Consider the following 72,089-nt stretch of genomic DNA (forward strand, 5'->3'; position numbering starts at 1 on the left):
CAAATATGATCAGAACACCCAGTAGCTGTACACAGGTGGTCAGACCAGTGTTAAGTACGCAGATGGTCAGGATATAAGCAGGATTCTACAGAAGCTCCAGGCTAATGCTCTTACTTCTTCATATAGCTTTGATTAGGGTTGACCCAAGCTATCACAGATCTGAAGTTGCTACGATAAAGAGATCCGTTTCCGTACAGTATTCAAATTTATGGGTGTTGACAAGGGGAAATTCATTATCTCTGAAGTCTCGCAAGACTTCACTGAATAATTTTGGCCATCAAATTTTAAACTTGAAAACCATTTTAAAACTTAATTCAAAAGTTGGCACAGGCTGGTACCTTAGTAATAAAGCTGACTTTGGATTTAAGTTTTAAAATGTTTTTCATGTTTAAAAGTCTAAAGTTGTGAGTCTTCGGTGATAACAAATTTCAGTTATGTGCACCATACGCTGCAGCCTGAAGTGTTAAACTTTTAACTTTTAGACGAATAAAGGAACCATCTATCAATGCTGGTGAATTCTGCCTGTTCTAACATTCTCTATATCCTCACATATGTGCTGGCAAGGCTGTGCACCACCAAAATTGTTAAAGAAACAGGTAGTTAGGGACTGGGTAATTATTACACGTGTGACGTCTGGCAGTGCTGCCTTTCTCTCTTCCCTTCATACCTCGCAGCGCTACGGTTATATGTGGTAAAATCTTTATTAAAGTATTTTGGTCGAAAAAGAAAATTTATTCAGCAGTCAGCACTGCAGTTATATGCGGTAAAATCTTTATTGACATATTTCGGTCGAAAAACAAAAATTTATTCAGCGTTCAGCACTGTAGTAATATGTGGTAAAACCTTTTGTGATGTATTTTGGTTGAAAAACTAATTTATTAGGCATTCAGTGCTGCAGTCATATGTGGTAAAATATTTTTTATTGACGTATTTAGGTAAAATAATAAAATTTATTCAGCGTTCAGCGGTGCAGTTATATGTGGTAAAACATTTTGGGATGTATTTCTGTCGAAAAACTAATTTTATTCAGCGTTCAGCGCTGTAGTTATATGCAGTAAAATCTTTAACCTCTTCTGGACACATGACGTACCGGTACGGCATGATGTCCCGGTACTTAAGGACACATGACGTAGATGTACGTAATGTGTATTTCCGATCACCCAGTGGGCGGTGATCAGAACTGGGTGTCTGCTCAAATAATTGAGCAGGCACCCAGGGTCAATGCGCAGGGGAGTCCTGCGGTTTGCGGCTTTTACAGGTTGCGCCGGGCGGCGGTGCCATCGAGTCCCCGTGGGGCTGTAGGGGGGACCCGATGGCATGGAAGGCAGCACAATTCCTTCCTGAGGCATCGGCGCTGCCTTTCTGTGATGAGCCTGTGAGATCCAGCCCCCTGGATCTCACAGGCCGGAAGCTGTATGAGTAATACTCATTGTATTACTCATACAGCAAATGCATTCCAATACAGAAGTATTGGAAATCATTGTAAGGGTATTAGACCCCCAAAAGTTGAAGTCCCAAAGTGGGACAAAAATTAAAGTGAAAAAAAAAAGTTGGAAAAATAAAGTTTCCCCCCCCCCCCAAAATTAAAAGTTTCAAGTAAAAATAAACAAAAACCTAACTTTTCCCAAATAAAGTTAAAAAAATTAGTAAAAAAATAGGGAAATAACAACAACTGGCTCTATAAACATATCACATGACCTAACCCCTTAGATCAGGCATGTCCAAACTGCGGCCCTCCAGCTGTTGCAAAACTACAACTCCCAGCATGCCTGAATAGCTTACAGCTATTATGGCATGCTGGGAGTTGTAGTTTTGAAAACAGCCTGAGGGCCGCAGTTTGGACATGCCTGCCTTAGATGAACACGGTAAAAAATAAAAAATGTGCTAAATAAACCATTTTTTGTCACCTTACATCACAAAAAGTACAACAGCAAGCGATCAAAAATGTGTATGCCCACCAAAATAGTACCAATCTAACCGTTACCTCGTCCCGCAAAAAATTCGCCCCTACCTGAGACAATCGCCTAAAAAATAAAAATAAACTCTGGCTCAGAATATGAAGACACTAAAACATCCTAAAAAAAAAAAAAGCTGTTATTGTGTAAAACTTACATAAATAAAAAAAAAATACATATTAGGTATCGCCGCGTCGTATCAACCAGTTCTATAAAAATATCACATGACCTAACCCCTGAGCTGAACACTGTAAAAAATAAAAACTGTGCTAAATAAACAATTTTTTTGTGACCTTACATCATAAAAAGCTTAATAGCAAGCGATCAAAAACTCATATGCACCCCAAAATAGTGCCAATCAAACCGTCATCTCATCCCGCAAAATATGAGTCCCTACCTAAGATAATCGCTCAAAAACTGAAAAAAACTATGGCTCTCAGACTATGGAAATATGGAGACACTAAAACATGATTTTTTTATTTTATTATTATATTATTGTGTAAAACTTACATGAATAAAAAAGTACACATATTCCGCGTCCGTAATAACTTGCCGCGTCCGTAATGTCACTTTACATCACAAAAAGTATAATAGCAAGCGATCAAAAAGTTATATCCACCCCAAAATAGTCCCAATGAAACTGGCATCTCATCCCGCAAAATCATACCTTACCCAAGATAATCGCCCAAAAACTGAAAAAAAAACTATGGCTCTCAGACTATGGAAACACTAAAACATGATTTTTTTTGTTTAAAAATGAAATCATTGTGTAAAACTTACATAAATTTTAAAAAATATACATATTAGGCATTGCCGTGTGTGTGACAACCTGGTCTATAAAAATAACACATGATCTAAGCTGTCAGATGAATGTTGTATATAACAAAAAGTAAAAACTGTGCCAAATCAGCTATTTATTATAACCTTGCCTCACAAAAAGTGCACTATAGAGCAACCAAAAATCATATGTACCCTAAAATAGTACCAACAAAACTGCCACCCTATCCCATAGTTTCTAAAAAGGGGTCAATTTTTTGGAGTTTCTACTCTAGGGGTGCGTCAGGGGGCTTCAAATGGGACATGGTGTCAAAAAACCAGTCCAGCAAAATCAACCTTCCAAAAACCGTATGGCATTCCTTTCTGTCTGCGCCCTTCCTTGTGCCCGTACAGCGGTTTACGACCACATATGGGGTGTTTCTGTAAACTACAAAATCAGAGCCATAAATATTGAGTTTTGTTTGTCTGTTAACCCTTGCTTTGTAACTGGAAAAAAATTATTAAAATGGAAAATCTGCCAAAAAAAGTGACATTTTAAAATTGTATCTCTATTTTCCATAAATTCTTGTGGAACACCTAAAGGGTTCAAAAAGTTAGTAAAATCAGTTTTGAATAACTTGAGGGGTGTAGTTTCTATAATGGGGTCATTTTGGGGTGGTTTTTATTATGTAAGCCTCACAAAGTGACTTCAGAACTAAACTGGTCCTTGAAAAGAGTTTTAAAGTTATCACCACATAAAGTGACACTGGTCAGATTTGCAAAAAATGGCCTGGTCCTTAAGGAGTTAATGGCGTATTTCGGTTGAAAAACACAATTTATTGTAGTTTGGTAAAAAAAAAAAAAATATATTCAGTGGTCAGCTCTGTGGTTATAAGTGATAAAATATTTATTGAAGTATTTCGGTCGAAAAACAAAATGTATGCAGCGGTGAGCGCCGCGATTATATGCAGTAAAATATTTATTGACGTATTTCATATGAAAAACACATTTTATTCAGCATTCAGCGCTGTAGTTATATGTTCTAAAATATTTATGAAGTATTTAGGTCGAAAAACCAAATTAATTCAGTGGTCAGCTCTGCAGTTATATGCAGTAAAATCTTTAGTGACATATCTTGTGTGGCAATGTGAACATTGAGGTGTTGTTTGCCCCAGGAGCGTGTTACCAAGGAGACATGCAAATATTCCATTCACGTGCCATCTTTTAGATCCACTCCTGTTTTTGGGATTAGCAATACTGATGGATTATTGAGCAAATGCTGACCAAGTGAAGGTGTATGCTTCACAGACAGGACACTTTTTTTGTGGATTAGGGTTCTAATGGATCAGAGGAAGGTCAAAATAATCAGTGATTATTATTATTATTATTTATTATTAAAGCACCATTCATTCCATAGTGCGGTACATATGATAAGGAGTGCACATACATAGTACAGACAATTGCACTAATCATAAACAAGATGAGTTACAAACTGGTACAGAAGGAGAGAGGGCCCTGCCCGTGAGGGCTTACAATCTACATGATATGGGAGAAGGACACAGTAGGTGCGGGTTAAGTTGGTCATGGCGGTATAGAGGCAGCAGGGTCACTGGTTGTAGGCTTGTCTGAAGAGGTGGGTTTTCAGGTTTCTTTTGAAGGATTCCACTGTAGGTGAGAGTCTGATATGTTGGGGTAGCGAGTTCCAGAGTATGGGGGATGCACGGGAGAAATCTTGGAGTCGATTGTGGGAAGAGGCAATAAGAGGAGAGGAGAGAAGGAGGTCTTGTGAGGATTGGAGAGTGCGTGTGGGGATGTATCGGGAAAGTAACTCAGATGTAGGGAGGGGACAGGTTGTGGACGGCCTTGTATGTATTTGTTAGTACTTTGAAGTGAATTTATTGGGCAATGGGGAGCCAGTGAAGGGATTGGCAGAGGGGAGAGGCAGAGGAGTGTCAGGGTGAGAGGTGGATTAGTCGGGCAGCAGAGTTGAGGATAGATTGGAGGGGTGCAAGAGTGCTAGATGGAAGGCCACAGAGGAGAATGTTGCAGTAGTCTAGGCAGGAGATAATGAGGGCATGCACAAGCATTTTTGCAGATTCAAAGTTAAGGAAAGCACGGATGTGGGAGATGTTTTTGAGTTGGAGGCGGCAGGCGGTGGAAAGGGCTTGGATGTGCGGTTGGAAGGAAAGGGCAGAATACAAGGTCACTCCAAGGCAGCGAGCCTTGTTGACTGGGGAGAGTGTGCAGCCATTGATCATGATAGATAGGTCTGTTGGGGGGGTTGAACAAGATGGGGGAAAGATTATGAATTCTGTCTTATCCATGTTAAGTTTTAGAAAGCGAGAGGTGAAGAAGGATGATATAGAAGATAGACATTGTGGGATTCTTGCTAGTAAGGTGGTGATGTCTGGACCAGAGAGGTAGATTTGTGTGTTGTCAGCGTAGGAGTGATACTGAAAGCCATGGGACTTTATGAGCTGTCCCAGGCCAAAAGTGTAGATAGAGAAGAGCAGGGGTCCTAGGACAGAGCCTTGCGGGACACCAACAGAGAGGGAATGAGACGAGGAGGTGGTGCGGGAGTGGGAGACGCTAAACATCCGGTCTGTGAGGTATGATGTAATCCAGGAGAGGGCCAGGTCAGTGATGCCAAGAGATGAGAGAGTTTGCAACAGAAGGGAGTGGTCAAGAGTGTCGAAGGCAGAGGACAGGTCAAGGAGAAGGAGGACAGACTATTGTTTCTTGGTTTTGGCTGTCAGTAGGTCATTGGTGACTTTGGTAAGGGCAGTCTCGGTCGAGTGGTGGGGTCGGGAGCCAGATTGTAGGCGGTCAAAGAGGGAGCAGGAGGAGAGGTGGGAGGACAGTTCTGAATGGACATGTTGTTCAAGTAGCTTTGAGGCATACGGAAGAAGTGATATGGGGCAATAACTAGACAAGGAAGATGGGTCAAGTGAAGGCTTTTTGAGGATGGGTGTAATGGTAGCATGTTTAAAAGCAGAAGAAGAACACACCAGAGTTTAGTGATAGGTTGAAGAGATGAGTTAGGTCTGGGATAAACACTGTGGTGAGGTTAGGGATGAGGTGGGATGGGATTGGGTCAAGTCAGATGAGATTTGGAGAGTAGAGTGGAGAGTTTTTCTTCTGTAATGGTGGAGAAGCAGGTTTTGGGAGAAGAGGACCAAGCAGTTGTGTAGAGGGACGGAATCAAGGAGGTAGAAAAGACGCGGCACTCACCAGAGGACTTGCGTTTTCTATGGCTTTATTGCAGGTAAGGTAGCATACTGCACAGGCTGGGGAGCGGGATGGCCACGATGTGCTGTAGCGGTGACGGCCGTTTCGCGCAGGAGTCACGCTTCTTCAGACCGGCTATGATGTGCAGGCGCACGGACGTGCCTTTAAAGGGAAAATGTCAGTCATCACCATGGTGATCCCAGACGCTCCCCGCATGCGCAGCTGCGAAAGAAATAGAGAGAGACACACAGGTGAATAGTAACAATCACAGTGGAGTACAAAGCATTGCAATTACAGCAAGAGTAGCATTGTGCGCCTCCCATTTTAGCGACAGTTTCCAGAAGCCTGGCATGGAGATACATAGGAACATACATAAATAAAACATGAAGAGCGCCTGATTATGGGGACAAGAAAACTGGGGGAAGCAGCAAAACATGCCGGACGGGTTCCATTCGGAAACTTGTCACGTACGGGATAATGGGGTCATAAAAAGACCGCCATGTCATTTTTGTCGTTAAGGCCATGGAGTCCCATAGCGCCCGTCCTGATGATCCATCTGGCCTCTCACTGCAGCAAGAGACGGTGGCGATCACCACCCCAGGGATGGGTCCCACGACCTCAATGCCAGCAAAAGAGAGGCCAGAGGGATCACCGTTATGGGTAGAACGAAAATGCTCAATCAAACGGAGCGAGCCTCGCCCAGTACGAATGGAGTTAAGGTGCTCACACACCCTTTCAAACAACGGCCTGAATGTCTTGCCGATGTAGAACCTACTGCAGGTGCATAAAACAATGTAAACTACGTAAGAGGTGCGACACGTAATAAACTGTCTGACTGTGTGTGTCATACCCCTTAGCGATAGACTTTTAGCTTGCGAGTTGTGAGAACAGAAGGAACAGGTTCCACATTTATAGTTGCCTAAGGGAATTGCAACCAGTTAGGCCGTTTAGGAAGTCTGAGAGCACTATGAACTAACCTGTTCTTCAAGGTATGACATTTCCTGAAGGTGATGAGAGGTTTATTAGAAACCACCGCACCCAAAGACCTTTCACCTTTTAGGAGGTCCCAGTTATTGTAAACGGCTCATTTGACTATGTCAGCAGCTGGACTGAACTTAAAAATGAAGACAAACCTGTCTTTCTTGTCGTCATGGATCATGTCACTGAGGAGACTGGATGAAGGACGAAGGGCCGCTCGATAGAGTGCATCAACCACGATCCTCCTTGGGTAACCCCCCTCCAGCAATCTCTCCTTAAGCTGGTGGGCCTGCCTAAAATAATCTGCGTTGATACTGTTAATCCTGCGTAACCGCACAAATTGCCCAAAAGGGACCACGTCTTTCACGGCAGGAGGATGAAAGCTGGTCTGGTGGAGCAACGAATTAGTGGCGGTGGGCTTACGAAAACCGGTTGTAATGACCGGTGTCACGCACAGGGAGGAAAACAGGGAAAGCCCTGCCTAAGGGAGAGGGAAAGGTGGTGACCCCTAACTCACCTTGCGGCTGGCACCTGACTGCCCTGACGTCCCTAGACGGGTTCCTCACCCGTGCGGCGATCACGTGACTAAACCCTGGCTTTCCCTGAAATGAGCCCTAGATAGTGAACGGGCCGGTGGGATCGCTAGTCCTCACCACTGCACTAAGAGGGAAACACCAGGGAGAGGACAGACAAACACAGACAAACACAAACACCCAGGTGGACGACAACAACTGTCCACAAAGGTCCAACAGGGATCCGGAGGGTAGCGTTCTGAATCAACAGTCAGAGAACGCAGCAACACAGCTCCAGTGGGTCAGGATAGATGTCCAGGCAGGAAGCTCTATCACTGGCAACCAGAGAAGTGTGAGAGAGGAATATAAGGAGGTTTGGGAGTGCTGGACAAGGAACAGCTGAAGAGAAGGAGCTACGGATCCCTGAGTGAGCCAAAAGGGTTTGCAAAGCAAACCCAGAAAGCTACCATAAGGAAAACAGCCCTATCTTAAATAGAGCGTGCAGCCAACCGCTGCGACTTCCTGACCCCGGGTATAACGGAGTCAGGCGTGGTTCTCGATACCCTCGTGACAGTACCCCCCTCTCTATGAGGGGCCTCTGGACACTCAGGACCAGGTCTCTCAGGATGAGAGGCATGAAAAACCCGAACTAACCTGTCGGCGTTTACCTCAGACGCAGGAACCCACATTCTTTCCTCGGGACCGTAACCTCTCCAATGCACCAGATATTGAAGAGAGCGGCGGACCCGACGAGAATTAACAATTTTGGATATCTGAAATTCTAGATTACCATCCACGACAACAGGAGGGGGTGGCAGCGGTGATGGTTCTAGAGGTGGAACATATTTTTTGAGTAACGACTTATGAAAAACATTATGAATTTTAAAAGTCTGAGGTAACTCCAGGCGAAAAGCCACGGGGTTGATGATGGCTACAATTTTGTAAGGGCCAATAAACCTAGGACCCAGTTTCCAAGAGGGAACCTTCAATTTAATATTCCTAGTAGACAACCACACATAGTCATTCACTCCTAGGTCCGGACCTGGCGACCGTCTCTTATCAGCCATGCATTTGTATTTACCTCCCATATTTTTCAAGTTAGCTTGCACCTTCTGCCATACCGATGAAAGAGATGACGAAAAATGTTCCTCTTCGGGAACCCCAGAAGACCCCCCCCTCTTTGAAAGTACAGAATTGGGGATGAAAACCATATGCACCAAGAAATGGTGACTTGCCAGTGGATTCCTGACGACGATTATTTATGGCAAACTCAGCTAACGGTAAATATGATGACCACAACTCTTGGTTTTCAGACACAAAACATCTTAGATATGTCTCCAGGTTTTGGTTGGTTCGCTCAGTCTGTCCATTCGACTGAGGATGGAAAGCTGAGGAAAAGGACAAGTGTACCCCCAAACGGGAACAAAAAGCTTTCCAAAATTTAGAAATAAACTGGGTACCCCGATCCGAAACAACATCGGAGGGGACCCCGTGAAGCTTCACGATTTCACTGACGAATACCTGAGCAAGAGTCTTAGCATTAGGTAGTGCGGGTAACGCAATGAAGTGTACCATTTTGCTAAACCTGTCCACTACTACCAAAATCACTGTTTTACCCGCAGAAAGGTAAGTCAGTGATAAAATCCATTGACAGATGTGTCCACGGTCTATTGGGAATGACGAGTGGTAATAGAGACCCTGCAGGACGTGTATGTGAAAATTTTGCGCGCGCACAGGTAGAACAAGAAGACACAAAATCCAATACATCCTGACGCAACCTTGGCCACCAAAAACGACGAGACAATAGCTCCAAGGTTGCTTTACTACCCGGGTGCCCAGCAAGTGCCGAATTATGATGTTCCTTTAATAATTCGAAACGTAGGTTCAACGGTACAAACAATTTCTCTAAACGGGCAAGAGACCGGGGCGTCCCCCTGGGCCTCTAACACCTTCCCCTTCAAAACAGAGTGTACCGCAGAGACAACCACTCCTCTTTGTAGAATGGGCACCGGATCACTCACATTACCCCCTCCAGGGAAACAACGAGATAGTGCATCAGCCTTGGTGTTCTTTGCCCCAGGACGATAGGTAATAACAAAGTTAAACCTGGTAAAAAATAGCGACCACCTAGCCTGTCTAGGGTTGAGACGCTTAGCTGATTCGAGGTACAGGAGATTTTTGTGGTCCGTAATCACAGTGACGGGGTGGACTGCCCCCTCTAAGAAGTGGCGCCACTCCTCAAATGCAAGTTTAATAGCTAATAGTTCCCTATTGCCAATATCGTAGTTATTTTCTGCTGCAGATAGTTTTTTCGAAAAGAAAGCACAAGGACGCCATTTGCCAGGAGACGGACCCTGAGAAAGCACCGCCCCCACTCCCACCTCTGGCGCATCGACTTCAACAATAAAAGGCTGAGAGACATCAGGTTGGACTAGTACAGGTGCTGAGGTAAACCTCTCTTTTAGAGAGGAAAAAGCAACTTTAGCAGCGTCAGACCATTTAGAAAAATCAGTCCCCTTCCTAGTCATGTCAGTAAGCGGTTTTACAATAAGTGAATAATTTTTAATGAATTTCCTATAGAAATTCGCGAAGCCCAAGAACCGTTGTAGTGCTTTGAAGTTCTCAGGAAGATCCCAATCTAAAATTGCCTGGACCTTCCTAGGATCCATACGGAAACCTGAAGCAGATAAAAAATAACCCAGGAATTGTATTTCCTGAACGGCGAAGACACATTTTTCAATCTTAGCATATAATTCATTCGTCCGTAGGACCTGCAGTACTTGTCTGACATGCTCCTCATGTGTTCTCAGATCAGACGAATAAATTAAAATATCATCTAGGTATATTACCACAAACCTGCCGATTAGATGACTAAAAATGTAATTAACGAAATGTTGAAAGACGGCAGGAGCATTGGTCAGACCGAAAGGCATAACTAGATTTTCATAATGCCCCTCAGGGGTGTTAAACGCTGTTTCCACTCATCCCCCTCCTTAATACAAATCAGATTGTAGGCCCCCCTAAGATCAAGTTTGGAGAACCATCTAGCACCCGCAATCTGATTAAACAGGTCAGGAATGAGAGGAAGAGGGTATGGGTCTCGGATGGTTATCCGATTTAATTTGCGAAAATCTAAGCAAGGGCGCAGGCCCCCATCTTTCTTTTTAACGAAGAAAAACCCTGCAGCCACGGGTGAAGAAGAGGGCCTGATGTGTCCCTTAGCCAAGCTCTCGGAGATATAATCTTTCATGGCTTGTCTCTCTGGACCCGAAAGATTATATAACCTGGTCTTGGGTAATTTTGCGTCGGGAATAAGGTTAACCGGGCAATCATAAGGACGATGAGGTAGTAACTTCTGACAACCCTTTTCAGAAAAAACATCCTCAAAATCCGAAATAAATGTAGGTAGGGTAGTTATGGAGGCGACTAAGCAATTGCTATTTAAGCAATTTTCTCTGCACTGCTCACTCCACTCCAATATCTCCCTGGCCTGCCAATCCACTACTGGATTGTGCACTACCAACCAGGGAAGACCCAGCACCACCAGAGTGGGAAGCCCCTCCAGAACATAACCTGAAAGCATCTCGTTATGGTGGTCCCCTACCCGAAGGTGTATATTATGAACACTGTGGGTGAGGTTTCTCTGAGACAGGGGAGCAGAATCAATAGCGAATATGGGAATGGGTCTCTGTAACGTACAGAGAGACAAACCCAAAGTGCGGGCAAAATGGGCATCTATCAAATTTACCCCTGCTCCACTGTCTAAAAAGAAAGAAATAGTCTCCGTCTTATCACCAAAAACAATAACCGCTGGCAACACAAATTGCGATGTACGTATGGAGGAGACGTATACCCCCCGGCTGACATCCTCCACACAGCCTGGGGTTAGTAGTTTTTCCGACAGTCTTTTGTTTCTGAGGAAAGAAGGACAGACATTAATGAAATGACCCCTCTCCCCACAAAAAAAACAAACCCCACGCCTACGGCGAGCCTCAGGAGGACGGACCTGACAAGTAGTTCCTCCTAGCTGCATAGGCTCGTCTAAGTCCGTACAGACTAACTGCTGCTTGAGAGGAGTTACCAATTTCTCCGGTCTTTCAACCTGTCCCTAAGGCGTCTCTCTATACGGATAGAAAGGGACATAACCGCATCAAGGGAAAAGGGGGTCTCATATAATGCAAGCGCATCCTTAACCCTTTCGGATAACCCAGAGCAGAACTGACTCCTGAGAGCCGGGTCATTCCATTGGGTATCCGTAGCCCACCTACGGAATTCAGAGCAATACTCCTCTACCGGCCGTTCTCCTTGTAAGAGTCTCCGTAATCTTGATTCAGCCAGTGCTACTCGGTCAGGGTCGTCATATATGAGACCCAAGGCCCCGAAAAACTCATCCACTGACCGAAGAGCCTGGGAATCAGTAGGTAAAGAGAACGCCCAGGACTGCGGGTCCCCCTGCAGCAGGGAAATAACAACCCCCACCCGCTGATCTTCATTACCAGAGGAGTGAGGGCACAGTTTAAAATATAACTTACAGGCCTCACGGAAAATCAAAAACTTGTCCCTTCCCCCAGAAAATCTGTCAGGGAGAGGGACCTTGGGTTCCGCAACAACCTGGTTACCAGTAGCAACCGCTGGGCTTGCGGTCAGTTGTAATTGCTGCTGTTGCTGGAGGACCGATGCCTTCAATCCTACCACCTCCAAAGACAGGCCATGAAATTGTTTGGACAGAGCAGCAATTTGATCCATACTGGATTCTAAGTAGGTAAAAAAAAAAATATAAATATATATATATATATATATATATATATATTTTTTTTTTTTTTTACCTACACAAAATAAGGGCCAGAGATAATGTAATGACCGGTGTCACGCACAGGGAGGAAAACAGGGAAAGCCCTGCCTAAGGGAGAGGGAAAGGTGGTGACCCCTAACTCACCTTGCGGCTGGCACCTGACTGCCCTGACGTCCCTCGACGGGTTCCTCACCCGTGCGGCGATCACGTGCCTAAACCCTGGCTTTCCCTGAAATGAGCCCTAGATAGTGAACGGGCCGGTGGGATCGCTAGTCCTCACCACTGCACTAAGAGGGAAACACCAGGGAGAGGACAGACGAACACAGACAAACACAAACACCCAGGTGGACGACAACAACTGTCCACAAAGGTCCAACAGGGATCCGGAGGGTAGCGTTCTGAATCAACAGTCAGAGAACGCAGAAACACAGCTCCAGTGGGTCAGGATAGATGTCCAGGCAGGAAGCTCTATCTCTGGCAAGCAGAGAAGTGTGAGAGAGGAATATAAGGAGGTTTGGGAGTGCTGGACAAGGAACAGCTGAGGAGAAGGAGCTACGGATCCCTGAGTGAGCCAAAAGGGTTTGCAAAGCAAACCCAGAAAGCTACCATAAGGAAAACAGCCCTATCTTAAATAGAGCGTGCAGCCAACCGCTGCGACTTCCTGACCCCGGGTATAACGGAGTCAGGCGTGGTTCTCGATACCCTCGTGACACCGGTAGTGTGCAGCGTCCCATCAACGACGGAGACACGTACGTCAAGAAAATCAAGACAATTGCCTCTGAAGTTGAGGGTGAACTTCATATTCATCTTATTGACTTTGTTGAGGTGCTGCACGAACTGCCTACACTGCCCTTCGCTGCCCGACAAGACCAGGAACACGTCATCCACATAACGTAAAATGTGATGGATGTGCATAAGAAAGGGGTTATCCAAGGAGAAATGTAGGTCTCCTCAAATACCGCCAGATACAGGTTGGCGAAGGTACACGACACGGGCGTGCCCATCGCCGTACCTAGTATCTGGCGGTACCACTGACCATTAAATTGGAAGACATTATTGGTAAGTATCAAATTCAGAGACTCTTGAACAAACTGTGAGAAGACTACACGGATGCTATAGCTTTTAGGCCAGCATCATGGGGAATACGGGTATAGAGACTCTCCATGTCCAGGGACACAAGGTGGAATTCCTCCCGCCATTGAATATTATTGATGGCGCGGAGGAAGTTCCCGGTGTCCTTTAGGTACGTGGGAGTGCCTAGTAGCAAAGGCCGAAGTAGCCAATCCGTATTCCTGGAGATAGGTTCAGTCGCTGACCCAAGCCCAGCGACGATAGGTCGTCCCGGGGGATGGGATAGCGACTTGTGTACTTTGGGAACAAAGTACCAGGTCGGATGCTTTGGAAACTTGGGGACCAGTTTATCTACAATAGTTTTCGGCAGAAAATGCAGATCAACATATTTAGTAAGGAGTGAATGAAAACTGTGTAAGATAGAAGAAACAGGGTTCTCACTGAGTTTCTGGTATACGCTTGTATCGTCTAGCTGTCTAGAAGCTTCCTCCAAGTAGTATGCCTTCGACATCAGGACCACGTTGTGTAGAGGGTCTGTGGGGACTGTGTAGTAAAGCTTTCTCTGATGTTGACTATCTTTTGTTTGAAATATTTGGCAAAGTCCTCAGCTGAGAAGAGAGGAGAGGGTGAGGGCGCTGGGGGACAGAGAAGGAAGTTAAAAGGGCCCTTGTTTAGGGCTGTGTGACAGGGAAGATATGAGAGATGAGAAGTAGGCCTGTTTTGCATCAGCGAGTGAGGATTTGAATATGAGAAGGGATTGCTTGTATGCGGTGAAATGATCTTTAGAATGGGATTTCTTCCATCGCCGCTCAGCAGCCCTGGAAGCTTGTCTGAGTTTTTGGGTCAGGTTGGTGTACCAGGGTTGTCTGTTGATTTTCCGGGTTTTGTTGTGTGTGAGGGGGGCAACAGTGTCCACAGCTGTACTTATTGTGGTGTTATATAGGGTGGTAGCAGCTTCTGGGTCTTGGAGGCAACAGATGGTAGAGAGTTGGAGAAGAGAGTCAGAAAGCAAGCGAAAGTCGAGATGTTTGAGGTTCCTGCGGGGGTGTGCTAGTGTGTGGGCCGGGGGAGCTGCTGAAGAGACCAGTGAAGAGAAGGTGAGTAGGTTGTGGTCAGATAGGGGGAGAGGCGAATTAGAAAGGTTAGATAGGGAGCAGAGGCGGGTAAAGATCAGATCCAGAGTGTGACCATCTCTGTGGGTGGGAGCTGAAGACCACTGTCATAGGCCGAAGGAGGAAGAGAGTGACAGGAGTTTAAAGGGCGGCCGAGTGGCATGTGTCAATAAGGATGTTGAAGTCACCCATAATGATAGTGGGGATGTCGGCAGAAAGAAAGTGTAGTAGCTAGGTGTTAAAGTGGTCAAGAAAGATGGTGGCTGGGCCTGGAGAGCGGTAAATGATGGCTACTTGAAGGTTGGAGGGAGAGTAGATGCGAACAGAGGTGAGCGTGATGGAGGGTGGCAGTGGAGTTGGGCTGTAGGAGCAGGTGTCTGATAGGAGAAGACCAAATCCTCTATCATGTTTGCAGGCGGGGCGGGGGGTGTGAGTGAATTTAAATCCACTATAAGAAAGTGCAGCAGGGGAGGAGGTGTCTGAGGGTGTCAGCCATGTTTCTGTGAGACCCAGAAAGGAAAGGTTTTGATAGATGAACAGTTCATGAATATACGACAGTTTGTTACAGACAGAGCGTGCATTCCATAACGCTCCTGCAAGAGGAACCAAAGGAACAGGGGTCAGGGGAATGGTAATTAGGTTTAAGGGGTTGCAGAAATTTGCAGAAGGAGATTTGTAGTGGGACATGGAGGTGATAGTGGGGATTTGCTGAGGGGGTTCTGGATTTGGAGAGATATCACCAGCAGTAAGGAAAAGCAGAGAAAGTGTTAATAGATGAGAATAAGAGGGCAGGAGGTATCTGTGTGTGTTTGGGAAGGAAGTGTTTTATGTTGGCAAACAGGTTTGTGCAAGCTGTCAGATGAGAAGTTAAGATGGAGGAAGAGATGAATAGTTCCTTGCTAGGTGAATGGATGTGGGGGTATTTCAGGAGGTTGTGGAAAAGTAAGAGGAATGGAGGAGTAAGAGGAAAAATTTAAACATTGTTAGCATTGACTATGACTGTAATTACCTGTGGTCCCCTTCTGGTATAATTCAGTCTGTGTACTTAAGAGTTGCACTTGAGAGATCAGTGATGTCAACACAAACATACTGCTCACACCCAGTCCACTCTGTTGGGGGGCTCTACTTGGATAAGCGTTTAATAGAACAGGATCTGTTTACATCTATGTGGAATCAGCTGGCGACGGTGTTAAAGGATTGTGCTTCTTCTTGACGCTAACATCGACCTGTAAGGCTAAGTTCAAACGTGAGTTTTTTTTGTCGGTTTTGGCCCTGTGACGGACCAAATAAGTGAAGTTTGCAGTGATTCTAAGAGTGACGCCTGTCATCTGCATGTTATACTGATTCACAGTATTATTTCACTACCATAGCACACTCCCTATGTGTGTTACTGCAATGAACAGTGTTCTACACCCCTATAAAGTCTCTCTGCAGCCCTGAAATAAATATTTTTTTTACGCGATTCACTGTAAATAAATTTGGATCAAAGCAAATCTTTTCGGAAAATCCAGCAAACCGGCCAAATCAAATTTTTGAGAAATTTGCTCATTTCTACTGAGATCCATAGTTTATTTTTTATTTTTTTTGGGCTGATTGTCTTAGGTAGGATCTCATTTTTTGCGGGATGAGATGACAGTTTGATTGGTATGATTTTGGGTCTCTTGGTATTTGTGATTGTAAGGTGACAAAAAATTGCTTTTTTCCCCCTTTTTTTAGTTCATGTGATATTTTTATATATAAATTTGTTACAGACGCAGAAATACCTAAAATGTATACTTTTTCATATTTATTTAAGTTATACATAATAAAAGCATAAAAAAAAATCATGTTTCAGTGTATTCATATTCTCAGAGCCATTTTTTATTATTTTTTGGGCGATTGTAGTATGTAGTGCTTCATTTTTGTGGGATAAGATGACGGTTTCATTGGTATTATTTTGGGGTGCGTATGACTTTTTGATCTCTTGGTATTACACTTTTTGTGATGTAAGGTGACAAAAAATTTCTTTTTTACACCGCTTTTATTTATTTTTATTTACAGTGTTCACCTGTGGGGTTAGTTCATGTGATATTTTTATACAGCAGGTTCTTACGGATGCGTCATTACCTAATATATATACTTTTTTATTTATTTAAGTTTTACACAATAACAGCATTTTTGAAAGAAATAAAATGTTTTAGTGTTTCCATATTCTGAGAGCCATATTATTTTTATTTTTTTTGCTGGACTGTTTTATTTAGGGGATATTTTTTTTTAGGATGAGGTAACTGTTTGACTGCTACTATTTTGGGGAGCATGCGCCTTTTTGATCGCTTGGTGTTGCACTTTTTGTCATGTAAGGTGACAAAAAAATAATTGTTTTAGCACAGTTTTTATTTAATTTTTTTTCTACGGCGTTCAGGTGAGGGGTTGGATAATGTGATATTTTTGTAGAGCCAGTCATTAAGGATGCAGCAAAACCCAATATGTCTGGTTTAATTTTTTTTTTTTTTACATTTTATATTTTATTTTGGGTATTTATTTTTGTAGTTGAAACTTTCATTTTTTTTATTATGAAAAAACACTTTGACCTTAGCATACAAGGGGTTAACACTCCAGCATCGTTTGCAGCTGTCAGTGACTGGCGGGTACGTGCCGCTGATTGGGCCGACGTAGCTCCTGCACCCGCCCAATCAGCCCGCCTTACATGTACGGCGCTGGTCCTTAAGTCACGTCCACCAGTGCCGTACATGTACAGCAGGGATCCTTAAGGGGTTAAGGAAAAAAGGAAAAATTGTAGCAGCACAACAAAAAAATGTGTATATTAAGTTCCTTACTGTGGTGGTGCCCGCTGTGTCCGAAGCCAGTCTTGAACTTCCCCAACTTCAGATGCAATCATAAAAGAAACTGCAGCACTCTCCAGCCTTGTTCTTTCAAAATGTATTCACCAATACAAAGCAACATTTCTATCTGTGCAATCTTTCTCAAGCAATTCACAAAGTGAACTAAAACCAAATACATATACCCTACTAAATAGGTCACATGACCCAATCAATTATGTTAATGAACATTTACAAAAAATGCATACCGCCCCTTTCAGTGCTCACCCCATTTTGGGGATAATATACCATCTAGTGTTTATCATCTCACATTATACACATTATACACATTAAGACCTACTCACTGCGATACCTAATGCGGACCTGGGGAGGACATCTCTCTGGTAGACCTGTCTCTATCAGGCATTTCGTACCACTCCCCTTATGTCATACAAAAGGCCGCGCAATGTAGGCGACATGTTAGTGCGTGCAGACACCAAACAACCTAGCCTGTCCAAAATCCAGAGAAAGGGTTGCTTTCCCTGCTTGGGGTGTTGTAATTGTAATGGCATTCTAAAGGGAAGCTCCTTTACACATCCCAGGACAGGGAAAATCTATTAGATCAGGAACTATTACACATGCAGATCAGAGTATGTGATTTATGTGCTTCAATGCCCCTGTGGGCTCTTTTAAGTGGGTGAGACGACCCAGGAATTTAGAAAGAGATTGAATCAGCATCGGTATCACATACGCAAACTCCTTTCGGGTGTAAAAGAGGCTGATATTTCCAAGACTGATTTACCAGCTCCAGAGCATTTCCTAAAATTTAAACATAACATCTCACAACTATGCTTCCGAGTTATAGATGGAGTTCCACCCCAAAGAAGAGGTGGTGACAGAGAAAAATTATTAAAAAGGATGGAGTTGAGATGGATCTACGAGTTACAAACACTCAAACCCAAGGGCCTCAACAGGGAGTTTAAGATTGGTCCACTGTACGAAGTCTAGTCTTCACCTCAATTGTTAATTCAATACTGTACTCTATTTAAGTATTGTTTTTTTAATTAAGTTTGTACCCAACCTGACAGGCTGAGATTATATATATATATATATATATATATATATATATCATATTTTTCTCTCACACTTTCTGTTTCTTCTTTTTTCTACAGAAAACTGTGTATACCGATGAGACCTGGGGATATGGACTGAGCAAAGATCGAACATAAGCAATAGAATGGTAGCCACCTCGATAAATCAATGGTTTGGGCCTGTTTTGTTCATTCGTCCCACAGGGGGAACAAATTTTTGGTCCGTTTATGTAATATTGGACTGTCTTATATGGTCTCCATTGCTCGTCCTATAACAGGGTATTGGAGTGGCATAGTTGTCACTGAGCATCCATATGGTCTATATATACAGAGTAAAGGGGGTTGTTTTGAATGAAATGACCTGGGAATGTTGGGTTTAAGGAGGTACACCCGGGGACGGGTTTGCTTACCACCCAACAGGACAGGATTGAAGCGATTGGAAATAGAAGGGATTCCCTCTTGATTGGAGGTTAAGCCTTTCTAGAGTTGAATGGGGTGGTCCAGGGATGTGCTTGTCGACCCCATCATTTTATGGAAGGAGGCATGTCACCACTGTGACCACCATTGTTGCTTGGTAGGGGAGGGTACTAATCCATTCTGGAGCAGAGGCGGTATCTACAGGGGCGGACTGAGAACCTTCAAGGCCCCCGGGCAAAATAAATCAAGGCCCCCCTTACAGGCCCCACCCAGCTCATTGTAGTGGTCTGGGTACAGTGTCCCTTTTGCAAATCGAGCTTCAATATTATAGAGAAACTGCATTGTTTACGTTCCAGCAATAAGTCAGCCTCTAGTGGCTGGCAGCCACCTGAGGGCTTCCTGGATTAAAACAGACCTTTGGTCTGGTATTTGACGCTGGACGTCCTCACACCCTGCATGATGACCTCCAGGGTCAAAATTTCCCCCATGGGAAAGCATTGATTCAATGCTTTCGTATGGGGTGATCTAATCTCAGCGTCCATTAGTGAGCCTCTGTTAGAAGCAGTGTGGGCATAACTACTGTGAAGGGGGCACATATCTGGGCATAACTACTGTGCAGGGGCACATATCAGGGCATAACTACTGTGAAGGGGGCACATATCTGGGCAAAACTACTGTGAAGGGGGCACAAATCTGGGCATAACTACTGTGAAAGGGGGGGGGGCCTTCACAGTAGTTATTAATCCCTTTCAGCAGTCCCCCCTTCAGTGAATGGGGGACTGCTAAAAGGGGTTAATAACTACTGTGAAGGGCCTAGCCGTCTGGGCAACCCCACAGATCATCCCTCCACCCACCTTGTACTTGTTCCACTGATCCGCTACTTGCGGGCTACATGGGCATGAGTTCAGTCACTTCGGTGCACAATCCCATCCTGTGCCGCGTGATCCCGCGAGACCCGTGACCTACAGCGGCAGGTCTTACGGGATCACGCGCTGCAGGACGGGATTGCCCACCGAAGTGACTGAACTCATTCCCGCGCAGCCCACAAGTAGCGGAACAATTACAAGAGGGGTGGGGGAATAGCCAAATTAAAAAATATTTTGACCCAAAAGGTGTTATGGGGTCTCTGTGGATGGCACTGTTATGGGGGGGATCTGTGGGTGACACATATATAGCACCTTATGCTATATATGTGTCATCCACAGATCCCCCCATAACAGTGTCCCTGTGAGTGAATGATCCCCAATACAGTGTCTGGGGGCCAGCATCTGGTGTTGTAATGGCATCGGGGCCTGGTGCAGTCACTGTATTCTATTACACCGGGCCCCGCTCACTGTAATACTAATATTCATATGGGAACAACTTGAAATTGTCTGCGATCCTCTCCCTCTGAGCTCTCTGTACTCACAAACTCAGTAGCAGGCCGGGCGGCAGCGCAGCTCACTGACGTCACGCGCCTGCTTCTCCCACTTTATGAATGAAGTAGGAGGAGCAGGCGTGTGACTGTTCACATATGAATATGAAGTTGTTCACATATGAATATTAGTATTACAGTGAGCGGGGCCCGGTGTTATGTTATTCTGCGGCGGGCCCCCATACCGGCCGGGCCCTCGACCGGTCAGTCCACCCCTGGGTATCTACCCCCGTGGTCTAGGTTGGAGAGTGCCCCCCCCCGATAAATATGAGTTTGTGAGCCCTATACGATTTCACCATGAGGCTAAACTCAGTGTAATTGGACTAGGTACTCTAATCCTAAATTGTGGACGAGTAGTGGACACCTTGTCTGCTTATTAAATATTATCGATCACTGAATTCCAATTGACTCCTAGCGTTTAAAATCACGGGCAGATTTGCTCCTGGGTATAATGTACGCAAATTAGGCTTATAATTGTGTGGTGGAGACACCGTATAATGAAATAGAAGGTTCAGCCTGCATTATGTATGAGCTGTTAAGTATAATAATCGGAAGATTTTTGTTTATATGATTACCATGACGCCAGCGCTAAGGACGTCACACGGTGAAGTGGGACCCGACATCAGATCCTGTTACGACATACGTTGGGCGTGCATGCGCACTCTGCGTTAGTGGTGGCACGGATGAGGGGTGTCTGGTTCCCATGACACCGGGGGAGTACACTATACGGGCGCATGTGACTGACGTCATAGAAGTGGCGCTTAGGCGCACTGGGCATAGAGGAACGCAGAGGAAACATGGTAATGGTATACACACGTTGATAGAGACAGGTCTACCTAAGAGATGTCCTCCCCAGGTCCGCATTAGGTATCGCAGTGAGTAGGTCTTAATGTGTATAATGTGTATAATGTGATATGGTAAACACTAGATGTGACCTATTTAGTAGAGTATATGTATTTGGTTTTAGTTCACTTTGTGAATTGCTTGAGAAAGATCGCACAGATCGAAACGTTGCATTGTATAGGTGAATAAATTTTGAAAGAACAAGGCTGGAGAGTGCTGCAGTTTCTTTTATGATTGCATTTTAAGGGGTTAAGGGTCATTGACTTTGTATTAGCATTATTAATTTCTATAATGCTGTGACTATATTTCTAAATGCCATCACATCTTGAAACAGAATTTTTGAAGCATAGTAAAAATTTGCATACTGTATAAAATATTTCTTGTAAAAATTGTGTAAAGTCATAGAAATGCATGAAAAGAAAATGTCTATGTTTGCTGTTAAGCCATATTAGAGTTTGGAAATGCTAGCCAGGCTATGGTGTTTACAAGCAGCTCACAAAACAGTGCAATCCATTGTGAAGTCCCACGACTTTATATATGTATGTATATAGTACATTTGTTTCAAATCAAACTAGATGCATTTATGAGAACAACTTAACATTACCTAACATTATTCTGCATGTTTTACTTGCCACTAGTGAAAGTGTAATTGGCCAAATGTACAAATGACTAGGTGCCAGACATTGTGGAGTTTGATGCAAAGGAGAGTGTGTCACTATGAAATTCCTATAAAAATAAAACAAGTTCTAGTTTAATCTAAAACAAAAAGCTATAGTTTGTTAGCTATATTCACTTTAAAGTTTTATGCAGTACAGAACATATTTAAAACCAGCCAAATTTTTTATTACAATCTATTACGTGCTTGTGTCGTACCATTTGCCTGATTAAAAGTTACAATTGAATACACTTTAACCTTGTACCATTTTCAAAGCCAACTTTTGTGGGCTTACTATACTGAAAAGTGTAGTACATTAGATAAATGCAATAAGTAGTACTTAATGGACTCTGACCCCTGGGGCATTTTTCAATAAAATCTACAGCTAACTAGCTAATTATTGTCTATTATACAAGCACGCCAGTCTGCTTAGCTAAATAATGTACTGCTGCCAGAACAATATCTCATTTAGTCGGCTACTTTCATTGTGATTGGACAAACTATTCATACAATGCTAAAATAATTCAGAAAATGGTTCTTAATACAGGAAATTAAAACCGCCTTGGTGTAATTAGGTTGATTATCAAATAGAAATTTGAAATAGGCAAACAATAAGAAAACCTAGAAAATATTACACCTTACTATGAAATAGCACAGGCTTCCTTAGTGTTGAATTTTGTCAGGTTTATAGCAAAGCTATACTGTAGAATTAATATTAACAGAAGCCATGTCATTCCATTCCCATTATGCTGCATATATTACTCTTCTTGCAGTGAAAAGTGACAAATTCTTACATAATAAGAAATGAAGGCTTATAACCATAATATGACAGAGCCTTGTGAAATGGGGAGTTCAAAAGTCGTTTAACTACAGATCCCAGCATGATGCATGTCAAATTTTGGTCAGAGATAGCACGGAATAGCCAGATAATTTTTCATCCGAAAATTATTTATTACATTTAAAAAAAAAAGTTTTTTTTTTAAAATTTCCATGTCATACTATATATTGCACCCCTCGATCAGTATTTTGTGGAGACAGGTATATAGAACCCCTATTTCAATATTTGGTGGACACAGGTATATCGCACCCCTCAATCACTATTCTGTGGAAGCAGGTATATAGAACCCCTTAATCAGTATTTTGTAGAAGCATGTGTATTGCATCCCTGAATCAGTACTTTGTGGAAACAGGTAAATAGAACACATAATTCAATATTTGGTGGAATCAGGTATATCACACCCCTCAATCTTTATTTTGTGGAAGCTGGTATATCAAACCCCTTAACTAGTATTTTGTGGAAGCACTTATATCGCACGCCTCAATTGGTAATTAGTGGAAGCAGATATATCAATCCCTTTAATCAGCATTTTGTGGAAGAAGGTATATCGCACCCCTCAGTTAGTATTTTGTGGAAGCAGGTATATAGGACCCCTTAATCAGTATTTTGTAGAAGCAGTTATATCCCACCCCTCAATCAGTATTTTGTGGAAGTAGGTATATCAAACCCCTTAATCATTATTTTGTAGAAGCTAGAATATTGCACCCCTTAATCTGTATTTTGTGGAAGCAGTTATATCAATCCCCTTAATCAACATTTCGTGGAAGCAGGCATATCACACCCTTCAATAAGTATTTTGTGGAAGCAGGTATATTAAACATCAAGATAAGTATTTTGTGAAAGCAGGTATATTGCACCCCTCAATTAGTATTTTGTGAATATATCAGGTACTGTATATAAACCCCCTTATCATTTTTTTTGTAGGAGCAGGTATATCACACCCTTAAAATCAATATTTTGTGGAAACAGGTTTAAAAAAACACCTTAATCAATATTTTGGAAAAGCATGTATATCGCACCTCTAAATCTATATTTTGTGGAAGCAGGTATCTCAAACCCGTAAATCAGTATTTTGTGGAAGCAACTATATTGCATTCCTTAATCAGCATCTTGTGGAAGCAGGTATATAGAATCCCTTAATAATTATTTTGTAGAAGCATTTATATTGCACCCCTCAATCAATATTTGGTGTAAGCAGGTATATCACCCCCTCTCAATCTGTATTTTGTGTAAGCAGGAATATCAATCCCTTTAATCAGCATTTCATGTAATCAGGTATATCAATCCCTTTAATCAGCATTTCATGGAATCAGGTATATTGCTCCCCTCAATCAATATTTTGTGGAAGCAGGTATATTGCACCACTTATTCTGTATTTTGTGGATGCAGTTATATCAAACCCCTTAATCAGCATTTTGTAGAAGCAGGTATATTGCACCCCTCAATCAGTATTTTGTGGAAACTGTTAAATAAAGCACCTTATTCAATATTTGGTAAAAGCAGGTATATCGCACCTCTCATTATGTATTTTGTGGAAGCAGGAATATAGAACCCCTTTATCAGTATTTAGTTGAAGCAGGTGTATTGTACCCTTTAATCAGTATTTTCTGGAAACCGGTATATAAACCACCTTTTTTAATATTTGGTAAAAGCATGTATATCCCACCTCTCAATCTATATTTTGTGGAAAAAGGTATATCAAACTCCTTAATCAGTGTTTTGTGGAAGGAAGTATATTGCACTTCTTAATCAATATTTTGTGGAAGTAGGTATATAGAATCCCTTAATCAGTATTTTGTAGAAGCAGGTATATTGCACCCCTCAATCAGTATTTTGTGGAGACAGGTATATAGAACCCCATATTCAATATTTGGTGGAAGACGTTATATTGTACCCCTCAATCACTATTTTGTGGAAGCAGGTATATAGAACCCTTTATTCAGTATTTTAAAGAAGCATGTGTATTGCACTCCTCAATCAGAACTTTATGTAAACATAGAAACATAGAATGTGTCGGCAGATAAGAACCATTTGGCCCATCTAGTCTGACCAATATACTGAATACTATGGATAGCCCCTGACCCTATCTTATATGAAGGATGGCCTTATGCCTATCCCATGCATTCTTAAACACCTTCACTGTATTTGCAGCTACCACTTCTGCAGGAAGGCTATTCCATGCATCCACTACTCTCTCAGTAAAGTAATACTTCCTGATATTACTTTTAAACCTTTGCCCCTCTAATTTAAAACTATGTCCTCTTGTAGCAGTTTTTCTTCTTTAAAATATTCTCTCCTCTTTAACCTTGTTGATTCCCTTTATGTATTTAAAAGTTTCAATCATATCCCCTCTGTCTCGTCTTTCTTCCAAGCTATACATGTTAAGTAGAGATTTTGCGAACATAAAATTTTCCGTTCGCGAACGGGCGAACCGCCATTGACTTCAATAGGCAGGCAAATTTTTAAACCCGCAGGGACTCTTTCTAGCCACAGTAGTGATGGAAAAGTTGTTTCAAGGGGACTAACACCTGGACTGTGGCATGCCGGAGGGGGATCCATGGCAAAACTCCCATGGAAAATTACATAGTTGACGCAGAGTTGGATTTTAATCCATAAAGGGCATAAATCACCTAACAATCCTACATTTTTTTTACGTGACGTCCCCAATCTGGGGTCCATTTATTAAATACATTTTTTGAACGGGTAGATGGTTAAAAAAACGCTGGCTCCCTCCCCTTTGTTTGAATCCACGCCACGGTCACTGCATCTGCGCCGTGCAATTTACTGTCACACCCGATATGAGTGGTATTTTCTGTAGTACTATTCTCATCAGTTAAATCCCTGTTACGTGACGTCCCCAATCTGGGGTCCATTTATTAAATTGATTTTTCGAACGGTTAGATGGTTAAAAAAACGCTGGCTCCCTCCCCTTTGTTAGAATCCAAACCACGGTCACTGCGTCTGCGCTGTGCAATTTACTGTCACACTCAATATGAGTGGTATTTTCTGTAGTACTATTCTCAACAGTTTAATCCCTGTTACCTTCTCTATCCGAATTGATTAATCATTGTCGAATTAACGACATCCTGAAATAATTTTGTTCTGATCTCTGTACTTGCTTTGTATTGGAATTGATGGGGATTTTTTATTAATTGTCTGCCTTATTTCTAATAAAAAAATCATAATAAAGTCTCTTAATAGTTTTTTTTTTATGTAATAAAAACCCATACAACTTAAAAAATATATATATATGTTTTTTTCTATGAAAAATTATCCAGCCGATCGCTTTTAGTCTGATCATAATGAAGCAACGGCCTTATCTGGGGTGTGGCAACATTGCCAACACACTCATAGAGGTGATGATCGCTTCATTGTGATATGCAGGGGGGCGTGGTCTGCGCGTTGATGGCGGTGGCTGCTTGAGAGTGTAGCTCCGCTTCCCGCATATCCATAGCGGCTCAAATATTACTCCTGAGGGACCCCAAAGTACACTACGCTCACTTACCTGGTTCTTCCCCAGAACGCCACCGTCAAACGCCGGAGCTGAGGGATCTCCCGCTTCTTCTCCCAGGCTCTCTGCGACTCCTGCCCCCTCCCCTGCAGCATGTGGAGGCCCGCCGCTTCTCCTCTCTGCTGAAGCTGGGGCTCTCCCGATTACAGAGGAGACACTGCGCACACTGCTGGACTCCCAAAGATCCTCACTGAAAGCGGACATCTCCAGCATGATCAAAGATCTGAAGCGCGACATACAGGGTGTAGGAGACAGAGTCACCCACGTAAAAAGCAAGATGGCTGAATATGCTGCGTCACACAACTCTCTGATTGATGGGCATGAAGCGCTGGAGGAAGATGTGGCGGCCATAAAAGAAAAGATCCAGGATCTGGAAGACCGCCATAGGCGTAACAATGTGCGCATTAGAGGAGTTCCGGAGACGGTAGGCCCAGCAGAGCTGGAGTTTTACTTGCAAACTTTGCTTAAAGAAGCCGTGCCTGAGTTAACTGAGCATGACTTACTAATTGATAGGATTCATCATATCCCTAAGCCAAAGGGACTAGATCCTTCTCTCCCGCGCGATGTCATAGCGCGAATCCACTTTTACCATGCCAAAGATCACTTTCTTCGGAACCTGCGGCAAAATCCGACACCAACTGCAACCTTTAAGGACATTAAAGTATTCGCAGACCTGTCCGCAGCTACACTAACGAAGAGGAATTTGCGCATTTTACACAAGCTCTTCGAGACTAGAACATCCGTTATCGCTGGGGCTTCCCTGTAAAGCTACTGATCTCGGTGAAGGGGCAGATGATCGCTTGCAGCACTCCACAAGATGCTTCTGTCCTTCTATACAAGATGGGCCTGCTCTCAGTCGGGGATAATGCCAATCCCACAGAAGACCATGGGAACAAGTCGGCGAGAATTGCGCCTGAATGGGAACAAACATGATTTCCCCGGACTCCCTCTCCTACTTTATCCTTCTGGACGTGCGGGATGGGAGATATGTAAGAACTTTATCTCTTTTTTCCCCCCCACTAGGTCTGCTATTCTGGTGCTAGGGTGGTGATCACCCTCTAAGCAGACCCCCCTTTTTAGACTCTAGAATCCTGCTCATTGCAGTTTTGTGATGTCTAATCACCTTTTCCCTTTTGTTCTTCTTTTTGCTAGTGTTATGTTGTTTTTTGATGTCCTATTTTGCTCACGCTTTGATATGTGGCACACCTATTTTTATCTCTACCTCAGCCTCACAATGCCCCTTATGTTTACACCTAGTATGATACGCATCTTCTTATGGCGGGGCTGAAATTTTACTCCAATAATGTACGTGGTCTGAACTCCCCATTTCGGTGCTCCCAGTTGTGGCGGGATCTACTCCGTAGCAAATGCGATGTGGCTTTCAATCAGGAGACGCATTTGGTGGGAGCAGATCAGCACAGATACACTCATTGATTATATCTGCATATTTTTCACTCCCCTGCTGCCCAAAGGCGTAAGGCTGTCACCCTCATATGTATAAGGGGCTCTGTTGCTTTCACATTACACCAATGCATCACAGACAGGGAAGGTAGATATGTTATCTTGCTATCTTCACTTGAAGGTAAATTGTGCACGATAGTTTCAGTTTATGCAACAAATGTTAGGCAGATCTCCTTTTTAACAGACTGCACAAGAAAATTTTAAAGGTGGGGAAAGGTGCTATCATAGTGGGTGGGGACTTTAACGTCCCAATTGATGTGGGGATGGACTGTCTCACCCATGCTGAGCCCCGCCGGAAGGGCCTAAAAGAAGCTTTAAAAAACACATCCTTGCATGACAGTTGGCGGTACCAGCATGGGGGAGAGAGGGATTATACACATATTTCTTCCACGCATCACACACAGTCCTGGATCGATTATTTCTTGGTCTCTAGGGATATTTTGCAAGGGGTACTTAGAACGGATATTCTGCTAGCCACTTGGTCGGATCATGCCCCTATAATGATGGAACTCAATATGGGTTTGCCCTCCCAATCACCCCCGACTTGGAGGCTAAACCAGTACCTGCTTAAAAGTTCTAAGAGACTGGAAGAATTTGAGGTTGCGGTTCCATCTTTTATATGAACATGAGCGAGTAAATAGCAGATTTAAGGTGTCCCACTATCATATGGTCACTAATGCCATAGCTTCGTATTATGCAAGACTTTATAATCTGAAGGAAGATGTAACCCCTCAACCAACAGATGCATCTATTGCAGATTTTCTAGAGCACCTGAAACTCCCCACGCTGTCGGATGCCCAATTAACTAATCTCAACTTGCCAATCACAGAAGTACGAGCAGCTCTAAAAACCACCCCCACGGGGAAAGCGCCACGGCCGGATGGCCTTGCTGTGGCATATCCCCAATCTGTGCTCGATATATAACACCTTTTTTCCAAATGGGGGTTATTCCAACAGAGATTCTTTCGGCCACGGTAGTAACCATCCCGAAGCCGGGTAAGACCCCAGATGCACATGCCAATTTTCGTCCCATATCTCTGCTTAATGCGGATCTAAAAATGTACGCAAAAATCTTAGCTACTAGGATTAAACAGTTTTTACCAGAACTAGTAGACCCAGACCAGGTTGGGTTTGTACCTGGAAGGCAGTGTAGGGAAGGTACTAGGCGCATGCTTGACTTAATCCAGATTGCAGGGAGGTCCAGGTCCCCCACAATGTTTATTTTCCTGGATGCTGAAAAAGCATTTGATAGGGTGCACTGGGGGTACCTGGACCGGGTTCTTCAGACTTTTGGTTTTCAAGGTAATATTTGGGCTGGTGTAATGGGCCTATATACGACCCCCTCGGCCACAGTTCTCGCCTCGGGATATATGTCTAGACCTTTTAAAATAACCAATGTGACCAGACAGGGGTGTCCATTGTCACCGTTGATTTTTGCGTTGGCCATGGAACCTCTGGCTGCTAAGATACGGGCATGTCACAGCATACAGGGAATCAAAGCGGGGGGTGTTTCTCACGTGATTGGATTATATGCTGATGACGTTATATTAACAATATCGAACCCTGAAAGCTCTTTAATAGCACTTCACCGAATACTGCAGCAATTTTCAAATAGCTCCTATTATAAACTAAATGAAAGTAAAACTAAGGTTTTAGATTTCCACTTACCTGTAACCACAATGGATAGGTTAAAGCAAATATACCCTTTTTAATGGACAGACCGGTCCATTCCATATTTAGGGATAGAGTTAGCACGAAGCTCGGCTAAGACAGTTGCCATTAACTTTAATCGCCTGAGGAAGGATCTACAAGGAGATTATTCCCCTATGGCGCAGGTCCAGTTATCCTGGGTGGTGAGAATCAATGCTGCAAAAATTTTATCCCTACCAAAAGTACTTTACTGTTTCAGATGTCTCCCACTTCAAGTCCCTAAGAAATTGATAACCATGCTCCAAAAAGATCTCTTAGCATTTATTTGGCAGAATAAGCACCCTAGAATCCCAAAAGCCTCTTTGTATCCTTTGCCGATCTCCAGTTGGTGCGGGGTCAGCCACTGATCCACCTGTGCATTCAGGGCAGACAGGAGTGCTGGTCCAGTGTGGCTCTCTGCTTTCAGGCAAGTCAACCCCAAGACAGCGTGACACTGTCGTATCCGGGATGTGGAATAGCCCCTGGAGAGCTGGGGGATTCAGTTGAAGTGCAGCCAGACGCCACAGCAGAAGAGAACTCAGCCGAGGAGGTTATGGAAGAGGATGGAGTATGAGGAGTAGAGGAGGTGGCAGTAGGCCTGCCTGTAAGTTGTGGCGGTGTCCCCAACTCCGCTGCAGAGCCACGCATTCCATGCTTGGCAGCAGTCAGCAGGTTGACCCAATGCGCCGTGTAGGTGATATACCTGCCCTGACCGTGCTTTGCAGACCAGGTATCAGTGGTCAGATGGACCCTTGCCCCAACACTGTATGCCAGAGATGCCATGACTTCCTTTTCAATCACTGAGTAGAGGTTTGGGATTGCCTTATTTGAAAAAAAAAATCGTCAGGGTACCTTCTACTGTGGTGTCCCAATAGCGACAAATTTTTTGAAGGCCTCAGACTCCACCAGCTGGCATGGTAAAAGCTGGCGGGCTAAGAGTTCCGTCAAGCCAGCTGTCAGACGCCGGGCAAGGGGGTGACTCTGACATTGGCTTCTTACGCTCAAACATTTCCTTAACAGACACCTGACTGGGGGCAGATGAGATGGAACTGCTGAAGGTGAGAGGCGGAGTGGCGGGTGGTTGAGAGGGGGCAAGGAGGACAGCAGTGGTTGACATGGCTGAAGATGCTGGACCAGGAGGAGGATGGTGGCTTTGAGCTTGTGTGCTGCTTCTACTCGTCATCATGTGTTGATCCTATAGGCGTTTGTGATGTGCGATCATGTACCTTCGCAAAGCAGTTGTACCTAGGTGGATGTTGGATTTCCCACTCAGTTTCTTTTGGCACATGTTGCAAATGGCATCGCTGTTGTCAGAGGCAGACATACAACAAAAATGCCACACTGCTGAGCTTTGCAATGACGGCATTCTGGTGGTGGCAACAGCATGCGTTGATTGGCGTGCTGTCTGGCTGACCCTGGGTGCCGATACATGCTGTCTGACTGTGCCACTAGCTCCTTGCGACGACCTCCCCCTGCTTCCAACTCGTCTCCTCCTTCTCTCTGTCTCCTCTTCTGAACTTTCCCCCTCTTCTTCTCTTCGAGCAGGCACCCACGTGGCATCCACGGACACATCGTCATCATCAACTGCTTCACTTGTATCTGACACCTCAGCAAAGGAAGCAGCAGCGGGTACAACATCATCATCACACTGTACGTCCATGTGTGTAATGCTGCCTGACTGAGACATATCCCTGTTATCTACATCCCCTGGCAATAATGGTTGCGCATCACTAATTTCATCCAACTGATGTGTAAATAACTCCTCTGAGGGATCAAGTGAAGCGGCTGTGGTGGCTGTGGTGGTAGTGGTGGTGGTGGCAGCGGGCGGGAGAGTGGTGACCAAAGCTGAGTTGGAGGAGGATGATGCGTCAAGGTTCTTAGCGGAAGCTGTTGAAGATTGGGTGTCCTGTGTAAGCCTGGCAACTATTTTCTCAGAATTTTTTGGGTTCAGGGTACGTGGCCTCTGAACACTGGGCATTATTCCAGGGCCAGTGGAAATCACAGCACCATGAACACGACGGCCCCTGCGGGGTGGCCTGCCTCTGCCTGTCATTTTTTTTTTTTATGTGAAGTGGTACTATGCATGCAAGGTACTGTGCCAACCTATATAAGTGGTGGGCAGTGGGCACAGTACAGTCTGTGTGGGCCTGACACACACGGGCTTGCAAATGTGATTAAATCACAGAAACATTTTAAATATATTTTTTTTTATCTGCAAGGTATTTGAATGAATGACACCCTGTAATGGTATGAGTGGAGGCCTAGCCAGTGGCCACAATACAGTCTGTGTGGGCCTGACACACACGGGCTTGCAAATGTGATTATGTCACAGAAAAATATTAAATAGATTTTTTTTTTATCTGCAAGGTATTTTCTGTCACACCCTGTATGAATGGTGTGCACGTGCTGTCTATGACTTAGCCTGCAGCCTCTCACACACGGGCAGCCAGGCAACTGCAATATTTATATATAAAATAAAAAAATAAAAACAGCACACTGATGTACCAGCCCTGAAAAGGGCTTTTTGGGGTGTTGTCAGGACACTGTCCTTACAGCAGATGAGTCTGTGGACACAGAACAATGCCCTAGCTAACACTTTCCCTATTAAATCAGCAGCAGCAGCACTGTCCCTCCTCTCACTGTGAATGCAGCTTCCGAATGAATCTAAAATGGAGTCCAGGAGGTGGGAGGGTCTGGGAGGGTCTGCTGCTGATTGGCTGGAATATGTCTGCTGACTGTGAGGTACAGGGTCAAAGTTTACTCAATGATGATGCATAGGGGGCGGACCGAACATCGCATATGTTCGCCTGCCGCGGCGAACGCAAACAAGCTATGTTCGCCGGGAACTGTTCGCCGGCGAATAGTTTGGGCCATCACTAATGGTCCTTTAATCTTTCCTGGTAAGTTTTATCCTGCAATCCATGTACCAGTTTAGTAGCTCTTCTCTGAACTCTCTCCAAAGTATCAATATCCTTCTGGAGATATGGTCTCCAGTACTGAGCACAATACCCCAAATGAGGTCTCACTAGTGCTCTGTAGAGCGGCATAAGCACCTCCTTCTTTCTACTGGTAATTCCTCTCCCTATACACCCAAGCATTCTGCTAGCATTTCCTGCTGCTTTATGACATTGTCTGACATCTACCTTTAAGTCTTCTGAAATAATAATCCCTAAATCCCTTTCCTCAGATACTGAGGTTAGGACTGTATCACTTATTTTATATTCTGCTCTTGGGTTTTTACGCCCCAGGTGCATTATCTTGCACTTATCAACATAAAATTTTAGTTGCCAGATTTTTGACCACTCCTCTAGTTTTCCTAAATCCTTTTCCATTTGGTATATCCCTCCAGGAACATCAACCCTGTTACAAATCTTTGTGTCATCAGCAAAAAGACACACCTTACCATTGAGGCCTTCTGCAATTTTGCTGATAAAGATATTAAACAATATGGGTCCCAGAACAGATCCCTAAGGTACCCCACTGGTAACAAGACCTTGGTCTGAATATAGTCCATTGACTACAACCGTCTATTGCCTGTCCCTTAGCCACTGCCTAATCCATTCAACAATATGGGAGTCCAAGCCCAAAGACTCAATTTATTGATAAACCTTCTATGTGGGACAGTATCAAAAGCCTTACTAAAGTCTAGATAAGCAATGTCTACTGCACCTCCTACATCTATTATTTTAGTCACCCAATCAAAAAAAATCTATAAGATTAGTTTGACATTTGACATTCTCCCTGAAGTAAACCCATGCTGTTTTTCATCTTTCAATCCATGGGATTTTAGATGTTCCACAATCCTCTCCTTAAGTATGGTTTCCATTAATGTCCCCACTATTGATGTCAGGCTTACTGGCCTATAGTTGCCCAATTCCTCCCTACAACTTTTCTTGTGAATGGGCACAACATTTGCTCATTTCCAATCTTCTGGGACGACTCCTGTTGCCAGTGATTGGTTAAATAACTCTGTTAATGGTTTTGATAGTTCACAGCTGAGCTCTTTTAATAGCTTCGGGTGTATCCCATCAGGCCCCTGTGACTTATTTGTATTAATTTTAGACAGCTGACTTAGAACCTCTTCCTCTGTAAAGATACATGCATCAAAAGATTAATCAGTCTTATTTCCTAACTGAGGTCCTTTTTCCTTCATTTTCCTTTGTAAAAACTGAACAGAAGTATTCATTGAGGCAGTAAGCTAGTTCTTTATCTTCTTCCATATACCTTCCTTCTTTTGTTTTTAATTTGGTAATTCCTTGTTTTAGTTTCCTTTTTTCATTTATGTATCTGAAGAATGCCTTATCACCTTTTTTCCCTGACTGAGCTCATTTCCATTCTGTCTCTTATAAGCTCTTATAACTTGTTTGGCCTCTCTCTGCCTAATCTTATAAATTTGCCTGTCATCCTCATTTTTTATTTTATTTTTTAATAATTCCTCAATGCTATCTTTTAGTTTTTAATGATTTTGGCCACTTCTGCTGAGTACCACAGTGGTCTCTTCCTTTTTTTGCTTTTACTGACAAGCCTAAGGGCTGTTTCACACGAGCGGATGCCGTGCGTGACATCCGCTCCGTGAATGACAGCCAAGACCCGATGCAGACTGCAGAGGCACGGAGCATTAACATGATTGATAATGCTCTGTGCCTCTCTGTGACCTCTTTACCAATCCGTAACGCCCGTGTGAACCCAGCCTAATGCAATTTTCTGTTGCCTTCAATAGTGCAACTTTTAAGTAGTCCCATTTCTCCTGGACTCCAATGAAACTGTTCCAATCTGATAGGGACTCGTATACCACTAATTTCATTTTAGAAGCGTCTGTTTTTCCAAAATCTAAGTATCAGTATTTTGTGGAAACATATATACAGAACCCCTGAATTAGTATTTTGTATTTTGACCTAATCCGTCATGCTCGTGTGAAAGAGGCCATAGAAGTGAATTGGGCTGCGTGAAAAACACATTGCATCCGCAAGCAAGTGCGGGTGCGATGCGTTTTTCACTGATGGTTGCTAAGAGATGTTGTTTGTAAACCTTCAGTTTTTTATTACGCGTGTGAAAAAACGCATCCAAACGCATTGCACCCGCGCGGAAAAAAATTAACAACTATAAACGCAATTGCAGACAAAACTGACTGAACTTGCTTGCAAAATAGTGCGAGTTTCACTAAACGCATCCTGAACGCATCCTGAGCCAATCCGTAATGCCCATGTGAACCCAGCCTAATGCAATTTTCTGTTGCCTTCAATAGTGCCACTTTTAAGTAGTTCCATTTCTCCTGGACTCCAATGAAACTGTTCCAATCTGATAGGGACTCGTATACCACTAATTTAATTTTAGAAAAGTAAGTTTTTCCAAAATCTAAGTATCAGTATTTTGTGGAAACATATATACAGAACCCCTGAATTAGTATTTTGTAGAAGCAGGTGTATCACACCCATCAATCAATATTTTGTGAAAACAGGTATTTAGGACCCTTGAATCAATATTTGGTGGAAGTAGGTATATCGCACCCCTCAATCAGTATTTTGTGGAAGCAGGTATATCAAACCCTTAATCAGTATTTTGTGGAAGCAGGTATATCTCACCCCTCAATCAGTTTTATTTGGGTCAACAGGTATATCACACCTGTTGCAAATAGTTATTAGAATAACACTTGTCCCTCTATATACCTGCGGTATCGCAGCAGAACCGCACACAACTGCTGAAAAATACAAATGCACTATAACATACTTTCTACGTTAGAAAGTATATTATAGGTATATCACACTCCTCAATTTTTTTTGAGGGGCAATAGTTATATCACACCAGTTGCAATGAGTTATTCCAGTAGAGTTTGTCCTTCTATAAAGCTGTGGTATCATAGCAGAACCATAAACAACTGCTGCACTATAATATGCTTTCTATGTTAGAAAGTATATTATAAGTATATCACTCCCCTCACTATATCACACCTATCAATAGCACACCTATACCAGTCCTTAAAAGGACTTTTTTGGCCCTATTAGCTAATGTTTGGTGTCACTAACAGCCTGTCCCTGCTCCACAAAGCCACCTCTTTCTACACTGGCAAAACATAGAATGTAAAATGGCTGCCAGATCGGGTTCTGTTATGGGGGGGGGGGGGGGTGTCCATGTGCAGAAACGTCTCAATTGGCTGTCCTGTCTCACCTTAAGGATGTGGCATTGGTCAAAGTTCAGCGCAATTCAAAAGAATATGGCGTATGCGAACATCGACATATGTTCGCATGTTCGGTGAATCGCGAACCAGCAAAGTTCACCGCGAACCGACCGCCGGGCGAACCGCAAGGCCATCTTTAGTGGCAATTGTAGTGCACCATTCCTATGTAGTTAATATACCATACATGTTATAGATGTGATCTTTTATTTTTATTTTTTATTATTTGTTTATGTGTCTTTTTTGGGGTATTTTTATTTCTTCACCATCTGTATTATTTTTATTCCTCCTTCCTTCTCTCTTCTTCCATCCCTTTATCCTTCCCTATCTGTTTATGAATGTCAACAAGTGTTATTCATAAACAGATAGATTATTTGTGGATCTTATACTGCAATTTGGCAAAGGGTGTTGCCACAGGAGAGTGCACTTTTTTGTGGATTTGTGTTGGTTGAGCCACTGTTTTTAGTAATTTTCATAGTGTATTAACTAACTTTAAATATTCTATTTTTAGAGGGAAAGATAAAAAAAAACAGCAATTTTTATATTATTTTGTGGAATTTTTTTTATGGCATTCACTGTGTGGTAAAAATAATGTAATTTTATTATGTGGGTCACTACAATGATGATAATGTCCCATTTCTATTTATATATATTTGTTTAACTCTCTTTCTCTCCTCCTGTCAGTTCTGCAGATGTTCCTTCATTTCCCCCCCACACTGACAAGGAGGGAACGGGGGACTTCTTTATCTGCTCATATCTCTGGTTGGTACCCCCTTTGTTTTGTTTGAAAGCTGACATTCCAAGATTTCAGACAATACCAGAATGACAGCAATATGTTTAGTACAGGGGAAGATATAACTGATAGAAATCAGGATGCAATGAATGAAGTTTAAAGTGACAGTAAAAGCAGGTTTTACCCACGATTATTCCCGACTCGATTTCTAGCAGTGATTTCTCCTCTGTTGCTTGGACTTTAGCTTAGGTCTTATATGAAAGCCTGGAATGTCGGCTTTCAAAGAAGACAGTCGCATGTTTATAGCTGCTACCATTCAGGAGAAAGCAGCATCTATATCAACCCTCCCACTCCACTTTCTGCACTCAGTGATGAGCTCCTCCTCCCGGGGCTCTCCCCGTCTCTTATTTATATCAGAGAGGACACGACTGCACATGACAACGCTTTAAGAAGAGGCCTGCTCAATGTGAAAGTGACACGCATTTCTGGGTGTTATTATGAGGTGAAACTGAAAAATATTAAATTATAAAGCACAAAATCAATTATACAGCAGGATGACTATACCATTAGGGTGTAAAAAATGAAATGGCAGTTACACTTTAAACCTTTATGGGGTCATTTATCAAACTGGTGTAAAGTAGAACTGGCTTAGTCACTTATAGCAACTGCAACGAGCCCACGAGTTACAGCATTTGGGGTATCCCTTGCCCCTTAGGAGGTTTCTACGAAATATGTCTCTCATATAGAGCAAGTAAATATGACGCTAGCTGCGGTTAAGCAGCAGAAGCACAAGGCTCCTTTTGTAAATGGTAATGTTGGTACCCAGAGGTAGTGATTTCGCGAACATAAAATTTTCCGTTCGCGAACGGCGAACGCAAATTTCCGCAAATGTTCTCAAACGTGCGAACTGGGCGAACCGCAATAGACATCAATAGGAAGGCAAATTTGAAGACCCACAGGTACTCTTTGTGGCCACAATAGTGATGGAAAAGTTGTTTCAAGGGGACTAACACCTGGACTGTGGCATGCTGGTGGGGGATCCATGGAAAAACACCCATGGAAAATTATGTAGTTGACGCAGAGTGTGGTAAGTTGAAATCACAATGCTGGGTTCCTAATGGTTGTATTGCTAGAATATAACGAAGATTGAGAATATAGTGCTATATTTCACTAACTTTCACTAACTAAATCCTCCCTCTAGCTACAGAGGGCTAGGAGGAACCAGAAGGTTCCTCTCCAGGGAAGCTAATACTGCCAATGTTGTTGCCGTCATCTGCTGGTGGACCAGGTTATTACACTTGAACACAATAATTTCAAGAATAAATATGCACATTATAGGGAATACATCAGGTGATATAGATTAGCACATGGAAATGGTAGCAAGGAACCAAAAAGAAGTGGTAATGGCACTCTGGGTCATTACACAACCAATCAGATTCCACCTTTAATTTTCTAAAAATGAAAGGTGGAATCTGATTGGTTGCCCTGGACAATTAAGATAATTGTACTTTACACCAGTTTGATAAATGACCTCATATATTCTTAACATAATTTTTTTTTATTTAGGCCCCATTTACACAACCGCATATTTGGTCTGCATCTGATTCGTATGTTTTACAGAGTGGATTCGGACCTATCCATTTCAATGGGGCAAAAAATTCTGTGTGCATCTGTATGTCCGTTCTGTGGTCTTGCAAAAAAGATAAAACATATCCTATTCTTGTCTGTTTTGCGAACAAGGATAGGGATTGCTACAATGCCTACAATGAAATCGGCATCTGAGGGGTTCTGTGTCATTGCACCTGCAACTCACAAAGAAATGCACTTCAAAGTTCTATGTGAAATTTGGCGAAGTAGCCGAATTGGATTTTTGAGAACTCAGCTCATCTCTAGTCATGTACTTTGTACAATTATTCATCACAAAATGCAACAGAGGATTACAACATATTGGTTGAATAGGAATGGCTATATCTGTGGGTTTTAATTTATTTTACCTGTCTTGAAACTTTTAGGAATTTTTCTTAGGTGTTTTTTTTTTCTTGCTGTAGTTTTAAAATAGCAAACTATTAAAAGAAAAAGTATTTTTAATAAAGAAAACTCTCTTATTTTTTAATACAAAATTATCTCTGCATTGTAAGCTACAGAACATTCCTCTGCTAATGCTGCATAGCTACAACTAAAATTTTAATATACTACTTTATATGTCTACATAGATTCTTTATTCAGTAGATGACAACAATTTCTTCATCTCTTTTAACTTTTTTTTTTCCCTAGCAGCTCCTGCACTTTCCAGTCACATGCAGGTTATTTTTGCTGTGAATAAATATTACAAACTGCTATGTATACCTGTCATATGAAAGGTTTTAAAGGTTATATCTGACAGCATATATATGTATAAGAATGGATTGCTCATCCATTCTTATAAAGAACACACTGCAGGCATAGTTTGTACTTTGTATTGTGTTTAAAAAAAAACCAAAATAAAATCACAGTGTCTTATTTAGCTCGTAGATGACTTTCTAAATCATTCATTCTTACTAAAAAGATACAAAAACAAAAACAGAAAGGCTTAATATATCAAAATCAAATTATAGAGTTTTTTTTTTACAGTTTGTTTTGCATTTGGCTGTTCAGAAATAATTTGCTAATATTTTATATTTAAAACAATAAAAGTAAAGCATTTAAAATTAAAGCATAGGTTTTCTACAGATTTTTTTTTACATGAGTCTAAAAATAAAATAACAATGTTCTGTCCTCCTTATTCTAGAGCAAGGTATATGTTGACAGATAAACTCCCTCCTAACAATTCATTGACATTGGAGGAAATCCAGCTTGAACTTTTATTGTAAGAATACATGGGAAACTGAGGGATTAGAAAGAAAGGCCTATAACTTACTATAATGAATGAGCACATGTCAATAGCTATGACATATTGCAGTACAAAACGAACATGAAATATAGTGCACATTACCACAGTACATTATTATACATGAATATACATCCCAGTGGCGTGCCTAGGGTGTTTGGCACCAGGGTCAGGTCCTTTCTCTGGCACCCTCCCAAATACAAAAAAAAAATTGTACCCCCTCACAGTAGTATTGCCCTCATTGTGCAACCTTCACAGTAGTTTTGTACAGATGCGTGCCCACTCACAGTAGTTATGCCCACATTGTGCCCTCTGTGTGCCCCTTTGTGCCCCCTTCACATTAATAATCCCCATTATGCCCCTTCACAGTAATAATGCCCATAGTGTCCCCTTCATAGTAATAATCTCCATTGTGCCCCCTTTATAGTAATAATGCCCACTGTGCCCCCTTTACAGTAATAATGTCCACTGTGTCCCCATTCACAGTAATAATGCCCATTGTGCCCCCCTTTACAGTAATAATTCCCATTGTGCACCTTCACAGTAATAATGCCCACTGTGCTAGTAATGCCCTAGTAATGCCCTCTGTGCCCCCTCCATAGTAGGAATCCCCATTGTGCCCCCTTCACAGTAATAATGCCCATTGTGCCCCCTTCATAGTAATAATTCCCAATGTGCCCCCTTCATTGTAGTAATGCCCTCTGGCTCTGTGCCCCCTCCCAAGTAGAAATGCCCATTGTGCCCCCTTCACATTAGTAATGCCCTCTGTGCCCCCTCCATAGTAGTAATGCCCTCTGTACCCCCAGATGTTTGAAGAGAGGGTAGCGCTCATATGAGAGCTGTTATCTCTCTTTTGTTCACCTGCTCGTCGTAGCATTTGCAGTGATAAGCAGGTAAACAAAAAAAAAACTTTAAAGACATACTTAGAAAACATTATATACAGCAGCTACAGAACTTTTAGGGGGATACAGCCACACATATGTACCTTTTACATCCAGTGACTTCTTCTCTGATATAGATATTCTTTTTCCTCTTCTTCTCCTGTTAGACCAGACCACCATGGTAACTTATTTCAACCGTGCCTCGTCTCTGCAGAGTTTAACAGACATCTTATTTTCCTACTTTTCCATAATCGTCCCACCTTCTCAACATCCCATCCTGCCACCCTCTGAAGAAACAGTCCCCCTGAAAATATTGGTACCACACCAAACACCATTTAGACCTCTATGTGAGACCCCATATAAGACCCCAGTTTTAAACCTCAGATCATACCCTCTTATAAGACTTCATTAGACCTCCAGACCCTCATATCAGACCTCAGACCAGATCCCTATATCAGACCTCCAGACCCCAATTAATCCAGACCCCCATTAGACATCCAGACCCCCATATCTGACCCCCATTAGACCTTCAGACCTCCAATAAGACCCCCATACCCCCAATCAGACTCACATTAGACTTCCATACCATCCAGTCAGACCTTCAGACCCCCAATCAGACCACCGTTAGACCTCTAGACCCCCAACCAGACCCCATTAGACCTCCAGACCCCCAATCAGACCCCATTAGACCTCCAATCAGACCCCCATAGACCTTCATACCACAATCACACCCCCATTAGACCTCCAGACCCCTATTCAGACCCCCCAGTCTCCAGGCCCCCAATCAGACCCCATTAGACCTCTAGACCCCCAAGTCAGACCTCCATACCCCCAATCAGACCCTCATTAGACCTCCAGACCCCCAATCAGACCTCCAGATGCCCCAGTCAGACCTCTTGATCCCCCTACTCAGACTTCCAGACCCCATTGGATCTCTCTAGATCCTACATTAAACCTCCATATCAGACCTTAGATCAGACTGTAAAATAATAAAGTCACTTACCTCTCCTGCCACCACTCTCCCTGTTCTGGCTGTCTTCTCTTCTCAGAGCACGCGCTTCAGTCACCTGACCCCCTTCAGCGTCAGGTCACAGTGCACTCTGTACGTCCTGATGCTGCAGGCAGCCCGGACACAGCAATGTGGACCCTGAGAAGAGTGAGCAGGAGGAGGGGTAAGTACTGGACGGTGCTCACAGTGCTTCACTCCCCCTCCTCCTGCAGACTAGTGAGTACTTCCATTATGGAAGCGCTAACTAGTATTCCCTTTATAAGATGTACTGCATCTTATTAAGGGAAAAGCAATGAGCGCTTCCATCTGTACTGATGGAAGCGCTCATTGCTTCTGTTCTGGTATCCCCCTGAGAGCGCTGAGAGCCGGCAGCCGGGGTGGACCGCCCCCCTCCACACCCCTTGGCATGCCACTGCTACATCTGGAATTCTGACTACTAATGAGTGGCAGTGGCTATATTCGAATTTGCTATATTTCAAGAATATTTGGGCAAGTATTCGTCATATATTCATGAATTTGCGAATCCGAGATTATTTTGTTGATTGCGAAAAATCATCAATGTAATATTTGTGTAATGCGTGAGAAATACAGGCGTGGGTCACTTTTGCTACATTTTCAAAGCTGCTAGAAGTTTCCTGAGACTGGAGAAAATGGTTGGCACAGCAGAACATTAAAAATGGCTTTATATGCAGTTAGAGTGCTCCAATATATGTGCAATTGTGCTTAACTGCACTAATGATGCTAAGATCTCCTAGGACTGTTTACAACTCATTTCAAATTATTTAATGCCTAGGCAGCATTAGCAATGACAGTGTGACAGTAAGATATGACTATTAGTAAACAGATGGAAGAAGATGGGAACAAACAACCTGTTTAAAAACACACTAAACTGTGAGTTTTTTTTAAAGATAAATTAAATAAATGATCACTTTGATCATGTGATTTAGTAGGGAGAGTGGATATCCTAGCTATTAGCAACTAAACACAAAGGTATCCGATATTTAACACAGGGAACATTTTATTTTTAATAACTTTTTCTTTTGCTCACAATTAAGTTTTAAATATATACAATTAAAAGTTTTATTTTATCAATATGTAAATATTTACCTGGGTCAAGTTAGGTGCTAAACCTGTATGGCTTTTTTTTATGGATTTTGGACAAGATTTGGAAGGACACACTCCTTTTTTTATATAAGGTCTCATAGCTATCAATGTATATCAGAGCAAAAACCAAGCCAACAAGAGGGAAGAACTGCATATAGAGCCAAGAGACATGATTATATGGATGCACAGATCTGGAGAAAGGTGAAAAATTATTCTGCTCCACTGAAAGTTCCCAAAATCACACTTTCATGTATAACATATATTTAAATATTTTTGATGATAGTTTTAATTTTCCATGTCACTATATTGTTGGGAATAACTCTGGTAGACAGGGATGGGGATGCAGTATAGAGGCAAATAGAGTCCAGGTACAGAAGAAAAAAGAGCATTTATTTCTCAGTTGCTCAAACAGAAAAAAAAGAAAAAACAGAACAGTCACTTAGTTAATTCACACACAAAATAACAGCAAGCTTCACCTGGCTCCTTTATTGGAATGAGTCCTGTCCGCACAGCCACATAAAGTATTCCCCCAGGATGCTGGGGGATGCTGTGTCGGGGTCCAGGCCTCAGCTCCACACACTGCAAGCAACCACCTAGGCTCACAGTGACTTCCTTCCTTCCCCTCCCAGCTGAGGTTGCTGCCTGGGAATTTAAATTCCAGCTACAAAACCTGGTCCTGGAACGTGGGGAGTAGGCACTCACCCAACTATTTACCTACTCCCAATAAAATCCGGCCAGGATTTGGCTTTGCAGCCGCAAAGTATTAAAGGTGTCAACAGCTTCTGCTGTTAACACATAAAATCCGGCTCTTACCTCACCGAGGCCAGGAACCTCGGTGACACGTATCTGCCATCCATTACGATACCCTGCACCTTACCACAATATTTAAACAAAAAACATATAATCCTGTAGTTTTCACACTGGCCACTAAGCCTAATAATAGGTGTCATCTCTAGGTCTGTACAGATGACTTTACTGCAGTTAACTGTTCATCTTTCTAATCATTCTAATCCTGCCTATAATGATCTCACCTCTGTGTATAGATAAGACAGGATCCTCTATTCACAAAAGGTGATTGGCAAAGCTCATCTATTCTTTCCCTGTACAATGACCTCTGCACAGGTCACAGAGCATGGCTAAAAAATGTTCTCTTATAAGTCAATAGAGTCAGCTCCAGACCATTTTTTCTATAGTCCATGTGGCTGCCGTAAAGGGATGTTTTTCAGAGGCTGGGATAGGGAAAATGGTCACAGTTGAGGGAAAGCTGAATGGAGCAAAATATAGAGATATTTTTAATGAAAACCTGGACCTCAGACTGGGATGAAGGATTAGCTTCCCACAAGACAATGACCCGTAGCCTGAAACCCAAAATTTTAGCATGAGGCTGCATTATGACAAAAAATGAATGGACCAGTTGTCCTTTAACCACCTCCCGACCGCTGTACGCACAGATGCGTCCGGGAGGTGGTTGATTTATTCCTCCTGGACGCATCCGCGCGTCATCTCGCGAGACGCGAGATTTCGGTCACAGCCGGCCTGCGCATGCGCATCGCGGGCCGGAATTTCGTCAAGGAGTATTTTGTCAGCAACCTGCCAGCCAATGATCGCGGCTGGCAGGTTGCTGATTTTAAAAAAAAACAGAGTGCCAGATAGCAGATCATATTTGTAAATATGATCTGTTATATGGCTGGCCTGCACCTCTGCTGGTCCTTTTCGTCGGTTGGATCCAGCAGAGGAGCAGGCTACACAGTGAGTACAGCAACACCACATACTAGCCCCAGATCACCCCCCTGAACCCCAATTAACCCTTTGATCACCCCTTTGATCACCCCTGTCAATCACTAGTGAAAGGAAAAAAGTGATCAGTGCAAACTGTCACTTTTTTTTTCACTGGTATTGACTATAGGTTTTAGTATAGTTTAGGTCCCTTGGTTAGGTAGTTTAGGGATCAGTTAGCGCCCAGCCCACCGCACCGCAGTCACTGATTCGATGATTAGCGTATCGCTAATCAGCATTTGTACTTTTATAGTATCTGGAAGTGATCACGGTCAGATCTATAATTGTATTAGTGTCACTTTAGGTTCGCCCTCCACCCAAAACGCAGTGTTTGCCCGATCAGGCCTGATCAGTCGCCCACACGTGCGTTCACCCACGCCCGCCCCACCGCAGTAACCAAAAATATATTTTTTTGATCACTGCACATTCACTTTACACGCGCTGCGGCGATAAAAAAATCAGTTTTGATATCAACCGCAGCGGCCTCCGGTACTTCGCTAGCCTCCCATTTGTAAGACAGGCTTTTTTTTTCTTGGGTAGTCTCAGGGAATTCCCCTAAATTTAGGTGCCCAAATGTTAAACAGGGGGTATTCTTCTGAAGAGGCCTACAGGCTTCTGACCCAGTCGGATGAGGAATGGGAACCCTCATCTGATGAATTTAGCGGGTCAGAATACGAACCTGTAGAAAGCAGTGGCTCTCTGACCCAAAGTTCGGACGAGGAGGCTGAGGTCCCTGATAGCACCAGGCGTACCCGGCCCCGTGTCGCTAGACCGCAGGTTGCGCAGGATCCGCTTCAAGAGCAGCAGAGTAGGGCTGGTGCTGTCAGATTACGTGGTGAGGCATACACCAGCAGCGCAGAACTTCCTGGACCTAGTACCAGCACTGCCGTAGAACATGGTGAAGTAGCGAGCACCAGAAGGGCAGTTGAAGCTGGTACGGTTGCACGTGCAGTAGTGACCCTGTCGCAGCCACCGCAAAGACATGCCTGTAGAGCCCCTAGAATCCCTGAGGTGCTGGCAAACCCTGATTGGCAGTCCCCAACTTCAGCCGCACCTGTAGTTCCCCCTTTCACCGCCCAGTCTGGAGTTCAGGTTGAGACAGCTCAGATCGGTTCGGCCCTGGGATTTTTTGAGCTGTTCTTGACTGCGGAGCTCTTAGACTTAGCTGTGGCAGAATCAAATCGGTATGCCACACAATTTATAACCGCTAACCCGGGAAGCTTTTATGCCCAGCCTTTCCGGTGGAAACCAGTCGAAGTTTCCGAAATTAAATTTTTTTGGGGCCTTCTCCTCAACATGGGTCTAACTAAAAAGCATGAATTGCGGTCATATTGGTCCACGAACCCAATTCATCACATGCCCATGTTCTCTGCTGCTATGTCCAGGACACGATTTGAGACCATCCTGCGTTTCCTGCACTTTAGTGATAACAGCACCTCCCGTCCCAGAGGCCACCCTGCTTTTGACCGGCTCCACAAAATTCGGCCCCTCATAGACCATTTCAACCTGAAATTTGCAGATTTGTATACCCCAGAGCAAAACATCTGCGTAGACGAGTCCCTGATACATTTTACCGGGCGCCTTGGCTTCAAACAATACATCCCAAGCAAGCGCGCCCGGTATGGGGTCAAATTGTATAAGCTCTGTGAAAGGGCCACAGGCTATACCCACAAATTTCGTGTCTATGAGGGAAAAGATCAGACCCTGGAGCTGGTCGGTTGCCCTGACTCCCTGGGGAGCAGTGGGAAGATAGTCTGGGACTTGGTGTCACCCTTATTCGGCAAGGGGTACCATCTTTATGTGGACAATTTCTACACAAGTGTGGCCCTCTTTAGGCATTTGTTTCTAGAACGGATTGGCGCCTGTGGTACTGCGCAAACTAGTCGTGCGGGCTTCCCCCAACGGCTCGTTAGCACCCGTCTTGCAAGGGGGCAGAGGGCCGCACTGTGTAACGAAGAACTGCTCGCGGTGAAATGGAGAGACAAGCGTGACGTTTACATGTTTCCTCCATTCACGCAGACACGACAATACAAATTGAGCGAGCAACCCGTGTCATTGAAAAGCCCCTCTCAGTCCACGACTATAACCTTCACATGGGAGGGGTGGACTTCAATGACCAGATGTTGTCTCCGTATTTAGTATCCCGCAGAACCAGATGCTGGTATAAGAAGGTGTCTGTATATTTAATTCAATTGGCTCTGTATAATACAGGGAGTGCAGAATTATTAGGCAAGTTGTATTTTTGAGGATTAATTTTATTATTGAACAACAACCATGCTCTCAATGAACCCAAAAAACTCATTAATATCAAAGCTGAATATTTTTGGAAGTAGTTTTTAGTTTGTTTTTAGTTTTAGCTATTTTAGGGAGATATCTGTGTGTGCAGGTGACTATTACTGTACATAATTATTAGGCAACTTAACAAAAAACAAATATATACCCATTTCAATTATTTATTTTTACCAGTGAAACCAATATAACATCTCAACATTCACAAATATAAATTTCTGACATTCAAAAACAAAACAAAAACAAATCAGTGACCAATATAGCCACCTTTCTTTGCAAGGACACTCAAAAGCCTGCCATCCATGGATTCTGTCAGTGTTTTGATCTGTTCACCATCAACATTGCGTGCAGCAGCAACCACAGCCTCCCAGACACTGTTCAGAGAGGTGTACTGTTTTCCCTCCTTGTAAATCTCACATTTGATGATGGACCACAGGTTCTCAATGGGGTTTATATCAGGTGAACAAGGAGGCCATGTCATTAGATTTTCTTCTTTTATACCCTTTCTTGCCAGCCACGTTGTGGAGTACTTGGACGCGTGTGATGGAGCATTGTCCTGCATGAAAATCATGTTTTTCTTACCTTGCAGACTTCTTCCTGTACCACTGCTTGAAGAAGGTGTCTTCCAGAAACTGGCAGTAGGACTGGGAGTTGAGCTTGACTCCATCCTCAACTCAAAAAGGCCCCACAAGCTCATCTTTGATGATACCAGCCCAAACCAGTACTCCACCTCCACCTTGCTGGCGTCTGAGTCGGACTGGAGCTCTCTGCCCTTTACCAATCCAGCCATCTGGCCCATCAAGACTTACTCTCATTTCATCAGTCCATAAAACCTTAGAAAAATCAGTCTTGAGATATTTCTTGGCCCAGTCTTGACGTTTCAGCTTGTGTGTCTTGTTCAGTGGTGGTCGTCTTTCAGCCTTTCTTACCTTGGCCATGTCTCTGAGTATTGCACACCTTGTGCTTTTGGGCACTCCAGTGATGTTGCAGCTCTGAAATATGGCCAAACTGGTGGCAAGTGGCATCTTGGCAATTGCACGCTTGACTTTTCTCAGTTCATGGGCAGTTATTTTGCTCCTTGGTTTTTCAACACGCTTCTTGCGACCCTGTTGACTATTTTGAATGAAACGCTTGATTGTTCGATGATCACGCTTCAGAAGCTTTGCAATTTTAAGAGTGCTGCATCCCTCTGCAAGATATCTCACTATTTTTGACTTTTCTGAGCCTGTCAAGTCCTTCTTTTGACCTATTTTGCCAAAGGAAAGGAAGTTGCCTAATAATTATGCAGACCTGATATAGGGTGTTGATGTCATTAGACCACACCCCTTCTCATTACAGAGATGCACATCACCTAATATGCTTAATTGGTAGTAGGCTTTCGAGCTTATACAGCTTGGAGTAAGACAACATGCATAAAGAGGATGATGTGGTCAAAATACTCATTTGCCTAATAATTCTGCACGTAGTGTAGTTTTGTTCTCTACAGTAAGGCTGGGAGAACAGGATCCTTCCTCAAATTTCAGGAAGAGATCATCGCGAACCTCCTGTACCCAGGAGGTTCCGTGGCCCCATCCACCAGTGTAGTTAGACGTCTACACGAGCGACATTTCCCCAGTGTCGTTCCTCGTACCTCAAACCGAACCGCCACCCCGAAAAAAATGTTGTGTCTGTAGCAGGAGTGGAATAAGGCGTGACACCCGCTATTTCTGTCCTGACTGTCCTGACCACCCTGCCCTATGCTTAGGGGAGTGTTTCCGGAAGTACCACACACAGGTACACCTAGCATAGGGATCATCTCACCAGGACAGGCACATAGGGCTATTAGGGCCCATTCACTCACACAGCTGCTGCAAATGTCTCCTTTTCACCTGGGACAAAGTGAATAACGCACTTCGCCACATCTTTCGCACATTCACAACACCAGTAAGCAAAAGGGTTAATGTTTAGTTCAAAAAGTTAAAGTTTATATGTTCTGTTCCAAAGTTAATAAAATTATTGCGTTGCGGCCTGGTTTTTTCTTTTTTTTTTTTTTCTTTTTTTACCTTCCAGGTGGACCAACCGATCGACTAGCTGCAGCACTGATGTGCATTCTGACAGAAGCATTGCGCTGCTGTCAGATTACACGCAAGTCGGTGTATGCGGCGCTGCAAGACGAGATTTCTACTCTGCAGTAACAGATACGTTTGCCAAGGCATACGAGCTGAGGAGGAGGAGGGGTTCCTATGCTTTGGCAAACACTTTGTATGTAAAAAAATAACAATAAAAAAATCCCGGCAATGATTTATTTATCCACATCGATTGATGTGAATGGAGAAATCTGGTTTGCCAGGGCATATGAGCTAAGTGGGTATGAATTTTGGGCGGAGCTCCTATGTCCTGGCAGACGCCTTTCCCCCCCATTTTTTTTTTTTGGCAGAGATTTTTTCATCCACATTGATCGATGCGAATGAAGAAATCTGTGCCGTTCATTTTTTTCTTTCAGCCCGGAGGCTGAACGGAAAAAAAAATCTCATTACCTGTATGCTCAATATAAGGAGAATAGCAGAAACTCCTAATGCTGGCCATACATGTAATGATTGTGGAGACCCTCAAATGCCAGGGCAGTACAAACACCCCACAACTGACCCCATTTTGGAAAGAAGACACCCCAAGGTATTCGCTGAGGGGCATATTGAAATTAAATTTTTGTCCTAAGTTAGCAGAAAGTGAGACTTTGTGAGAAAAAAAAAAATAAAAAAAAATTTCCGATAACTTATGCCAAAAGAATACATTTCTATGAACTCGCTATGCCCCTCATTGAATACCTTGGGGTGTCTTCTTTCCAAAGTGGGGTCACATGTGGGGTATTTATACTGCCCTGGCTTTTTTGGGGCCCTAAAGCGTGAGAAGAAGTCTGGGATCCAAATGTCTAAAAATGCCCTCCTAAAAGGAATTTGGGCACTTTTGCAGCCTAGATGCGCAAAAGTGTCACACATCTGGTATCGACGTACTCAGGAGAAGCTGGGGAATGTGTTTTGTGGTGTCATTTTACATATACCCATGCTGGGTGAGATAAATATCTTGGTCAAATGCCAACTTTGTATAAAAAAATGGGAAAAGTTGTCTTTTGCCAAGATATTTCTCTCACCCAGCATGTGAATATGTAAAATGACACCCTAAAACACATTCCCCAACTTCTCCTGAGTACAGCGATACCAGATGTGTGACACTTTTTTGCAGCCAAGGTGGGCAAAGGGGAACATATTCCAAAGTGCACCTTTCGGATTTCGCAGGCCATTTTTTACACATTTTGATTGCAAAGTACTTCTCACACATTTGGGCCCCTAAATTGTCAGGACAGTATAACTACGCCACAAGTGACCCCATTTTGGAAAGAAGACACCCCAAGGTATTCCGTGAAGGCATGGCGAGTTCCTCGAATTTTTTATTTTTTGTTGCAAGTTAGTGGAATATGAGACATTGTAAGGAAAAAAATAAAAATAAAAATCATCATTTTCCGCTAACTTGTGACAAAAAATTAAAAATTCTAGGAACTCGCCATGCCCCTCACGGAATACCTTGAGGTGTCTTCTTTCCAAAATGGGGTCACTTGTGGGGTAGTTATACTGCCCTGGCAATTTAGGGGCCCAAATGTGTGAGAAGTACTTTGCAATCAAAATGTGTAAAAAATGGCCTGCAAAATCCGAAAGGTGCTCTTTGGAATATGTGCCCCTTTGCCCACCTTGGCTGCAAAAAAGTGTCACACATCTGGTATCGCCGTACTCAGGAGAAGTTGGGGAATATGTTTTGGGGTGTCATTTTACATATACCCATGCTGGGTGAGAAAAATATCTTGGTCAAATGCCAACTTTGTATAAAAAAAATGGGAAAAGTTGTCTTTTGCCAAGATATTTCTCTCACCCAGCATGGTTATATGTAAAATGGCACCCCAAAACACATTCCCCAACTTCTCCTGAGTACGGCGATACCAGATGTGTGACACTTTTCTGCAGCCTAGGTGGGCAAAGGGACCAACATTCCAAAGTGCACCTTTCGGATTTCACCGGTCATTTTTACAGATTTTGATTGCAAAGTACTTCTCACACATATGGGCCCCTAAATTGCCAGGGCAGTATAACTACGCCACAAGTGACCCCATTTTGGAAAGAAGACACCCCAAGGTATTCCGTGAGGGGCATGGTGAGTTCCTAGAATTTAAAAAAAAATATCGCAAGTTAGTGGAATATGAGACTTTGTAAGGAAAAAAAATAAAATAATAAAAAATCACATTTTCCGCTAACTTGTGACAAAAAATAAAAAGTTCTATGAACTCACTATGCCCATCAGTGAATACCTTAGGGTGTCTATTTTCCGAAATGGGGTCATTTGTTGGGTTTTTCTACTGTTTGGGCATTGTAGAACCTCAGGAATCATGACAGGTGCTCAGAAAGTCAGAGCTGTTTCAAAAAGCGGAAATTCACATTTTTGTACCATAGTGTGTAAACGCTATAACTTTTACCCAAACCATTTTTTTTTTTGCCCAAACATTTCTTTTTTTTCAAAGACATGTAGAAAAATAAATTTGGTGAAAAATTTATATATGGATGTCAGTTTTTTGGCAAAATTTTACAGCTGAAAGTGAAAAATGTCATTTTTTTGCAAAAAATCGTTACATTTTGATTAATAACAAAAAAAGTAAAAATGTCAGCAGCAATAAAATACCACCAAATGAAAGCTCTATTAGTGAGAAGAAAAGGAGGTAAAATTCATTTGGGTGGTAAGTTGCATGACCAAGCGATAAACGGTGAAAGTAGTGTAGTGCAGAAGTGTAAAAAGTGGCCTGGTCATGAAGGGGGTTTTAGCTAGCGGGGTTGAAGTGGTTAAAATAGTACATTGGTTTGCAGAAGATGCTGGCAATGTCCAGGAGATTGTCCTCACATTTCAGCCATTCTTATGTGGTGAAGAAATACACTCCTGGTCTTGCAGTGACAGAATTGTCTGCAACCTTCCAACTCACTGGAGTTTAACATTGCATATGCTAACACAGTTTGTACGAGCAGCAGAAAGCCAAAAACAATTTTGTCATGCACCAGACTCCCTCAGTAAGTAACACGTGTTGTTTCCATGTCAGGCAGTGGCAACTCATGCCGTTCATGCTGCAGTTGTCCCTCATCCCCCTTCATATTTATCTTAGAACAGATACACTGCAGTAGGCGTGGTGACATCCAAACAGGCCAAGTTGTCCTCTGTCGTTGTCCAAAGTATCACTTTTGTCAAAATGCACCAAGCCTGAATTTGGAAGGATTTTGACACTCTTCTTGTGTAGGCTGATGAATAGATCTGGCCTTGCTGATGGTGCCCCCTCTTGCAACTGTTGCTGTCTGCCTGCCTTCCTGCCTACAATAATGTTATCTGCCTACCATCGTGTTCCTTATGGCTGCTGCTGAAGTCTCCGTCATGCCACTGCCACTATCATGCCACTGCTGCTGCATACCTACCATAATTTTCCGTAAGTATTCTACCTCCATAATTTCCCTTCTGCCATCATGCAACTGCTGATTCCTCTATACCAGGGATGTCAAACTCGTGGCCCTCCAGCTGTTGCAAAACTACAACTCCCATCATGCCTGGGCATACTACAGCTATCAGGGAATGATGGGAGTTGTAGTTTTGCAACATCTGGAGGGCCATGAGTTTGACATCCATGCTCTATACAATCATGTTCAAAAAGGATTCTGCCTCCATCATGCCACTGCCGCACACACAACGCTGCTTCTGTCTAACTATTATCATGTTTTGTACGGCTGCTGCTGCCTCCATCATGTCACTGCTGCCATCATGCTGCTGCCTGCCAACTTATACCATATGGCTGGTGCTTCCACCACCGCTGCAGTTGCTACTCCTCTCTTCTAATCCCCTACTGACACCACTATTAACGCTACACATCCACCACTACTACCATTACCACTACTACTAGTGCTACCAGCCATAGACAGCAGTCAAACTGCCCTGTATGGTCCATGCTATGCTGCTTCTGCTTCTCGCTATTATCTTGACCATACTGCTACTGCTCCTAATTAAAAGGGATAATTTTTATAGGCTCATTCACAATTAAAGGGGTATTCCCATCTTCACTTTTCATACTTACCTTTGTTGAGCGCGATGTTCACTTCCTGGATTTGGCTGGGCGTGATTGGGCCGCGTAATGTCCTGAACATGCAGGCTGCCGCGCATGCGCCAAGGTGACTTATTCCTGGCCTGTATGGGACAGAGTTGGCGTACGCATTCGTGGCTCTGTACTATCCTGGCCAGGAAGAAGTCATCATGGCGCATGTGCGGCGTGCACATTCAGGACATTGTGCGGCCCTGACAGGAGAAAATATAGTCTGCTGCACAAGTGTGGCCTGGTGGGATTCGACAGGAGAGGTGGCCGTAACCATTGGAGATGAAAGACAACGATCAGGTAAGAGGGGACTTATTTTCTCAAAATGGGTGGGAATTGGGTAATTACATGTATTTTCAAAAATGATCACTGTCAAATCATTAACAGATTTAACAGTGATCATTGTGATGGGAAAACCCTTTTAACCAATTAACCCTTGTGTGTGTCGTATGGGTGGCATTCTGACTCTGTCAAACCATAATTTTTGGACGCTTTGTCCCTCACCAACCCACGTTTCCCTTAACTTTGTGTGTCTTTAAACAACATCTCTCCTTGATAAGGGACATTTTTTGGAAGGTTTGGAAGATGAAATAGAATAAGATATGGTACAGTACTTTATGTTTTTAAACACATTGTTCATTAATGACTTCATACATGTGTTTACCCATAGCTATGTATGTCAGTGTTACTGAGACATAATTTACTATTGCAGTCATTGCATTCAAAAGCTTAGAGAAGGGGGAGGGGAAGAAAAAAAGGAAAAATTTATAAAAAATGAACAAAAAGAAATAATATTTTTCTAAAAATTCTAGGAGACTAGAGGGTGTTATATGTCAATTTCAAGGACACTTGAACAAATCTTGACAGGTTCGCTCATCTCTAATAGATAGATAGATAAATATATAGATAGATTATAGTGGCATGCAAAAGTTTGGGCACCCCTGTCCAAAATTATTGTTACTGTGAACATTTAAGAAAGTTGAAGATGAAATGATCACCAAAAGGCATAGCGTTATAGATGACACATTCCCTATGTATTTTAAGCAAAACATATATTTTTTTTTTTCATCTTTTAAATTTTCACAATAACAAAAAAGGAAACAGGCTTAAAGCAAGAGTTTCGGGACCCTGCATGGTTATTACCTAGTAGCACCCCCTTTGGCAAATATCACAGCTTGTAAACGCTGTTTGTTGATAGCCAACAGTCTTTTAATTTGTGTTTGAGGGATTTTTAATCTATTCTTACTTGCAAAAGTCTTCTAGTTCTGTGAGATTCCTGGGCCATCTTGCATGCACTGCTAGTTTGAGGTCTATTGACAAATTTTCAATGATGTTCAGATCAGGTGACTGTGAGGGCCATGGTGAAATTTTCAGCTTGTGCCTTTTGAGGTAGTCTATTGTGGATTTTGACATGTGTTTAGGATCATTATCCATTTTCAGAAGCAATCTTCTTTTCAACTTCAAGCTTTTGTACAGTTACATGTTTGCGTCCATAATTTGCTGGAAGTTAATTGAATCCACTAATGACGCTGAATTTTCTGGTGAGGGCATAGGAGATTTTTTTTCTGATGACTCTTCCATGATGGCCATATTTGTGCAGGTGTTGATAAACAGTAGAACAATATTCCACAACTCCAGAGTCTGAAAAATCTTCCAAAAGGTTGCCACTGGAATCCTCTTCCACTCTGACAGGCTTACTCCTCACCCATTTAACCTCTGCAGCAATGCTGGCAGCAGTCATACATCTATTTTGAAAAGCCAACCTCTGGATATGACACTGAGCACGTGCACTCAACTTCTTTGGTCAACCAGGGTGAGGCCTGTTCTGAGTGGAACCTGACTTGTTAAACCACTGTATGGTCTTGGACACTGTGTTGTAGCTCAGTTTCAGGGTGTTGACAATCTACTTATGGCCTAAGCCATCTTTATGTAGAGCAACAATTCTTTTGTTCAGATCCTCAGAGAGATCTTTGCCATGAGGTGCCATGTTGAACTTCCAGTGACCAGTATAAGAGAGATTGAGAATGATAATGCCAATTTTAACACACCTTCTCCCCATTCACACCTGAGACCTTGTAACACTAACGAGTCACATGATACCAGGACGTGAAAATAGCTAATTGGGCACAATTTTGCCATTTTCTCTTAGGGGTGTACTCATATATGTTGCCAGAGGTTTAGACATTAATAACTGTTTGTTGAGTTATTTTGAGGTCACACAAATTTACACTTCTATACAAGCTGTGCACTGACTACTTTACATTGTATCAAAGTGTCATATCTTTAGCGTAAATATTTACAAAAATGTTAGGGGTGTATTCACTTTTATGAGATAATATATATATATATATATATATATATATATATATACATATAGTCATGTTTGAGGGATTTTTATCCACTAACTCATAAAACTCTCTATCTGGCTGGCTGATTCCAAAATGTTCCTCTTCACAGGCATTTGAGCTACACAAAACAGATTAACCAAGTAAATTACCAAGCTTCACTTGAGTGAATTTCAATGCTACTAAAAATTGAATAATTTTGTATTTAAAATAAAACGAACTCAGAAAAGTTATTAACACACACCAGTAAATGTAAAAGTCTGAAATAAACCACATTACGTATTAAAGAATAACAGTAAAAACCATGTGAACTGGTCTGTGAAGGATAATCTGTGCGAATAGCTTCTAAAAACTGCTACTTTCCATGCAGTACAATAATATTTTGCAGCATATTTTGGCTCTAGCACAATGTGTTATGCATCAGTGTTTAAGAGCATATTGTGCACTGTTATTGTGCTGTCTCTGGAGGACTACAAACTGCATTAGTATGAATTACCAAATCATAACTTTATGTGCAGCTGATCTTCCTCAAGGACTTTAGCATTTTTATGTCATAATCCCTCTATTATCCCCCTCCTCACATGCTTTATAACTATTAAGGTATTGAAAAATTCTGAACAGATGTCATCTAAAGATGAATGTTGCTATGCGGATGGGTGTCAAGTCTGGTTTCTGGATATTGCTCAACTAAAAATGTCAAGCAGAAAATAGTCAGCTTTAAAAATACAAGATATGCCAAAAATATTGTTTTCTTGTCAGCTTTAACTGAATGTGTAGTTTTAAAATTTTTAGATCCAATGTGGTGCAATTTTAACTTCAACTTTAGTACTCTGATATTTTAATATTAATAAGAAAGTCTTTTAATTTTTTCTTATTCATTCTTACATATCTGCTTACAAAACATCATTTTTGCCTAATTTTAGTCGTGAAATGTTAACTACAAAAATCCCAGAGTATTATAGATTGACAAAATTGAGAGGAAAACAATCTCTTATAAAAAGAAAATTTTCCATCAAACTGGGATGACCACACTGGTTCCTGCCATAACCTAAAGAGCCAAATTACAACTTCTTTTTCTCAGATGGACATAACAGGGCATATCAAAAGAAAAGGGCTTAACCCATCAAGGACAGGGAGATTTTCCATATTTTGCATTTAGTTTTTTACCCCTTGCCTTCCTTTGGCTGGGTCTCACATGCAGGCTATATTTTTCTCACAGTGGGAAAAATTAAAAAGCAATAACAAAAGTATTTTTCATAATAAGAAAAAATATTTTTAAAAAATGCCCCTTTCACATTATAAACACAAATTGTAAAAAAAATACAAAGAAAAAGAAAAACAGACATACAGTATCAGGTATTGCAGCATCCATGATGACCAGCTGTATAAATATATCACATAATCTACCCCATCAGAAAAAAAAACTGTAAATAATAATCCATAATGACCAGCTCTATAAAAATATCACAAGATCAACCCAATCAGATAAACACTGTAAAAAATAAATAAATAAAAACTGTGCCAGAATAGCAATTTTTTTGGCACTTTGCCTTAAGTAGCAAGCAATCAAAGTACAACATACCCCACAATGGTACCAATGAAAGCATCAACTCTTCCTACAAAAAATGAGCCCCTACACGTGATAATTGAAATAAAAATATAAAAAATGGCTTTCAGAAATTGGCAATGCAAAAACATATTTTTTTTCTTAAATGCTTTTATTGTATAAGATTGCAAAAAAAAAATAATACATCGGCCAGGACGATTCATGAAATCGATCGCACGAACACGATCAAATATTCGCAAACCGCAAGTTCGCGGCGGGCCCCATTCACTTCAATGGCAGGCGAACCTGAAAAACATTCATGTCATATTTTCAGCCACCAAATACTTACTAGAAGTGTACAAATTGTCCTACAACATGGACAGTGACATACCAGAGGGGGATCAATGGCAAAAATTCCCACAAAAAATATGTATTTTTATGCGTCTTAAAGGAAAACTCTCAAAAATGTGCCCTGCTGGAGCATAGAGAACTTTTATTTTAGGCCATGGGAGTATAGGCCCCAAACATTAGGCATTCACCGGACAGAAAACATCAAGTGATTATGTGGCTGGAGGTATATTAGACGGCCAATGGATATCAATTTTATTGTAGGCCAGTGGACTGCAGGCCCCAAAAATTATTAATTTACCGTATTGAAATGAAAAAGGGATTATGTGGCTGGAGGTATATTAGACGGTCAATGGATAATAATTTTACTGCAGGCCAGTGGACTACAGGCCCCAAAAAATATTAATTTACCGGACAGAAAAGTACAATTGATAATGTGGCTGGAGGTACATTAGGCGTTCACCGTATTACAATTTTACTTTTGGCCAATTACATTAAAGCATTAAAGGAATCAAAAATTATGCATTCAATGTACAGAAAAGATCAAGTCATTATGTGGCTGGAGGTACATTAGGCGGTCACCGCATAACAATTTTACTGTTAGCCTGTTAGATTACAGGCCCCAAAAATGAGGCATTCACCGTACATAACAGATCAAGAAATTATGTGGCTGGAGGTATATTGGATGGTCGATGGATATCCATTTTACTGCAAGCCAGTGGACTACAGGCCCCAAAAATGATTAATTCACCGGACAGAAAAGATCAAGTGATTATGTTGCTGGAGTTATATTAGACGGTCATTGGATATCAATTTTACTGCAGGCCAGTGGAATATAGGCCCCAAACATTAGGCATTCACCAGACAGAAAACATCAAGGGATTATGTGGCTGGAGGTACATTAGGCGGTCACTGTATAACAATTTTTCTGTTGGCCAGTTACATTAAAGGCCCCAAAAATTATGCATTCAGCGTACAGAAAAGAACAAGTGATTATGTGGCTGGAGGTACATTAGGCAGTCGCTGTATAACAATTTTACTTTTGGACAGTTAGATTACAGGCCCCAAACATTAGACATTCACCGGACAGAAAACATCAAGTGATTAGGTGGCTGGAGGTATATTTGACGGTCCTTGGAAATCAATTTTACTGCAGGCCTGTACAAATACATGTCAAATACATAGGTTTAAAATAATTAAAAATATAAAATTGGATAAAAAACATGGCTAACAAAATCCCCCCCTATTCAAAATACCCCTAATGGTAATAGGTGAAATTCAATTATACATGGTCATCACAAGTTTTGAATTCCTCCGAGAACCATGCCTCATTAATTTTTAGAAATGTGAGGTAGTCCACACTGTCGTGAGCTAGGCGACTGCGATTATAGGTCATGATCCCCCCTGCTGCGCTGAACAACCTTTCGGACAGGACACTGGACGAGGAGCAAGCCAAGAGTCCCATGGCAAATTGTGTCAAGCCTGCACACCCAGTAGTCAAGGGGTTCTTCGCTTCTCAGAGCAGCCACATCGGCCGTTAACCCGATGTAGCTGGACACCTGTCGGTCTAGGCGTTCACTGAGGCTGGATCTGGAGGACGGCTGTCGATGGGTTGGCTCCAAGAATGATCTCATATCCAAAGTGACCAACACATCTTCAAACCACCCTCTTCTTGCATGCGCTGTTCGGTTGGCACCCGTAACTGTTTCTCTGTGTGTGGAAATTCCTCTTCCAATGCCAGCAAAAGCAGAATGCAGCATCTCTCGAAGCAAGGCCTGGAAATGCTGCATCCTGACAGCCTTCTGTGATGCTGGTAACATGTCTGCCATTTTGTGCTTGTACCAGGGTTCTAAGTATGTTGCCACCCAGTACTGGTCCTTGCCCTTTATACTTTTTATACGTGGTCCCTCTTCAAACACTTGAGCATGAAGGCCCCCATTTGCACTAAATTGGAAATGGTATAGTGGCCTGGCTTCTGCTTATCGCTCAGGAAAATGTAGTCCTTAGTCTCCTCCCCCCATCCACGGACAACACCAGGGATCCCAGAAAAGTTTAAAGCCAGCTCTTCTTGATCCTCCTCCTCCTTCACCCCCAGGCACTATTCTCCTCTGACTCCTCTTCAGACTCCTGCTGACTCGTCTCAGATGGAGTAGCCCCCTTGGGAATTCATTCAAGATTGCAACTTCCTCAACTTCCTGCTCCTGCACCGCGACGGCTTTATCAATGACACAACGCAATGCACGCTCCAAAAAGAAGGTGTACGATGTCACTGATGGCGTCCTGGCCTCGACTGACCAGTTTGTTGATCTCATCAAATGGCCGCAGAAGTCTACATGAGTAGTGCATGAGCAGCCACTGGCACGGTGGAAATAAAAAATGCTCCCCAGAACCTGTCTTGTCGCAGAGTCCGTACTCATTATGTCATTAATGGCACATTTTTGCTGGAGCAGCCTAACAAGCATATACAGTCCTGATCAAAAGTTTAAGACCACTTGAAAAATTGTTAAAAAAAATCATATTTAGCATGGCTGGATCTTAACAAGGTTCCAAGTAAAGCTTCAACATGCAACAAGAAGAAATGGGAGTGAGACAAAGCATTTTTTGAGCATTCAATTTGATGAAAACCACAAATAAACTGAAACAGGCTGTTTTTCAGCTGATCAAAAGTTTAGGACCACACCTCCCAAAAAAAAAAACCACCCAAAACAGAAATCCAACTTCCAAACATGAACTCAGTAATGAGTAGCTCCACCGTTATTGTTTATCACTTCCAAAATTAATTTCAGTGTGCTTGATGCAAGCATTTCTGTGAGGTGAGTGGGAACATTTCTCTAAGTGGTGAATACAGCCGCACGAAGGCATCTACTGTCTGGAACTGTTGTCCATTTTTGAAAACTTCCCTTGCCATCCATCCCCAAAGGTTCTCAATTGGATTTACTGTAGATCAGGGGAACACGCAGGATGGGCCAAAAGAGTGATGTTATTCTCCTGGAAGAAGTCCCTTGTCCTGCGGGCATTGTGTACTGTAGCGTTGTCCTGTTGAAAAACCCAGTCGTTACCACACAGACGAGGGACCTCAGTCATGAGGAATGCGCTCTTCAACATCTGGACATAGCCAGCGGCCATTTGACACTCCTGCACTTCCTGAAGTTCCATTGTTCCACTGAAGGAAAAAGCACCCCAGACCATTATGGTGCGCCCTCCACTGTGGCGAGTAGAAAACAAGGTGGGATCTGCTTGTCATGCCAGTAACATTGGAAACCATCAGGACCATCAAGGTTACATTTTTTCTCATCAGAGAATAAAACTTTCTTCCACCTTTTGAATGTCCCATGTTTGGTGCTCTCTTGCAGTTCTGTGGTGTTCAAGGAGACGAGGTCTTTAAAGACGTTTTTTTGTTTTTGAAGCCCTTCAGTCTCAGATTCCGTCTGATGGATATGGCGCTGCAGTCAGCACCAGTAAGGGCCTTAAATTGGGTCAAGAATCATCCAGTGTCTTGACAGACAGCCAATTGGATCATCCGGCTCAGTGCTGATGAAATTTTTTAGGGTCTTCTACTTGACTTTTTTGTTTCATAACCCTCAGTATCATTTAAGAAATTCCAAATGACTGTCTTACTGCGTCCCACCTCAGCAGCGATGGCGTGCTGTGAGAGACCCTGCTTATACAGTTCAACAACCTGACCACGTTCAAAAAGGGAGAGTTTTTTTTTTGCCTTTGCCATCACAACGTGTGACTACCTGACAGAAAATGACAATGAATGCACATGTTTGCACAGTTTTGGCCTTGTAAAGGCATGTGGTCCTAAAATTTGGATCAGCTGAAAAACAGCCTGTTTCAGTTTAACCGTTATTTTAAATTAGTGGAATGCTCAAAAAATGTTTTGTCTCACTCTCATTTCTTCTTATTGCATGTTGAAGCACTATTTGGAACTTTGTTAAGATCCAACAATGTAAAATATGATTATTTGCAATTTTTCAAGTGGTCTTAAACTTTTGATCAGGACTGTACAAAGTGGAATTCCAGCACGTCGGGCAGTCACAAATCAGACGTCTGATGGGCAAGTGTTGTCTCCGCTGAACAGCACTTTTCCAACTGTCAAATTGAGCAAGGTTAGCCACTGATCGGCCTGTGACCGCAGAGCTGAAAGGAGTGCAGGACTGATGTTGCTCTTGGCTTCCAGGCACAACAGCCGCAGCACAGCATGGCAACGTCTCATCTGGCATGTTGTATAGGTTCTGGGGAGATGGGGGGGGGGGTGCAGCGGAGGAGGTGGTAGCAGTGGAAAAGGAGGAGTCAGCCGAGGAGAAGGAGGATGAAGTAGGAGGAGGAGAAGAAAAGGCAGGCCTTCATGCAATCTGTGGTGGTAACATCAAATCCACACAGGTGCCATGGTTTGCATGCTTGACAGCTGTCAGAAGGTTCACCCACTGGGCAGTAAAAGTTATGTACCTTACCTACCCGTGTTTGCTAGACCATGTGTATGTGGTCAGATTTATCTTGGCACCGACACTGTGGGCAATAGATACATTCACTTGCCGCTGAACATGGCCATATAGCTCTGGGATGCCCTTCTGGGAGAAATATTTCCTTCCGGGGATCTTCCATTGCGGTGTGCCAATGGCCACAAATTTTCTAAAGGCTTCCAAGTCCAACTGTTTTTATGGCAGTAGCTATCAGGCTAGCAGTTTCAATAAGCTGGCGGTCAGCCGTTAGGCAAGAGGGTTGTCCGGCGTCATGAACTTTTTACGTTCGAACATTTGGGCCACGGAAGCCTGCCTTTTGCCAGATGAACGCGATGACTGCAGGATGAAAGGTGGAGTGGAGGACAAATGGGAGGAGAGAGGAGAAGTTGAATAGGCAGGACGTGGAGCACAAGGAGTGTGGCTTTGTGGGTTCTGATGGTATTGCTCCCACTGGGCTCGATGATCGGAGGCCAGGTGCTTTCTTAAGGTGATCGTCCCTAGGTGAGTGTTGGGCTTAACACAAATTATGCGTTGACAGCACAGGCTGCAGATTGCAACACTATTGTCAGCAGCTGACACGTTAAAAAAAGCCCTCACTGCGGAGCCATGTGTCGGCGTCCTGGGAGTGCCAGATGTGACCGTGCATGGTGGATTGCTCACTCCAGATACATTTGCAGTCTGCTTTTTGCCTCCTGTGCACTACGAGTTCTGCCTGCTTCTCCTCCTTTTCCTCCCTGCCTGCTACTCAGTATCTCTATCAGAACTCCACTCCTCTTCCTCTCTTATGGGCACCCATGTGACGTCCATTGACACGTCATCATCGTCACCTTCACCACCACTGACATTAGAGATCTCAGAGTAGGCAGCAATAGTGGGATCACCCTCCTTGGGCTGATCTGGGTACTGACGTCAGACCGCTGGGTGGCGGCCGTTGCTACCTCCTCTTCTTCATCTGATGCCAAGAATGGCCGCGCATTGGTAAGGTCTGGGAATGAATGGGTAAATAATTCCTCTGACATGAGTGGATGGGCTATGGTGGTGGTGGTGTCTTTGGTGGTGCACACAGCAGAGAGTGAGGAGGGTGCTGATACAGAGGATGAGGAGGGTGCAGAAGCAGAAGGCTGTGTGAGCCACTCAACCAACTCTGGTGCGTCCTTTGATGTACTCACACTCACCTTCTCCAACTTCCTACTTAGGCTCCGGCCTGCCTAACCCCAACCACCCCTATGGATTGGCCTGCCTCTTCCTCTGTCTGTTATTTACTAAATGATCCTGTGATAAAGTCCATATAGAAGAGCAGTATTTGTGGAATCAAATATTTAGAACCCCTTAATGATTATTTTCTGCAAGCAAGTATATCAAACCCGTTAATCAGTTTTTTTTGGGGGGGGGGGCAACAGGTATATCACACCAGTTGCAATTAGTTGTTCCAATAGAGTATGTCCCTCTGTATAGCTGCGGTATCTCAGCAGAACAGCACAGAACTGCTACACAATACAAATATACTATATAGAAAGTATATTATAGGTATATCACACCCCTGCCTCAATCAGATTTTTTTTTTTTGGGGGGGGGGGGGGGGGGACTGGTATATCACACCAGTTACAATTATTTGTTGCAATAGCGTTTTTCCCTCTGTCCCATGCGTTATCTCAGCAGAACCGCATATAACTGCTGCACAATACAAATGCACTATATATAAATAATATTATAGGTATTTCACACCCCTGCCTCAATCAGTTTTTAGGGGAGGCAACTGGTATATCACACCAGTTGCAATTAGTTGTTCCAATAGCGTTTGTCCCTCTGTATAGCTGTGGTATTGCTGCAGAACCACACACAACTGCTGCACAATACAAATGCACTATATATAAATTATATTACAGGTATATCACACCCCTGTCTCAATCAGTTTTTTTGGGGTGGCAACTGGTATATCGCACCAGTTGCAATTATTTGTTCTTATAGCGTTTGTCCCTCTGCATAGCTGCGATATCTCAGCAGAACCGCACAGAACTGTAACACAATACAAATATACTATATAGAAAGTATATTATAGGTATATCACACCCCTGCCTCAATCAGTTTTTTTTTTTGGGGGGGAACTAGTATATCACACCAGTTGCAATTATTTGTTCCAATAGCGTTGTCCCTCTGTCCCATGCGTTATCTCAGCAGAACTGCACATAACTGCTGCACAATACAAATGCACTATATATAAATTATATTACAGGTATTTCACACCTCTGCCTCAATCAGTTTTTAGGGGAGGCAACTGGTATATCACACCAGTTGCAATTAGTTGCTCCAATAGCGTTTGTCCCTCTGTATAGCTGTGGTATTGCTGCAGAACCACACACAACTGCTGCACAATACAAATGCACTATATATAAATTATATTACAGGTATATCACACCCCTGTCTCAATCAGTTTTTTTGGGGTGGCAACTGGTATATCACACCAGTTACAATTAGTTTTTCCAATGGCGTTTGTCCCTCTGTATAGCTGCAGTATCGCAGCAGAACTGCACAACACTACTGCACAATACAAATGCACTATATAGAAATTATATTATATGTATATCACACCCCTTCCTCAAACAGTTTTGTTAGGGGTCAACGGGTATATTGCACCTGTTGCAATTATTTGTTCTTATAGCTTTTATCACTTTGTATAGCTGCGGTATTGCAGCAGAACCACATACAACTGCTGCACAATACAAATGCACTATTTAGAAAGTATATTATAGGTATATCACACCCCTGTCTCATTCAGTTTTTATGGGGCAACTGGTATATCACACCAGTTGCAATTAGTTGCTCCAATAGTGTTTGTCACTCTGTATAGCTGTGGTATCACTGCATAACCACATACATCTAGAGATATCGCGAACATAAAATTTTCGCAAATGTTCGCGAACGAGCGAACCAGGCGAACCGCCATTGACTTCAATGGGCAGGCGAATTTTAAAACCCAGAGGGACTCTTTCTGGCCACAATAGTGATGGAAAAGTTGTTTCAAGAGGACTAACACCTGGACTGTGGCATGCCGGAGGGGGATCAATGGTAAAACTCCCATGGAAAATTACGCAGAGTTGGATTTTAATCCATAAAGGGCATAAATCACCTAACAATCCAAATTTTTTTTTTTTTAACAACGTGGTTTAAAACATCCAGTGTGTGTATACGATCAGGTATGATGTTGTATCAATCAGGTAGTGTAAGGGTTACACCCGCTTCAGACCAAACTTGACAGACCAAACTCCCCTTTTAATGCACCGCAAACCACCGCAAACAGTCCATTTGCCCAACCACAAACTTCCCATTTGCACAAGGTTGGATACCAAGCTAGCCATGTCCCGTTGATGACATTGAAGGTTTCTCCCTCCACCCAGCCACGTACAACACCCAGGGTCCTGGAAAGGTGAATTGAATTGATTTTTTGAATGGGGAGATGGTTAAAAAAATGCTGGCTCCCTCCCCTTTGTTTGAATCCACAGTCACTGCGTCTGTGCCGTGCAATTTACTGTCCCACCTGATATGAGTGCTATTTTCTATAGTTCTCTCTTCTCATCAGTTTAATCCCTGTTACGTCCCTAATCTGGGGTCCATTTATTAAATAGATTTTTCGAACGGGGAGATGGTTAAAAAATTGCTGGCTCCCTCCCCTTTGTTTGAATCCACTCCACGGTCACTGCGTCTGCGCCGTGCAATTTACTGTCCCACCCAATATGAGTGATATTTCCTGTAGTTCTCTCTTCTCATCAGTTTAATCCCTGTTACATCCCCAATATGGGGTCCATTTGGTAAATAGATTTTTCGAACGGGGAGATGGTTAAAAAATTGCTGGCTCCCTCCCCTTTGTTTGAATCCACGCCACGGTCACTGCGTCTGCGCCGTGCAATTTACTGTCACACCCGATATGAGTGCTATTTTCTGTAGTACTATTCTCATCAGTTTAATCCCTGTTACGTCCCATATCAGGGTGGGATTGCCTTTTGTAAGAAAAAATTTAGGCCGGGTATCTTCGACTGCCTTCACAGTGACAGACCAAACTCTGATACACCAAACTGAATTGATTTTAGGAACCGGGAGATGGAAAAAGCAGCTTGGTCGGTCCTCTTACTCCCAAGTTGGGGCACTGCGCGTGCACGGAGCAATGTGCTGTGACACCCTATATGAGTGGTGTCTTAACTAGTCCTATTCCTATCAGTTTAATCCCTGTTACGTCCCCTATCCGGGGACGTGTGTCGAATTGATTAACCATTGTCGAATTAACGAACCATTACGACATCCTGGAATAATTTAGTTCTGAGCTTTGTACTTGATTTGTATTGGAATTGTTGGGGATTTTTTTAATTGTCTGCATTATTTCTAATAAACTATTAAGAGACTTTATTATGATTTTTTTATTTTATGTATTAAAAACCCACCCGTACAACTTTTTTTCTATGAAAAAACATGCAGCTGTCCCGATCGCTTTTGGTCTGATCATAATGAAGCAATAGCCTTATTATCTGGGGAGTGGCAACATTGCCAACACACTCATAGAGGTGATGATCGCTTCATTGTGATACGCAAGCCCCTTCACCACAACAAGGTAACAATCACAAAAGGGGAATTGACACTTGTATGTGCCTTTTTTTTTGTTTTGTTTTTGCAGCCATAGTGCAGCACCAGAGGCCAGAAAAATTAGGCATGTACACATGCCTGAAAAACAATGTTATTGTTGCAGCCGCTGTTGTAGCAGCGGCCGGAAAAAAGTTTTCAAGGCAGAAAGGTGACTAAAACATTGAACCCTAGCTTGAACCCTAGTTGCTGGCGGAGAATTCACAAAAGTCATCCGGTATGCAGACATTAAATACAGCAGCGTGGGGACCATTTTGAGGCCAAGGCATGTCAGGCCTTTTGTTAGTTAAACGTATCCCCTACTGTCAGTCCCTTTGGGATCCATGCCTCATTCATCTAAATGAAGGTGAGGTAATCAACACTTTTTTGACCGAGGCAACTTCTTTTGTCAGTGACAATGCCTCCTGCTGCACTGAAGGTCCTTTCTGACAGGACACTTGAAGCGGGGCAGGCCAGAAGTTCTAACGCAAACTGGGATAGCTCAGGCCACAGGTCAAGTCTGCACACCCAGTAGTCAAGGGGTTCATCGCTCCTCAGAGTATCGATATCTGCAGTTAAGGCGAGGTAGTCTGCCACCTGTCGGTCGAGTCGTTCTCTAAGGCTGGATCCCAAAGGGCTGTGGCGATGTGTAGGACTGAAAAAGCTCTGCATGTCCTCCATCAACAACACATCTGTAAAGCGTCCTGTCCTTGCCTCCGTGGTCGTGGTAGGAAGAGGATTACTTTGACCTCTTCCCCAGTTAGATTCCTGTTGTTCTGTGACATCCCCCTTATAAGCTGTGTAAAGCATATTTCTAAGTTTGGTTTTGAACTGCTGCATCCTTTCTGACTTCCAGTAATTTGGTAACATTTCCCCCACTTTCTGTTTATACCGGGGGTCTAGTAGCGTGGCCACCCAGTACAGGTCAGTCTCTTTCATCCTTTTTATACGAGGGTCCCTCAACAGACATGACAGCATGAAAGACCCCATTTGCACAAGGTTGGATGCCGAGCTACTCATTTCCCGTTCCTCCTCCTCACTGATGTCATTGACGGTCTGTTCTTCCACCCAGCCACGTACAAGACCACGGGTCCCAGATAGGTGACAACAACGAGCCCCCCGGGATGCCTGCTGTGGTTGGTCTTCCTCCTCCTCAAAGCCACATTCCTCCTCTGACTCCTCTTCCTCATACTCCTCTTGCAGTGTTGCCGCAGGTCCGGCAAGCGATGATGACAAGACTGTTTCTGGTGGTGATGGTGACCACAACTCTTCCTCTTCATGCTCATCTACAGCCTGATCCAGCACTCTTCGCAGGGCACGCTCCAGGAAGAAAACAAATGGGATGAGGTCGCTGATGGTGCCTTCGGTGCGACTGACTAGGTTTGTCATCTCCTCAAAAGGACGCATGAGCCTACAGGCATTGCGCATGAGCTTCCAGTAACGTGGCAAAAAAAGTTCCCAGCTCCGCAGAGGCTGTCCTAGCACCCGGTCATACAAATACTCGTCGACGGCTTTTTCTTGTTGGAGCAGGCGGTCGAACATTAGGAGTGTTGAATTCCAACGCGTCGGACTGTCGCAAATCAAGCGCCTCACTGGCATGTTGTTTTGGCGCTGAATGTCTGCAAAGTGCGCCATGGCCGTGTAGGAACGCCTGAAATGGCCACACACCTTCCTGGCCTGCTTGAGGACGTCCTGTAAGCATGGGTACTTAGACACAAAGCGTTGTACGATGAGATTCAACTCATGTGCCATGCACGGCACATGTGACAACTTGCCCAAATTCAATGCTGCCAACAAATTGCTTCCATTGTCACACATCACTTGGCCGATCTCCAGTTGGTGCGGGGTCATCCACTGATCCACCTGTGCGTTCAGGGCGGACAGGAGTGCTGGTCCAGTGTGGCTCTCTGCTTTCAGGCAAGTCAACCCCAAGACAGCGTGACACTGTCGTATCCGGGATGTGGAATAGCCCCTGGGGAGCTGGGGGGGGTTCAATTGATGTGCAGACAGACGCCGCAGCAGAAGAGGACTCAGCCGAGGAGGTTATGGAAGAGGATGGAGTAGGAGGAGTAGAGGAGGTGGCAGTAGGTCTGCCTGCAAGTCGTGGCGGTGTCACCAACTTCACTGCAGAGCCACGCATTCCATGCTTGGCAGCAGTCAGCAGGTTGACCCAATGCTCAGTGTAGGTGATATACCTGCCCTGACCGTGCTTTGTAGACCAGGTATCAGTGGTCAGATGGACCCTTGCCCCAACACTGTATGCCAGAGATGCCATGACCTCTTCCCCAGTTAGATTCCTGTTGTTCTGTGACATCCCCCTTATAAGCTGTGTAAAGCATATTTCTAAGTTTGGTTTTGAACTGCTGCATCCTTTCTGACTTCCAGTAATTTGGTAACATTTCCCCCACTTTCTGTTTATACCGGGGGTCTAGTAGCGTGGCCACCCAGTACAGGTCAGTCTCCTTCATCCTTTTTATACGAGGATCCCTCAACAGACATGACAGCATGAAAGACCCCATTTGCACAAGGTTGTGACTCTGTGACATTGGCTTCTTACGCTCAAACATTTCCTTAACAGACACCTGACTGGGGGCAGATGAGATGGAACTGCTGAAGGTGAGAGGCGGAGAGGCGGAGTGGCGGGTGGTTGAGAGGGGGCAAGGAGGACAGCAGTGGTTGACGTGGCTGAAGATGCTGGACCAGGAGGAGGATGGTGGCTTTGAGTTTGTGTGCTGCTTCTACTCGTCATCATGTGTTGATCCCATAGGCGTTTGTGATGTGCGATCATGTACCTTCGCAAAGCAGTTGTACCTAGGTGGGTGTTGGATTTCCCACTACTCAATTTTTTTTGGCACAGGTTGCAAATGGCATCACTGTTGTCAGAGGCAGACACACAAAAAAAATACCACACTGCTGAGCTATGCAATGACGGCATTCTGGTGGTGGCAACAGCATGCGTTGATTGGCGTGCTGTCTGGCTGACCCCGGGTGCCGATACTGCTTCCAACTCGTCTCCTCCTTCTCTCTGTCTCCCCTTCTGAACTTTCCCCCTCTTCTTCTTCTCTTTGAACAGGCACCCACGTGGCATCCATGGACACATCGTTATCATCAACCGCTTCACATGTATCTGACACCTCAGCAAAGGAAGCAGCAGCGGGTACAACATCATCATCATCATTACACTGTACGCCCATGTGTGTAATGCTGCCTGACTTAGACATATCCCTGTTATCTACATCCCCTGGCAATATTGGTTGCGCATCACTAATTTCATCCAACTGATGTGAAGTGATCAAGTGAAGCGGCTGTGGTGGATGTGGTGGTAGTGGTGGTGGTGGCGGCGGGCGGGAGAGTGGTGACCAAAGCTGAGCTGGAGGAGGATGGTGTATCAAGGTTCTTAGCGGAAGCTGTTGAAGATTGGGTTTCCTGTGTAAGCCAGTCAACTATGTTCTCAGAATTTTTTGGGTTCAGGGTACGTGGCCTCTGAACACTGGGCATTATTCCAGGGCCAGTGGAAATCACAGCACCACGAACACGACGGCCCCTGCGGCGTGGCCTGCCTCTGCCTGTCATTTTTTATTAGATAAGTGTTACTATGCGTGCAAGGTGCTGTGCCACTCTATATAAGTGGTGGGCAGTGGGCACAGTACAGTCTGTGTGGGCCTGGCTGACACACACGGGCTTGCAAATGTGATTAGATCACAGTTAAATTTAAAATGGATTTTTTTTTCTGAAAGGTATTTGGGTGAATGACACCCTGTAACTGTATGAGTGCAGGCCTAGCCACTAGCCAGTGGACACAATACAGTATGTGTGGGGGCCTGACACACACGGGCTTGCAAATGTGATTAGATCACAGTAAAATTTGAAATATAATTTTTTTTTTCTGAAAGGCATTTGGGCGAATGACACCCTGTAACGGTATGAGTGCAGGCCTAACCAGCCACTAGCCAGTGGACACAATACAGTATGTGTGGGCGTCTGACACACACGGGCTTGCTAATGTGATTAGATCACAGTTACATTTTAAATAGATTTTTTTTTCTGAAAGGTATTTGGGCGAATGACACCCTGTAATGGTTTGAGTGCAGGCCTAACCAGCCACTAGCCAGTGGACACAATAGAGTATGTGTGGGTGCCTGACACACACGGGCTTGCAAATGTGATTAGATCACAGTTAAATTTAAAATAGATTTTTTTTTCTGAAAGGTATTTGGGTGAATGACACCCTGTAACGGTATGAGTGCAGGCCTAGCCACTAGCCAGTGGACACAATACAGTATGTGTGGGGGCCTGACACACACGGGCTTGCAAATGTGATTAGATCACAGTTAAATTTGAAATATATTTTTTTTTTCTGAAAGGCATTTGGGCGAAGGACACCCTGTAACGGTATGAGTGCAGGCCTAACCAGCCACTAGCCAGTGGACACAATACAGTATGTGTGGACGTCTGACACACACGGGCTTGCTAATGTGATTAGATCACAGTTAAATTTTAAATAGATTTTTTTTTCCTGAAAGGTATTTGGGCAAATGACACCCTGTAATGGTTTAAGTGCAGGCCTAACCAGCCACTAGACAGTGGACACAATAGAGTATGTGTGGGTGCCTGACACACACGGGCTTGCTAATGTGATTAGATCACAGTTAAATTTTAAATATAATTTTTTTTTCTGAAAGGTATTTTCTGTCACACCCTGTATGAATCGTGTGCACTGTGCACACAGTGCTGTCTATGACTGAGCCTGCAGCCTCTCACACACGGGCAGCCAGGCAACTGCAATATATATATATATATATATATATATATGAAAAAAAAAAAAATGAAGCAGACTGATGTACCAGCCCTGAAAAGGGCTTTTTGGGGTGTTGTCTGGATGCTGTCCTTACAGCAGATGAGTCTGTGGACACAGAACAATGCCCTAGCTAACGCTTTCCCTATTGAATCAGCAGCAGCTACACTGTCCCTTCTCTAAAATGGATGCTGTCCTGGAGGTGGGAGGGTCTGGGAGGGAGTATCTGCTGCTGATTGGCTGGGATGTGTCTGCTGACTCTGAGGTAGAGGGTCAAAGTTTACACAATGATGATGTATAGTGGCGGACCGACCATCGCATATGTTCGCCCGCAGCGGCGAACGCGAACAAGCTATGTTCGCCAGGAACTATTCGCCGGCGAATAGTTCGGGACATCACTACATACAACTGCTGCCCTATACAAATACACTACATAGAAAGTATATTAGAGGTAGATCACACCACTGTCTGTTTTTTTAATGGGGCAACTGGTATATCACTTCAGTGGCAATTAGTTATTCCAACTGCTGCGCAATATAAATACACTATAATATACTTTCTATGTAAGAAAGCATATGATAAGTATATCACACCCCTCAGTATGTCACACCTATACACATCTATACCAGTCCTTAACTGGAATTTTGTGACCCTATTAGCTAGCATTTGGTGTCCCTAATAGTGTTGAGTGTGAATATTCGAATAACAAAACTTAGAGAATTTGCAAATATTTAGAATATAGTGCTATATATTCCCTATATTGAATATTTGTAATTTTTTAACATCTGAACATATGATTCCGCCCTGCTTCTTGCTTGTGGGCCAATGTGTCATTGGCCCACTAGCAACTTAAGCAGAAAGGAATTATGTTTTCATATGAAAAAAAAATTACAAATATTCTAAAAAACAAATATATAGCAATATAGCGAATATATTCGCTATTTCGAATATTTGTCTTTTTTCCCCCCAATCTGTACAGTTGTTCGCATACTCCTCACCAACAAGAGTCCCCGTCAACATGAGAATGCCTGTGGGTTAGAATATACTATACAATCTGAGTTTTCCCGGCGATCGTGAAAACTCAGATCTAATGGTATATTATAACCCACAGGCGTTCCCATGGTGACGGGGAAGCTTGTCGGCAAGGGGTATGCCGAACAACTGTACAGGTTGAAAAAAATAAGCTGAGTATTCTAAATGACAAATATATTCGCTATATTTCTATATATTAGTTTTTCACAATATTTGTCATATTCTAAAATAAGAATAAATAGTAATATAGCGAATATTCGCTAAATACAAACATAGCAATTTAGCTAATATAGTGCTATAATCTTTTTTTAAGTCTTTTTTTTTTTAATCTGAAGTTCAGAAGAGAAAAAAAAAATATGACAAAAGAAGATTATAGCACTATATTTGCTAAATTGATCTATTCTACATTTGTTTTTTCGAATATTTGCTATATAGCAAGAAGCAGGGTGGAATCAATCTTTATATTGGAATTTTCGGCTAAAAAATCGGGAACATTATGAATGATCACCTGAGGACGGGATTTTATGAAGTAATCGTGTCATGTGCCCTGGTTTCAGTTTCGCTTTGGCTACTAGTGGAGTTGGGCAGTCTGCCTGAAATAAAATCGTAGATAAAAAATGGTGCAAATTCACTTTCAAAAAGAAGAAGAAGAATGTCTTCTCACTGTAAGTAATATTGTATTTTATTTCATATTGCATGCATGGCAGAACAATATTTTCCACACTCGATCTACGTATAAATTATTTATATGTAGATTGAGTGTTGCTAAATATTCATGTATGCAAATAAGAACTACATTGATACTATATTTTTTCTATCACATGCACATAGCACGTTCATTTTCCTGCCATGCAAT

Source organism: Bufo gargarizans, chromosome 5 (genome assembly GCF_014858855.1).
Source record: "Bufo gargarizans isolate SCDJY-AF-19 chromosome 5, ASM1485885v1, whole genome shotgun sequence".
Classification (NCBI taxonomy): Eukaryota; Metazoa; Chordata; class Amphibia; order Anura; family Bufonidae; genus Bufo; species Bufo gargarizans.